General features: G+C 38.1%; 4 protein-coding genes across 6 annotated transcripts in view; 2 read left to right on the plus strand and 2 right to left on the minus strand.

Moving 5' to 3' along the window:
* Nucleotides 1-2,225: 2,225 nt before the first annotated feature.
* LOC139130962 (vascular endothelial growth factor A-like) lies at nucleotides 2,226-22,345 on the plus strand. The gene is made up of 7 exons (XM_070696818.1): nucleotides 2,226-2,454; nucleotides 10,206-10,296; nucleotides 15,795-15,872; nucleotides 16,123-16,313; nucleotides 16,640-16,890; nucleotides 19,670-19,777; nucleotides 21,988-22,345. Exons 1-7 carry the CDS (start codon nucleotides 2,392-2,394, stop codon nucleotides 22,136-22,138), a joined length of 933 nt encoding a protein of 310 aa, XP_070552919.1. The 5' UTR covers nucleotides 2,226-2,391; the 3' UTR covers nucleotides 22,139-22,345.
* A 4,271-nt stretch (nucleotides 22,346-26,616) lies between these two features.
* LOC139130959 (cyclin-G1-like) lies at nucleotides 26,617-42,968 on the minus strand. 2 transcript variants are annotated; one of them, XM_070696816.1, is made up of 9 exons: nucleotides 42,858-42,968; nucleotides 42,386-42,489; nucleotides 41,407-41,532; nucleotides 36,802-36,942; nucleotides 34,778-34,852; nucleotides 33,931-34,191; nucleotides 32,712-32,825; nucleotides 31,992-32,215; nucleotides 26,617-28,837 (listed from the first exon to the last, which is right to left on the minus strand). In XM_070696816.1, the coding sequence occupies exons 3-9, from the start codon at nucleotides 41,530-41,532 to the stop codon at nucleotides 28,591-28,593; spliced, it is 1,188 nt and encodes a 395-aa protein (XP_070552917.1). In that variant the 5' UTR covers nucleotides 42,386-42,489; nucleotides 42,858-42,968; the 3' UTR covers nucleotides 26,617-28,590. The 2 variants fall into 2 exon arrangements, with proteins under 2 accessions (XP_070552917.1, XP_070552915.1); XM_070696814.1 differs by lacking the exons at nucleotides 42,386-42,489; nucleotides 42,858-42,968 and having other exon boundaries at nucleotides 41,407-41,747.
* A 424-nt stretch (nucleotides 42,969-43,392) lies between these two features.
* On the plus strand, nucleotides 43,393-56,271 carry LOC139130961 (cyclin-I-like). The gene is made up of 7 exons (XM_070696817.1): nucleotides 43,393-43,776; nucleotides 44,788-44,924; nucleotides 46,599-46,733; nucleotides 50,949-51,023; nucleotides 51,716-51,856; nucleotides 52,051-52,278; nucleotides 53,180-56,271. Exons 2-7 carry the CDS (start codon nucleotides 44,820-44,822, stop codon nucleotides 53,579-53,581), a joined length of 1,086 nt encoding a protein of 361 aa, XP_070552918.1. The 5' UTR covers nucleotides 43,393-43,776; nucleotides 44,788-44,819; the 3' UTR covers nucleotides 53,582-56,271.
* A 10,680-nt stretch (nucleotides 56,272-66,951) lies between these two features.
* The window catches only part of LOC139130963 (septin-11-like), an 18,364-nt gene continuing 13,226 nt past the window's right edge, over nucleotides 66,952-72,089 (minus strand). For both annotated transcript variants that reach the window (XM_070696819.1, XM_070696820.1), the window contains exon 11: nucleotides 66,952-68,262. In XM_070696819.1, the coding sequence (XP_070552920.1) occupies nucleotides 68,247-68,262 (16 nt within the window). In that variant the 3' untranslated portion in view covers nucleotides 66,952-68,246. The remainder of the gene's footprint in view (nucleotides 68,263-72,089) is intronic.

A 72,089-nucleotide genomic window follows, 5' to 3' on the forward strand; every position in this document is an offset into this window, starting at 1 on the left:
TTTTGTACAATGCCAATGATACAGCATTTATAAACCCTGTGGTTATGATAAGATTACTCTCCAACAAATACAACGTGCGCCCATGGACGAAATGATTAGATTTAATATCCATGTTTGCAAAATCTTTTCATTCGATTATAACTTCTATAGACCACCCATGTCGCCCGTTGGGTTTCGTGGTTTCATCTGCATTCTCCCAAGTCGCGAATTGGCGAGTTCATTAATTATCGTTAGCACAGCTCAAGATTGATTAACCAATTTGCATTCGAGTAATTAGATCATTTTCGATGGACCACTTGAACGACAAGATGTCCCTGGGGCGTTTAGCCCCCCGGTTTCTACCACAGAGAGGCTTGACCATTTCGTTGTGAAACGTGTGTTTCGTAATGAATCTTTTTTTACCTCCACTTCGTTTCGTAATCTCTAATTTTCACGCTGTATTTATAGGTGATACTTCACCAGATATATTATATTGTAAAACGTGATGTGTCCCCGGTACACATTTTCGGACTCCCCAAACGATATTTCCACGTTGCATGTGTAAACTGATATTGATTAAGCACAGCACAGATTTCACCCTTTTCAGACATTTTACTATTACAAAAGAGTTGACACAGGCCCAAGGATGAATGCATGCGGTCTTTCAGAAATTGGAATGTTGGCTAGCTTGAAAAGTTGCTTCTCTAATGCTCTATTTATTTAAAATTCGCATGACAGCCGTTTAATCGTGAGTACGAAAGAGAAAAGGATTTTTATCGATAATGTTTGGGAATAGCTTTAAAACTTCAATTCACAAGAGAGTATTAACTCTTTGAAAACACTTTTTCCTCCTCATTTGAGATGTTACCTAATTCCGTTTATGCTTAATTAACTCACTATGACGGTTTAACCTCAGCTGTTTGAGGTTTACACTTCTGAGGGTATCTAAGTCCTCTCATGCGTTTCAAGTCATGCTGCCTCCGACCCCCACTTTTGTTGGGTTTCCGCTGTACCTTTTATAGTTCATGTCCGGGCAGGTCTACGTCCAAACGTTCACTTCGTTCCCTCTTCGTGTGTTATCCCTCACCTACCGCCGATGGCCTTCAAACATCTCGCTCTCTGTCTGTATCTGTGTCTCTCTGTCTCTGTCTATTTCTCTCTGTCTGTGTCTCTCTGTCTGTCTGTTTCTCTCTGTCTGTTTCACTTTCTGTGTCTGTCTGTCTGTCTGTCTGTCTGTCTGTCTGTCTGTCTGTCTCTCTCTCTCTCTCTCTCTCTCTCTCTCTCTCTCTCTCTCTCTCTCTCTCTCTCTCTCTCTCTCTCTCTCTCTCTCTCTCTCTCTCTCTCTCTCTCTCTCTCTCTCTCAGTGTTTTCGTATTTCAATGTTCATCGCGCCGACAACCGATCGTCAAAACAGAGAACTGTCCCACTCATCTACGCATGTACAGACACCTTGAGAAAAAACTTCGCGAGGTTCTGTATTTTGCACAATCTTTCTGGGTGAAGGGTTATTAGCCGAATAAAAGTGCTATGACAATGCCCTATGCATTAAACGTAGGAAGGTACTAGTAATTCCTAGAATTAGTATGTGGTGCATGTGATCGATGTGGGTCAAAAACATCCATTTTTCCCAAGTTGTTTTTGTCGGTTCTTTGAAACACCTGTTAAACCTTGACTACACTAAAGCATTCCTCGGTCGTCTGCTAACGCTTAACAGCTCCCTCATTTTCGCGTAAACACGTTTTCAAAACTTTTTCTGGCCAGTTTTAAACCGCTCAGTTCGACCTATAAGCCGGTCCACTTATTCAGAGGCGTGAACTTCGCTCGCCGTGGACATATAAGGTGTGACTTTGTATAGAAATAATGTCATCGGGGTTTTTGATTCGGTGGATTAATGTTCCCCAGGCATGACAGTCAGAAACAAACAGAAGTGAATACGCTTATTGCACGATGAGTGCGTCGATTTTCAGCGGTCAAACGCTAGTGGTCATTAACGTTAGATTACCTATTATCCAATTACAAGCCGATTCTTCGGGGAGAAATAAAAAGGGGTAACGACGTGGGGAGTCTGCACCTGACGGGCGGTACAAAACAAGCCAACCAAAATGGCCGGTTTCCCTCCCGACAGGTAGAAATTTGCAAGTGAATTCGGCGGAAACGCGGTTATTGTGCTCGGTGGAATGCTCTCAGGCGCAGTGTGGCACGCTGCAACGCGTCATGAATAATTTAGAGAAGGCAGGGCAGCCAGCCTCCCGATCCAGTTTGTTTTTTCGGTGACCTTTCTCTCAGTGTATTGGCAATCGTCTACGCGTAAACTTCGCTGTCTCTTCAAGCGTGACAACCGATTGCACCGTGTACGTTTGTGAAGTCCCCTTTTTTATCCTGAACGTAGGTCGTCCAGAAAACAGCAGTACCATGTGGAGTGTCTTGGTTTTATTACTCGCTATCGTGACGGGAACGACCGGTAGGGCTTCATCGGTAAGTAGTCTTTAAAAAAATTATAAGATCTGATCCGTTATTTTCCAACTTACCAAATGACTTCGAGTCCCCGTGCAGAGAGACCGACTTTTTAAAACTCTAAAAGTCTGTCTGCTAACTCTGCACAGTATCGTTGCTATACGTTGAGGTGACAACTACGGTACTCTCAAGTCAAGGTTAAGGGATCATGTCGATGGCTGTTTGTGTCGGTCGAGGCGGTTAAAGAGTGGGGGAGATAAGCGGGGTTTTCTCACGACGCAAAGAGTCTTAAGTGAAAGTCTGTCGCGTAAAGTACGTGTTACGAAACCAGATGAAGGGAAAGTATTATGGAGATATGTGGTTCTGAAATGGTGGAGATTTTCCGGAGCTTCTGGGCTTCCGTGAAATTTGACGTGATGCAATGTGTTTCTTCTTCAGGGAATGATATCACCACTGTTTTGATACTTCCGGTGAACTGTGTACGTCGTAAACTGATGACAGAGGCCGTAGGGCGCCATGTACACTACACTACATATATTTTTAGATGATCTGATTTGACGTTGGAGTTCGATACACTAATGTACTCAAACGCTAGCAATATTCCCTGCCATGTACAGGGAGAAAAGCGAAGCCGTGCATGCCGAAGCTTTTGCCCGCGGATATAGCCACCGTTTCTTTTTTTCTGAATTCTATAAATACCAAGGCACTTGTAAGTCTCTCACGTTTTAATAACACTTATGGCATTTCGTCACCTGGCACGTATTTAGAAAAAAAGAAATACTAGACGACATCCATACAGCCTACTTTTCATCGCGGCTACATACACACACACACTGCACCGCCGCTGCGGCAAGTGAACCTTAAAACCTTCGCTACCACAACGACCGCTGTCAACCCCTAGTATACACACCGCCATCAATCAACGTGCATCCCCGACAGCCTTTCCGAGAAAGCAGACGAAACAAACAAAAATTGACAAATTTATGGTGTAAACTAGCGGGATTGTGGAGGAGGGGAGCTTCCCCTGTGCACCCAACGTGAACTAATAAACCCATGTCCACGGAAAGCCAGTAGATCCTTGGCAGTTCACAAAGTGCACAAGGTATTTAATGCAATGTTCACATCTAAATCGCCACCTACGCGTCTACGCCGCTTTCAAACTTCACAAGTTTGGGCCTGGTTGTTCGGATTGTTAGTTCTTCTCTGAAGCTCAGATAATCGATCGACTTTGTCTGACTCCTCTTTCAATAGAAGAAATCCTCTTAAAGACACAAATCACAACAAATATGGAACAAATACGGTACCCTATTTATCCTTCAGTATGTTTTCGATATTTACAATGAAGTTGGACTTGAAAAAAAAAACTTTCATGATTTGTGTCGTGTAATTGACCTTTGAATTTGTATGTTCAGTCATGCCAAATAAAACCAACAGTATGCCTAATTCACCTTCAGGCCAATCAATTAGTAAAACCCGGCAGCAATGCTTCTCGAAGGCGCTTAATATCTGCGTCGCGATTTGAAACTTTCCAGGTCTTTTATTCATTCAATTACGTCTCTCAATTCACTATTAAACTTCGATTCTCTGCGAAACGTCTGAGCACGGTTCCTGCACATCTGTTGAAGGGTCGTAGGTATACCGATCAAGAGATAGTCGCCAGGGTCATCTACCTCATTAGTTCACGGCTCACCAAAATGTTTGGGTCAGGGTCGGTGTTCTGTCAGCCCACACTTTTACAGCTCTCCATTCTCATCGGATTAGGAACGGTAAGGAGCTTCCAATTCCATTGGTAAAGTCTTTTCTTTTGAATGCTGTAGTTCATCTCACTCGAGGACTAATCTACGCTCTTTTGACCGTACTTTTGATCGGTCCGGGGCTGAGGACACGAGTCTGACCGGGTGTCTCTCGCTAAAATAACAAATAAAACAATCTGGTAAAACAAACAGATGAGCTGGGGACTCGTTTCATAGGCACCCGATTTCTGGCGAAGTGGTAAGCGCCATGCTCGGGCATCTGGTAGCAAAATTACATACAGGATCTTTCCAATAAGGAACACATGGGGATAAACACTGTGGAGTGTATTAGTTAGTATGGCCTGTGTATCAAATGGAGGTCACTTTTCTCCCTCGTGCCCAATTTCAGTTCCTGTGTTCAAAGTATCGACAAGGGAAAAGTGTCAACTGGTGGTCATTTAATGTTAAGGCAGTATGCGCCTCAAAAGTGAAAGATTTAAACTTTTGCTCAAACTTGTCGCAAGGAAACTTTAACCAAATCCTCATCGAAATGAAGCATAAAAATCATGGTCACCGTGCAAAATGCTGTACACGATATAGGCAGGACCACAATATCGTAGGATGCGGACAGAGATGGGTTCCGGCGAAATATATGAAAAATTCCAAGGCACATCCATGCCAGCTTTGCTGTGTGATTGCATTAACAAAGATATGTACTTTAGGGTAAGACCAGCAGGCAGCGGGGTCAACAATTGTAACCCGGGTATATCAATAAACGGTACAATGAAATAATTCCTGGAAATACTTCAGATGTTTTCCTGGCCAGTGGACTGACGCCATGCAAAGGCGAATTTAGCCGACTGTCTCCTTGGCAGTTCTCCATGTTTACCAGTAATAAATAAATCACTCCCCCTATACCAACATGGGCCTTGGTCTGATTGTGCCAGTTCAAAAAATCAGTCAAGGGTGGAAAGCGTTCGGAAGTCAGTCTATTGCTGTCAACTTAAAATGCCGCGACCACTTGTGAATGCGTTTTTGATGGGGAATTTGTACATGCTGTTAAGCAAACCCACCGGCGGTCTAGAATGCATGATCGGAAGGCGTGTGCGTCCCAGTTTGTGCCAATGTGAACACTGCACTAGGTGTCGACATCGGGGAGGGGGGGGGGGGCAATTCCGAAAACTTTGTCCCCAAAGAGAGGGCTTTCTAACCTATCTTTACGGAAACACAACTTGTATTTCATCCACAGGTCATGCAATCCAATGAACTCCACAAAGCTCGGAGCTCTTGACATCATGAATTGGTGTACAAAGGATTGGATGAAAAGTGAATTATGGCCAAAACACTCTTAGCTTATAATTGTGACACATTAACCTATTCTATCTTTCACCGCAACCATGAGTAGTTTAGCCTTAGATTTCAGAATGCCAGGCTGAAACCACCACCATGGTTTAAATTCTTTATCAAATCCACGGTTTGATTCTACTATTTCTAGAGTGAACCACCAGGCATCCCCATGCAAAGCAAAATATAGTGAATATCCCCACCCCCGGAACATTAAATCGCAAATTAACTCCAATCGTAGCTGAATACGTGCAAAGGCGCTGGGAGCAACGGAAAAGGAGTGACCACTGGACCTAAACTTCGTGGGAAAGAGTGAATCGCCCATGCTTGGTGATATGGTCATGGATAACTTAAGGGAAATTACCCGGTGATACAAAGAGATCTCGCCCTCGCAGGCGATATGATATGGCATCATGATATGACATCATATGGCAGTTTCTTATGTGAATTACAATCGCTCATGACATTTTCCATCATTCATCGTTTTCGGATTTGCCTTACCACTTTGTGATATCATTCTGAATTAATTTTAACCCCTCCTAACCGAGACAATACACGATCAAACAAAAGAGAATATGTATGTATATATATATATATATATATATATATATATATATATATATATATATATATATATATATATATATATATATATATATATATATATATATATGTCGCTGCTTATCCGACAAGATGAAACTGAAATAAGTTGCAAGAGAATGTAACAATCTTCTCCCATCGACGCAAGAAAAGTGTGAACTCTGCGCTTTTACAAATGGAACCCCGGCAAACAGCTAACGTAAACACACACTATATCTAGGGTCCCGTTTCAGGGTCCAATGACATCTTAAGTTGAATGATCGGATTTCAACTCGTTGATTGATTTCACGACTTTTTGATAGCGCGTTCGATCTGCAAAACGCCGAGACTTGTCTTGCGTATTCATGATGGTAAAAATAGCACCTTAGTGGGTTGTTTGTCTGAGATCACAAAAATACGTTTTCGCTGTGCCCGCATCACTTGCGTATCACATGTCTTTTTTTCCTTCATTCTTAAGTGCATTCAGCAAATCCTTGCTATTGTGTTCCAAAAACAACTAACACACAACATAACTAAACAAGTCCCGATATCGCACCATCATTACTTATAGAGCTGCATTTCCTTTGTTCGCCTTACATGCTACACTGTGCTGAGGAGAAGAGAAAGTGTTTTGTTGTTTGTGAAAAAAGAAACGCCAGCTCTCTCTCACAGTACATATTAGTTTCTCATCGAGAGAGATGTGGACTTCGTATGTAAGGGGGAGAGAGAGAGAGAGAGAGAGAGAGAGAGAGAGAGAGAGAGGAGAGAGACAGAGAGAGAGAGAGAGAGAGAGAGAGAGAGAGAGAGAGAGAGAGAGAGAGAGAGAGATAAGCATACCATATACTACAGAGCCTCGAGAGTTTTACCTGCAAGGAGGGACGAAGAGAAGTTGAGACCAATTTTCAACGATCTTTTGAAATAAATATGAACACCTTAATAAATTTGAGAAATTCGTCATTCAATAGGACAATATTATTCATACTGTTGGGTGCCAGTAGTATATGTCAAAGGAATAACATTAAAACATGGTCGAAGAAGGATTACAGAAATGCATGGACAGGGTTAAACTTGCACAGAGCTCTTCCTTAGGGACGGACCATTAGATCTTAAAAATTTCAGAGCAGAAAGTTAGGGAAAAAAAATCTTCAAACTAGTTTGCAAAATAAAAAAATAATAAATAAGAAGACAAAGGCGTAAAAAAAAATCTGCAAAAGTCTTTAAAATTTTGAGTTTTTTTAGATTTTACCGACAGTAAGCAACTTTCTGTATTTTTAATACATCCTCCCGGCACATTTTTAATTTTAATTTATACATTTAGAGTGACTGTATCCCTTATACTGGAAGTTGTGATTATCTTATCTTTTCAGGACTTTTGTATTCTGATCACTTGAAAATTATGAAATTATAGAGCCTGTTTTCTACTTGTTTCATGCGTACAAACCAAGCAGGTACACTAGGTAAAACATTGAAACTATGGTATGGTTCTCAAGACAGAAAGTTGTATTTGCCTTTTAAGATCAAGGTAAACAGATGCAGGCCACATCAGTTTCATTTTTTTCACAGCATTTTATTACAATGATGAATGCAAGAATGGGTGAATAAGTAGAAACACGTCAATAATGATAAAACAACATATCAAGTCATTATGTATTATTTTGCTTTTAAAAAGGCATTTTCAATTCTTTTTCTCAAAAAACAGCCTCAAATAACAACAGCAACACATGTTTTAACATTCAACAATACACTAGCTACGTAGAATGCCATCTATCCAACAAATCCCAACACAAAAACACATAAAAGGGTTGAACTTTGAAAGTTTCTCGATAGCAAATACTGAATAAATCTGCATGGTTAATCGTTTTTGTGTAGCAAATTTCAAAGAAATTGGACAAGCCCTTTCAGAGAATACAGATTTTTTGACCATGAATGGCATAAATTGCCCAAAAAGAAAATATTGAAATTTCAACACATCTATACACATCCAATCAATTTGGACATGCTGCTACAGAGAAATAGATGTTTTGATCAAAAAAGGGCAACAATTGCTCTAAAAACACAAATATGCAAATTTCACTATATTATTTAGCTTATTTTAGCTTCTCAGCTTGTCAAAATCAATTGTAAATCATGAGATATGCACGATGTTTGGTGGGGTGAATGTAGGCATTTCACCACGCAGTAGAAAGGGAAGCCAGGAAACCAAAATAGTCAATTTTCAAAACTATACGAAGCTACTGAGGAGCAAGAAGACCATGTTTCAGAGGAAGATGTGTAATCCGAAAAAAATGCTCCCAAAGTGCCACCAAATAACACCATTTTTATCTCTATTTTTCAAAAGCTCCAACAGCAGGAGGGGGGACACTCCCCTCCTGACCTCCCCCCGCAAAAATACTCCCCAAGTGCCACCAAATAACACCATTTTAATCTCTATTTTTCAAAAGCTCCAACAGCAGGAGGGGGGACACCCCCCTCCTGACCTCCCCCGGCAAAAATACTCCCCAAGTGCCACCAAATAACACCATTTTAATCTCTATTTTTCAAAAGCTCCAACAGCAGCAGGGGGACACCCCTCTCCTGACCTCTTCCCAGTGACCGCTTGCGTGGCCGCTTGTGGTGCTTGGCACCACATGTTTGCCCTCTTATCTTCAGACAGCGACGAACGAAAAAAAAATATAAATCTGAAAATTTACTCTGAAAAAAAAAAATTTGCACAGCTAATCTCAATTGCAAAAAAAATTCAGAAATTTACAATAGTAACAAAAAAAATTTCACAATTTCATTGTGACCACCCCCTCCCAAGGTCTAATGGTCCATTCCTTACTACATGTAAGATACGTAATGACCATTGTAACGACAATTACAGAAAAACATCCAAAAGGGAGGTTGAGCTAGGAGCCGCGCTGTTGTTCTCCGTTGCCAAATTGCATGGCCAGCACCTCATTGCAGTTTTTATCACCAGTATATCAACAAAACGGAGAGACAAATACGCAACAAGGCTGGGCAAGCTTTATGGTCCATGAACGTGTATAAGAAATGACTGACATCATGCTACATAACGTCCTCATGGTGTTATGCATGTTCTGGGTCCTTCGGGCAGGCGACCAATCACCTTAGCGGAAACGAGCAGCGCGTTTGTGTCAGGTGATGTGGGTAGACTTTTGGAAAAAGACTCGATATGTTTATTCTTGTGGTATACCGAATTATATAATTAAGGACATAACTGACGAAACCCTCATGTAGCATCCTGCGTCGAGGAATTCTCCCTTTGTCTTCTTCAAGGCTCATCGTTTAGGGGAAATAAATCAAACAGGCTTGCCCTTTAAACATTCAAGTTCTCGCAAGCATTCGCGCTTATTCCAGGGGCGGCCAATCCGACTACTGAAGATGTAGAGAACCCCAAACAGTGGCATTGCACCATTTTATGTGCCATTCTAACGTATTTAGAATAGAATGAAAAATTGAGGGGAATTAAATAAATGTCTGTGACTGCCTTCCTGTTACAATTTGAAAGTCCTCCCTCCCACCAATAAATGTACCCCTTTCTCACCAGGAAATCTCCTCTCTTCCTGCTGGGAAAACTTACAACCTGCCCTCACTATAAGAGACCCATCTCCAATCTCGTTGCCAAACGCTTTCCCTCTACCCGTCATAGACTCCCGCAGACAACAGGGCCATAACTCCAATTTCACATTTTCTTCAAAGATGCCTCTCCCCCGAGCAACAGATAATGAACTTTCCTTGCCCGCTAAAGAGGAAAAATCACCTGCCCGCTTGTCATCTCGCATGATACGACCAGCTTTTTGCACGAACAGCTCTATCGACTACCCCTGCTATTTCACACTTTTCCATAAGTCTTCGAACCGTTGGTCGATGGTTTCATTTTTGCACCATATACAAGGAAGAACATTATGGAATAATAGAATTGTCTTTCGTATCAAGTCATGTTGAAAATATTTTTCCCTTCATTTTCCATTTTGTGAATTATGCATTTTTCATCGAGCAGGATGCGGATTTCCAAACCGACTCTTGTATGAACAATGCAGTAAACGCCTTCGCTTGTGACCGTCATTTTAATGAAATTATCAATCGTTTTGATCTTTTTTTTTCTCTTTCCAGATTCCGCCGTCCATTTTGTTCAAAATGCGGTCAGTGAAAACTGCTGAAGATTTCGTCAGACTCTTCCATCGGCCGTCGATACCCGATGAAGGTAAGATTGTGTTGGAAAACAAGAGTTGAACAAATCGTGACGCTGAAAGAATAAACGGTCCCTGGTCAGTCGAGCATTGTGCTACATCTGAACCTTGCGCGATCATTTTCCTCTACAAAAGTTTACGTGTGAAAGATAGAATGTCTCGAAATTATTTTTTATGGTCGTGATGCAGATGTGTCATCTTAACGTTTGGTCCGGCCGTTTGCAATAAATGGTTTCGTTTTGGTCGAAATAACTCTTCGAGTGAGACCGATCGGACAGTTCAATACCTCAGCAACGCGTAGTGAGTTGGTCTAGGTGTTTTATAACGCAGAGTCGTTGGCTCTCAAGTCGTCGACCGACCGAGCAATTGGATGCATAGAAAAGACAAACAACGGTATAGGAAAACAATGCTTCCACCACTAATATACCAAGGTCTACTCTCGCCCTGGTAAACATGAACAAAGCCGGGCGTGCGTGAAAAATGCGAACGTATATGGCTACCCCGTCATCAATTCAACGCGACTCTATGCGAGTACGACAAGAGCGTTTCAGACAGAAGACTTGAGCCACCCAAGAAGATATCCCAAGGTTTTCCCATGGGGGCAGGGAGTCACTTTTCTTTCGTCTTGTTCACGCACTGGTAAAAATGAGATACAAGAAAGCGACTGTTCACTTTAAAAGTTAATAGTACTTCATTTAAGTGAAAGAGCACCTTTTGTCAGTTCCCGGGAGATTTTGAGGTTTTCATAGCAGCATGACTGCCGCCAAAATCTCTCCACAATTGAGATGTTTCACCTGTTGTATCCAGAACACGTCATTACAGTAGAGATAAATACACTTGTGTCACTTGTCATGCGTGTAAGTAACTGCCTCGTTCCCCCCTGCGCACGCATGTCACGGGACGAGGGAGGCATTGATCGATACCCTTCGTTCGATTGAATTTCTATTTTCCGGTCACACCCTAATAAAAACAGCGACGGCTGTTCACGGGTACTTGTTAAACGCGGAGTGTATAGATGGGCCTTTAACTTTACGAACGACCATGGAAAGGTCGACCATCTCAAGAGCAGATACCTCGAGCGATGTGTGAACGTTTCACGACGTGTCCCCGTCAGTTTATCCGCATCGTCGCCTCCGTGCCCTTCGGTCAATATTAAAATTGGTACGATATCAGTACCACGTGAAATGTTCATCTTTATCATAATGATTTCACATGTGTTTTACAGTCATTATAAAAACTACGAGGTATGCAACTTGTATTGCCTGCAATGTCAAATGTCATTGTCGACTATTGAACTTTACTATACGAATTAGTGTTCATTTGTCAACAATAGCGTGACGTATTGTTCATAAATGTCGTCCATTGGTGGAAATAATACTTCGGTTTGTGACGTACTTTAAGCAGAAGAATGGAAACCTGTATTATCAGGACAAAAATAATCAAAAGTTATAGATAAATGAGTCGTGCGGTATCAACTAAACCTCCGACTTGCATGTAAGAATGCACGAAAACGTCATTGCGGCAGTCGTTTTCTTGAGGATTTCTCAGAAGACTCGGCATAAGAAGCCATTTTTTAAAAAATGTGTTTGAAGAAGCGGTGTCATCAAACAAGATTTTGAGATGAAATGACGGTATCATTTTTTAAGAATGAATCAGTAAAATTTTGACCAAGAAGCATCTTAAAATCATTTATATAGCACTGTGCTTGGTAAAACCCCTCCTTTTTCACCATCCATTTTAAAGCCATTCGTTTAGGAAACGTTTTTCAGAAATCTAGAGTGCTTTATTCTCAATAAACTTCGCATTTTTTAAGGCAGATATTTATAAAAATGTGGGCTTCATATATTCATATATTCAAAGGGTATGGTGTATTTCTATACTATATCCCACAAAATAATTTTGAAACACTAAATTTGCTAGCCATATTTCTTTTCTGTTCACTGTTACCTACAACAAATGTCATTATAAAGTCAAATGACAATACTTCTGATTTTAGCATAGCCCTGGATGAGGTTATGCTGGCCGTAGAGGTACTGGCTAACTTTCATCGCTGCCAATGACTGTGTACGTGCTTCACAACGGACGGAGTGGTGAACCGCGACAATACATACTCCAACGACGGCACTTGACATACCTAAATGACAAACGAACGACCTCCCGCACGTAACCTTGGTTGGAGATCAAAGGCCGCGTATTTGACAGTTTATCCAAAGTAACCTGTTTGATTGCAGAGTGTGTATCGGATTGCGTCACAGTTGAACTTGTATTCACGCAAACGATGAACTATTTCTCCTTCGGGCTGTTTTTAACCTTTGTGTTCAATCAAATGAATCGACCAATTTCACACACAGCCGCATCATCTTGGGTACAGATTTAATTTGTTCGTCTCTATCGTTTCGCAGTGATGATCCGGTACAATAGCGACATTACGAGGACGAGCATATCAACAAGTTAGCATTTATTTGTGCACTTAAATGGATCAGTTAATGTATGAATAAACCATACCATAGAAGAAAGTGATGTTTTTAATGTTTGTAATAAGACACAGAAACAAACGGCAAAATTCAAACTCTATTAGTTAACTTCCAACGTATTTTCCATTCAATGATGTTCTGTTTTTAAAATGAAGTTTATTCTAAGACTCATAAAATCATGTCGAAATTCAAAATGTAACTTGTCAACAAACCTGCGTGTAATGTCGAAAGTCATTGCGACTCAATTTTGGGAAGGAAAAGAAATTCATTTGCCTACAATATCATAATATATCGAACAATGCGTTTTGTTTGCAAGGCTTTTCAAACCAACGTACTTTTGCGGGAAGAAGAATGTATATTAGTGTTAAGAACCAAAAAACCCGAAAATATAATCGAAAGTTACAGACGATGTCCTTTCGCTATGCTCTCGCGACCTTACTGTCCAATACCCATTCTGTTGATTGTAATGTTAATATACCCCCGATGGATTTTCTACAGTATATTTATCTATAATTTAGTAAATCGCCCTGTTGATGACTAATATAATGTTTAAGTGATTACTACCTATTGTAGTCGCTTACAATCAATGTTTTTCTCGACCTTCAGATAGTGAGGATGAGGCGCTAGAAAAGAAGTTGCCTTTTATTGAATTTATAAATTTGAATTATATTTATTAATTCCTCGAGGTACGGATAACTTTACTGAAATCATTATGCAAATGAAGCGCTCTCCTGTGCAAATTACGCTCATCTCCATCGAATTATGTTTCGTGGTTTCATAGACAAAGTAGTTGCACCCAATTTTAGTTTGCTCTGTTCTGATGCCCTGGAGATGGTGGTGAGAGACGAGTGCACGCATGCACACACGCATGCGCAGACGTCAGCCACTCGGATAGACAAGCATCGGCGCCACGGCCCGGATACACACTCTTAGCGAACCTGCAGTGTTCGACAAGGCCATCTCGGTCTGTCAAAAGGACTGAGGAAATATGGATTAAGGTAGTTTGCCCGTTGAATATGACAGACTTCAACTCTAGGCAAAATTTTCCTCAAGGAAACTTTCAGACATTGCCTTTCGAAGTCATGATACAAATCAGGAATCACCGTGCAAATTAGGGACTGGTCAGTTTCTTCAGCCTGGGGGGGGCCGGTGGATTCATGGGGGGGGTCACCCTGTTTTTGACTTTGGTGATAGGGGGGGTCACCATGTTTTTGAAATGCCCAATAGGGGGGGTCAGTGTGTTTTTGAATTTTGACACAGGTCATCATTGCCTAAAATGCTAGTGTCAGCCACAAAATTCATCATTCAGTTGTATTTTCCGGCGCGCCCTTCGGGCGCGTAACTTTAATAATCAGTCATATTTTTCAGCACGCCCAACTTTAACATATCAAGCATACATACATCAGAGATATCTGTATGTTCAATATTTTTCAGCGTGCTCTTCAAGCCCATTACTTTCAAGCTCATTACTTTAATATATCATACATCTTTCAGCATGCCCTTCAGGTGCATGACTTTAATATACAAGGCATATATATCAGAGATATCAGGATGTTTCATATTTTTGGCGCGCCCTTCGGGCGCCACACTTTCAGAGATATCTTGATGTTGCTGAGTGAAAGTGTACCATTATGAAATCTGCATTTCATATGAAAAGGATGACAAATTCCTGATACTTTTCTGTTCTCTCTGTGAGAATTCAGTATGAGAAAGCAACATGCACAAATATTTCACAATATATATTTGATACAGTGACTTATTTTAGAGATAGAAAAATGACAAGATATCTTTCTTCTCATTGATGCAATTATTTCCTTTGTTTCATAGGTTTTCTGTAGAAAGATGCTTTTTTATGAACAAAATAACAGTTAAAAAAAGGCAGTGTTTTGTCATTATTAGCTGTGCTTTTATGGTTTCAATGTTACACAAGAAAAGGTCCTCTCAGACACTGTACACATCAGATTTGGCTAAAAAAGCTCTCTATGCTCCTCAGTAGATTTAATTGGATGGTTGGCAAGTCTTAACACCTATCAAAGTTTTTGATTCACTGCTTTTTCCTCTTGATATTAATGATTGACATCCATTTCTGTACAACAGTTCAGGACATCTGGTTAAGCAGAGAAAGTGTGAAATACATTCACAGCTCATTCAAAATACAGCTCATTCAAAATGTACTGTATTTAAACTTTAAGATTGACACTTTGAAATTCCTATCTTACAACTGACATGTCAACAATTTCACTAAAACATAGAATGACTATTTAAAATATAAATATATGTAAAATGTAATATATATATATATATATATATATATATATATATATATATATATATATATATATATATATATATGTCCATCTTTTGTTTTACCTTTGTCGCGCCGGGGGGGGGTCACCCTGTTTTAGAAATTTGGAATAGGGGGGGTCACCCTGTTTTCAAAATTTGGAATAGGGGGGGTCAGCCACTTTTTGACGTCGGCAAAAAATAATCCACCGGCCCCCCCCCCCAGGCCGAAGAAACTGACCAGTCCATTAGAGAAATTTCACAATATTTCCGGACGCTTGGGATTCCAAATAGCCGACATCCTTGAGGCAGTGTTAAGTCTATGAGGATTTTTTTTTCCATTTTCACAAAAATAAGTAAACTTTATTTACTCTATGACTTTCAAAATGAGCCCCCACGAATCGTAGACCGAAAATATATTGTAAAAGTTTGAGAGTTCGAATATCCGTTCCTGAATAGACGAGCTATCTACCTTTAAGTTAAATGTAGAGAATAGAACAGACTGCATAATCAGATAGAACAGCAGTATGTAATTCGCGGTTTATCGAAATCTTGTGTTCTATGCAGAGGCTGTGGTTTTGTCAGAACAGTTGGACCCCTTAGGATTATGCCGATGTGGATAACAAGTTCAGTATCAGCCCACTTATCTTCCTTCTCGCCAGTTTATTCTTCTGAACATCGTACGGTACATGTTTTCATGTTAGTTGACATCGTGAAGTACGTAATCACAGAATGTTTTTTCTCCCCATTCCCAGGTATACCGGGTAAAGGAGACGGTATACCACCGGTGAGGCCGGAGGTTCCATACGGGAAAGACGATGAACATGAAAATGGTAAGGCACCTAGGTAACTCCAGTACACGGCACGTAGATATCCAGCATACGAGTTAAATGCCCATGCGCTGCAATTAGTTATTTGTTGACCTAAAATGTTTTCCAATCGTTTCAGATATTCATTTATAAGTCGCTAACAATTACCGTTTTATCTAAATTTGGAATTGCCCATGTGTTGCTCAAAGAATTTCTCGTCTCATTGCTTACACCGTGCCATTTTCCCATTGTCTTCGATCATCTCAAATTTCAGACTACGCCTTTGACATGATCGCCGTGCCACCCCCATGTCAGCCGAGACCCACTTCAGTCCCGGTGCCGCCAAATTCCGACCCGTACGTGCTGTATTGGCCGCCGTGTGTCGAACTGCATCGCTGTGGTGGATGTTGTAGCAGCGAACTCTTCACCTGCGAAGCTTCAGCCACCCATAACGTCGACGTAAAGGTACCTAAGGATTTTTATCCGATTTTTGCAGTTTGTTGGCATAATGTGTTTTATTGCTTTTATTTTTCTTTCAAATGTATTTAATTATTCACATACGATCACTGTAAGCGATTCTTAAAAGTGACTTATAATTGTAAGCAATCCGATGTACACAAGCATACTCCATCGATGATAAATTATCGACAAACTTGCGTATTACCCTATCAATACGCTTAAGCCCAATTAGCTGTACCTTTTTTGCATTTTCTCCGATATGATGTTTTTTCCCACTCTCGGTGGGATCTACAACTCCCTAACTTTATGCTGTTTTTGCTTCTCTCTCACAGGTGTACCGAGCAAGGTCTGACCCGACAAACGAGGACGCTGTGCCAATCGAACGGATCGAGACTTTCAAGATGACCAACGAGACACAGTGTAAGTGTGACTGCAAAGTCAAGCCCCACGACTGCAATCTGGCCATCCACCGACACGAGTACTGCCAATGTGTCTGCATTCAGAAGGAACACTCCTGTCCCGCCAGGAAAGTGTGGGACGACAGAACCTGTGGATGTGTTTGTCGGAAGCCCGCGCAAGAAAGGTAAATTTGATAAAAGCACAGAATTGATAACAACATTCTTGGAACCAGATCCGTGTGGTGATATATTAGTCATATGGAAGCTCCTTCAGCTGTAATTTTGATGTGTTTTCAGTACATGTATTTTATCTCGGATTCGGAAAAAAACACCAACAAATTCTTGACCTACGTCCCAAATCATATTGAAATGTCTTTATGATCGCTTTGTCAATAAAACCTCTCTGTGTTTATATCCAATCTTAATTTTCACGGCTGAATTTTCAGTCTTACCAGAATTCATCGGTCAATAATAACATTGGCATACAGCGCACTCTGCGTTGTACTCGGAAAGCGTAATGCCTTGTAACGTACTTTAACAAGGAGAAAAGCAAGAACACATTATGTTCTGCATAAACGGTTACGAAAATATCATGAAAAGTTACATTTACTGTCTGTTCAATCGATTACCCCCGATAAAAGACACGGTATATATTTATGCCTCCAACGTAAATGTATAACGAATGGAAGGAAGAAGCCGGGAAAACAACCAGTCGAACAGAGCTCGTACATTTGTTACTTGTCCCTGTGTCGACAGGCAGACAGTGGGATTGTATCACCCCTATTTGTAACAATCAACCCTATTTGTAACAAAACTTAATTTTCAAAAAACCTTTGCCGTATTTGTTGAAATATTAAGAAAATATGCATATTTGTATGTTTTGGGGCAATTTTCTTTTTTTTCCTTGTCAAAACTCATTTTTACGAAACTGCTGTTGTTACAAATTGGGTTGATTGTTACAAATAGGGGTGACATGCAACAAAACCTTATTTTCAAAAAACTTGGCCCTATTTGATGAAATCTTGATGAAATATACATATTGAAACATACTAATATGTATATTTCATCAAGATTTCATCAAATACGGCCAAGTTTTTTTGAAAATTAGGTTTTGTTACAAATAGGGTTGATTGTTACAAATAGGGTTGCATGTCACCCCTATTTGTAACAATCAACCCAATTTGTAACAAAAGCAGTTTCGTAAAAATGAGTTTTGAACAAGGAAAAAATAAGGAAATTGCCCCAAAACATACAAATATGCATATTTTATTAACATTTCAACAAATACGGCAAAGGTTTTTTGAAAATTAAGTTTTGTTACAAATAGGGTTGATTGTTACAAATAGGGGTGATACAGGGACGATTTCACGATTGTAATGTATCTGTGATTTTAAGGGGCCGTCGATAATAAAAGCTGACGCACAACAAACGTAATTCTTTCGTTTAGGAGGGGAGGGGGTCAGACCTCATTCCGTTTTGTGTGCGTAAAAATCGCATAAGGATTTTTGTCTATTGTTTTCGAAGTGCGACTTCGCAGCGAGAACGCAATACTACCTTCGCGTTCCTCGAGAACAGAATGACCACAAAATACGGAGACAGAAAAGACAAAAAAAAGGACATAAATATAAAATAAAACTTGTATGCTTTTTCAACGTGAAACATGTACATAAAACATTTTCCTACATGCGACATACATTAAAATGTTCTGTGTCTTAAAAAGTGAAACGCGTAAAGTGGAGGGTTATTAATTAATGTGCCTTTTCGGTATTTTTTCATGGGCGTGCGGATAGGAGAGGTGCGAGTGGTTTGTCAGAAATGGCATCATAATACGAAATTGATTTCGCATAAGAACTTTCATTTTGAGGGGGAGGGAGGGGGTTTCAAGTAAAACGAAGGAATTACGTTTCTTGTGCGTCAGCTTTTATTATCGACGGCCCCTAAATGAACTGTCGAGTCTTTGCGTTATAGAAAGTCGAAATTACCATGCAATGTAATAAAGCATTTCATCATTACTAATTTTAATTTTTCCCCTTGGTTCCAACCCGTTTTGCCCAAAATGATATGTGCACAAATTGTGTGTATTTACGTTTCTTCGGCTTTATGCTACAAAGGATCTAGGAAGGCTGGTTGGTATATATAACCCACCATACTGAGGATGAAACAGGGGTACTCGACTTGTATTTAGTCTTCTAACTGTGCTTCGACATTTCTGTTCGTGGAATGAAATTTCGGATGTATCTTCGAGGGCGAAAAAAATCCCCCGTACTATATTAGGAAACTCCTAGATCGAAAGATGTAGAGAAAACACGTGAAAGGTTTTTCTATGGCAGCGCTAGGCGCATGAGCTGTATCACTCTTACCTACCGGTGCACAGTGCCTGGTAAAATTACTAGAATGTGGTGTTTGGTAGAGTGTGCCAGAAATTTTTGAGTGAAGTGTCTCTCAACTGGCAGCCACTTTGGGGTCAATCGCAAACTCGACTTGTACAAGTGTTCGTAAGCCGAACGTTAACGAGGCACTTTCCAACTGCTCATATACATGCTACAGCTATAGTAGACTTCGTCTGAATTATTACCTTGAGTACGTAGGTGTGGGGACGTCAAGCTAAAACGAACACGCGGTGAAGGGCTTTGAGTTGGTCGAAAGTGTACGTAAAAGCCCGACACCTCAAAGGGAGACTGTCGTCAGAACTGCGCCTGTGCGAGTTTCTCGTTTGCAAATAATCTATTTCGTTCACGATATCTAGATGCACCTCATCGTCATAGCTGCAACATTTAAATTATACGATGTAGATTATGACAGACATGTTTTAACTTTCATCAATCACCATCGTACCTTGCATACAGTGTTTACATTGGTTGTATGGTCCCATACGACTTTTGAGAGCAGTTCCGACGACTGTATCCCTTTAAAACCATCAACATGTAGTCGTTTTAAATCATTGAATTTCCAATTTTTCGACAGAAATTGCTTCGGCAGAAACAGAATATGGCGGGAGAGTACGTGCCAGTGTGAGTGCAGAGCAGTGCTTCCCTGCCGACCGTCGTTTGCCTGGCATCCCAGCAAATGCAAGTAAGTGAACTTTCTCAGTGCAACTGAAGAACCTATCCGTTCTTTCGTAGCGGGCTATTAAGGTGAAGTACTACGAATTACGTCAAAATTAAGTTGTGGTGTAATTTTCTTGAAACTTTGCACAAATATTCTTGGAAGTTGTGCAAGTGCAAAAATGAAATAAAAAATGGGGGTCACCACGCTTGTTTCCATGGAAACGGACGTTAAAATGGCGTCGTTAGAAATAAATAAAAATGATATAATTCACTTAAACTAAAGAAAGCAATTATAAAACGCTTAGCAAATGAGTTAATTTTAATAAATACCAAGACTTAAGATCCATATCTATCGAATGTATAGTTTTCATGATGTTTGTAAAGAAATTTTAACATAAGTATCGATTACAAAATGACGATATCGAAATTATATCAGTACATAATTTTCGAACTTTCTTCCTGTCGCTTTGAATGGTGTCATTTTGACCAAACTTGGCGAATAAACTCCTGACATAATACCATTTAGTTTACACTTTTAATAAAAGGGTGTCACCACGCTACTTTTTATCTCCAGGTGAATGGGTAATTTGCGCCATATAAATGGGAGAGAAATGTTAATTTTTCGCTCATATTGAATAAAAACCAGCTTCCTAGGGGGTCAAAATATGACAAGGTTATAGGTCACATATATTTCTAAGACACTGGGTCAAAAAATTAGGTAAAAGCGCAATTTCAACAATGACAGGGGATGTTAAATACATGCGCTACAAAATAACCTATTTGCGGCAGGCTGGAGTTAAATCTGCGCAGAAACGTTCTAAAGCGTGTGCGCGTCCGAGTTCGTCGCCCTTTACCTTAATATTGGTAACCCAGGGAGGGGGGGGGTAGAGGATAGGTAGCGCACATTCTACCGTCCTTGCTATGATTTATAGATTCATTCATTTCATGCTCGATACTGTAAAGCGCATTTAAATTTGCTGAAACTTTTGATGTGTTTCCCACCCTTATTTTCTGTTCTGATTGTAAAATACAAGTTTTACATTTTTTTATCTACCCCCAAAGAATGACAAGTGTTTCAACTTGTCACTACGGCCTGTATATGTGTGCTATGTCGAATGATATTGTTGACAACTGAATTTATATCCCAATTATAATTAATTTGTCAACAATAGCATTCTGATATTGTACATAGTCCTTGCTTTGTCAAGGTTATACTGTGATATCAACATGATTTAGAGAAAAAGGACTATGTGCTTGTTTTCTGCAACAACGATGTGAATGTAATGAGAAGCTACGTTACGGTCTTTCTCAAGCTCTCTTCGTGTCTAGCAACTTTTCTGTCTTTCCCCTTCTCGTGCTTAAATGGATACAGTCGTCGGAACTGCGCCTGTGCGAGTTTCTTGTTTACAAACAATGCATTTCGTGCACGATATCTAGATGCGCCTCATCATCATAGCTGCAACAGTTAAATTATACAATGTTGGTTATGACAGACATGTTTTAACTTTTATCAGTCACCATCATACCTTGGATACAGTGTTTACATTGGTATGGGTCCCATATGACCTTTGAGCACAGTTCCGACGACTGTGTCCCTTTTAACACAATCGAGCGCACGCTTTGAACTCTTGTAGATAGCTCTAATAGGTCCGCTATTCTAGCTAGCTTCTCCCGTATTAACCGTGAAGGCTGTAATTTGTATTATCGTCACGGAAGATTTGGTATGACGAAGTGGTCAGGAAAAAAAATGATGCTTCTGGAATGCCACGGTGTTATTGGTGAAAACTCAGAGGAGCGAAACGTAATGTTTATTAGCATCCGTGTCACAAGGCCGGCCAGAAGGTCGCCTTTTGCACCTTTTTGAAAAAGTCGTATTTTTCTCTTGGGAGGCGATAATTCCCAGTGAGCCCCACCCCTTCAAATTCTTCAAATTCTGGTTTATTTTTTCAAATGCTCAAAGCACAATTACGGTAGAATCGCGATTACTTGGTTCACATAAAAACAGGCCATTTACATGTGAAAAGATCACGTGATGGTATGGTACAAGGTAGCCAGTTGAACTCCGGATATAGGAAATAGGATATTTCCGATAAGAATGCTACCGTCTTGGTTTTAGGGAGATAATTTTCAGCCCTGCTTCCCGAATCGATTTTTAGCTCGATTATAACGCCTTTTTTCCCAGTTTTACTCCATACGTAGGAAAACATTCATGACATTTGTCTCTTTTATTGGCAGGTGCGAAAAAGAAAACAAAGTGAAAATCTACCTCAGTCAGAGATGCTTATCCTCGACGTCTTGTCCGTTGGGCCAGAATATGTCAAATGACTGTATTTGCAAGCGTTCACTGAGCCGCTTGCCAGGCATCGATGAACTACAACAAGAATAGCGAAAGAGAATGATTTTTGACAAGACAGAATTATCGAAGATGGGAAATCCTTATATGACTCTGCACAAACGGATAAATGAGCTTTCAAATGTATATAAGCTTCTATTTTGTAGTGATGATGGCGCCGTTGCAATGGCGCATGCTTCGTTGAAAAATGTTACGTCAAGTTTCCATAGTTGGTGTTGTCAGATTACCCCGTCATTATTGCCCACAAATGCTGATTAGCTTTCTTAGACATGTCAGACTGAAACAAGTACTTTGAAACCTATTATTAATAAAACTAAGGGGTGGGTCGGAGCAATTCGGCGTGTAAGGGATATCCTCATGGGACCCTTCAATCTTCCCCTCTCCCGGAAAACCATGATCCATATATATATATATATATATATATATATATATATATATATATATATATATATATAATTATATATAATTATATCTATATCATTATCATTATATAATTATATATATGTAATTATTGAAGGCGCTCCCCTTAGTGCAGTCAAAGTTCTTAAAGGGGCAGTTCTGAATCCCTGGTTTTTGGAATAATTCTTGTTGACATTGAGTATTTACTCGGTGTTAGCCCTTTGTTTCCCGTTGATATTATTATCAAGCGTTTAGATAAAGGTGATAAATGATCTGGCCCTTTAATAAAGGGCATGCACCCGCACATTATGACCCGCCATGAAAGACGCCCTCAAGCGTCGACCTATGACCAAATATGTGGAACCAGATGATTAGCAAACTATATGGGATATGCCGTTGCTCTGAAAATCTGACCTATCTGTCCTGTATTAAACATTCGGCAGTTTTTCCTTTCTCAGAAACCAGATAAAAATTCTTGTTTTAAAACTTAAATGACCAATTTGCACAGTCCTCTGTGATTGTTTCATAAAATGTGTATATCAAAAATAGATAAATATTGACCAGTGGAACTATTTGATGATTTCATTTTATTTAATGATGTCACCACAAAATATGTCTTCCATATTTACTTATTTGCACATCATGATATTGCTCAAAGGGCATCAGAAATTCAAGTGTTTACATTTTTTTAAATACAAATTTAAATATTGATATGTTATCATTTTCTTCTCAATTATTGCCATGAAACAAGGCCAGAATTTTGTCAGATTTATTTGGAATATTTACTCTTATATAGGGAGGAAAAATCCGTATTTGAATAAGCATTATATCGAGGTTACTGGTAAAAATCGTATTTTCACATCATCAGATTTTTTTTATTTTGAAGGGCTGGCATGTTCAGAGAATGAGACCTGGTCTACAATTGTTAAGGTAGTATGCGCCTCAAAAGTGAAAGATTTAAACTTTTGCCAAAACTTTCCTAAATGAATCTTTCGAACATATTCTTTCCAAATCAAGAATAAAAATCAGGGGTCATCATTGTTAAAAGTTAGTTTCAAGAGAAACAGATATTTGAAATCCAAAATGGCCGCCATCATCCCTGTACAAACTCGGGTTGGGGAATAAAATGATTGATTTTCAGAAAAACTTAAGAAAGTGAAAATTTTTATTACAAAAACTTTAAAGTGAGCCCATACAAGTGGTGGATCAGAAAAATATTGAAAAATTTGAGTGAGAATATCTGTCCTCTATCCCCAAATCACATTCAACATTAATTTTCTGCAGAGTAGAATTTGAAACTTTTGGACAGCTTGTAAACCATGTAGTGTGGACTGTAAGGGTATTCATACATGGGAATTTAAGGTAGATCCCATCTCTGGGACAAATATTCGGACTCTCAAACTTTTACATTGCTTTTCTGATCTACCGCTTGTGGGGGTTCATTTTGAAGCCCTAGGAGAAAATCTTTCACTTGCTTAGTTTTTCGAAAATCGAAAATTTTATTTTATTATAGAGTTAACACAGAGATGACAGCCAATTGGAATTTCAAATATCCATGTATCTTGGGTAATTTGTTTCTCTAGTACTAAAATTTGCACGGTAACCCATAGTTGTGATCTTGATTTTGAAAGAGTACGGTTAAGCAAAAGTTTAAGTCTTTCACTTTCGAGGCGCATGCTACCTTAAATAACAATTTTTCCAGGTCACTACTTAACGATGAAATATGCCCAATGCGCCTGTGGAATGATCTGTCACAAATTGTACATATGTATCCATCTTTAGGATAAGCATCACATAATCACAAAAAAAATTGTGTGTCTATATTTGTGTGGATTTTTCAATCTTTCGAGTTGACGACTGTGAATTGTGAAAAGTGTCAGTGTTGCAGCGACGATTTTTAAACCAGGGGACACTGTGTCCCGCCACTGTTTATTTTTGGGGACATTTTGTGTATTTTTGGGACAACATAAACATTAGCAATCACTGTTCCGATGGTATCCTGCATCTCTTGGGCAGTATGTCGGGAGGTGTAACTTGCATTCTGTCCGATCCCCAACTTATCCACCGTTTTGAACGCCTTGCAATTTCAGGATTTTCAAGAAGTGATCATATTTTCGTGTGGCAATGTCCTCCTTTGCCAACCTATAAACCGACTGCACTGCCGATATAATACCTTTATCATTTTCTGACAGAGCTCGATTGATGGCGATGTCGAAACTTCGACGCAAGGCGACTTCTTCAATTGATTGCAAGTGATCACTACCGCGCTTATGGCGGTCTATGTTAATGTACGGAAATGTTCACATCCAGACTGTTCAGTAAACGTATTTTGCTTGCCAGTTTCACGACAGATCTTTCAATGTATCTGTTTCTTTTCACTCTTGTATTCCAACCAGTTAGAATACTTTTCATTTTTCCTCCAACTCTGTTGAAACTTTCGTTCAGTGGTTTTCTTTTTCTTCGACTCCGGTGGATCGCACTGTGTCATGTGTTACAATCAGATCGCGTCGAGTGTGAGTCATCACCCTGGGCAACAGACGGTGTTTGATCGTCATTGCGATCGCGATTGGTTGACAAACTCCGAGTTAGACTCGTTAAAAATGATGTAATTCGCTTTTGATGTTCTGCCATATTGAACTTGCCTACTGAAATTAAATGCCGTTCAATTGTCGATGCATGGCAACAGAATGGAATTTTCCGCGAACGAAAAGAAAATGCATCAGTCGTCAATCAAATTTGAATCATTTTGCGACTTATTTGTTTCTAAAAACAAACGTCAAGCGGCCGGACTACGACTTAATTTACGGAAGTAATTGTAGCAGTATGCCGTATCTGCCGCTAATCAGAGCTCTGTCAGGCTACAAATGAAAGCACATTGTAATATCAAGTGACAGTTTTAATTAGCTCTGAAAGTACGTAAATAAAAGCCTCAAAAGAAACATGCAAAACAATGGTCGCCGTCAGTGTCAGATATTACTTGCAGACGACACCGCCACACAGTGGCTCAAAAGCGCGCCCGAGGTGACCCGCGAGACGCAAGAATGCGGGACAACGGGTCTCGTTTTGGGGACATTGTCGCAAGGGCGCGTCCTGGCGGCAACTGTGAAAAGTGTGAGTGTTTTGTCATTAGTTTTCACTTATTTATGAACATGAAATTGAATTTCTCTTGTGTTTTGCTCAAATCATATTCAAAACCACAAATGTAAAGAAATCCAACATAGGCACATGTCAATCGTCACAATTTTTATAAAGATATTTTATTAGAAACATGTTACAACAGACAAAATAAAGTATTTACAGTTTTATGATTAAGAAAATGCCTGGAACAGTTATAAATCCATTCATAAAAATCTTGTACACTAGATATAACTGATGCAGATGATACAATTTTTATAAGCCTCATGATTAAACTGTAGTAAGTTAGACGAGAGTGTTTGCTGCCTGTTTTTTTTGGTGGCAGCGGCAGATGGTAATAAATGAAAGATTCTATAAATGAGTTGGGAGTTTGGATTCATTTTATTTTAAGCCATCATTTTCATTTTCAGTATATTCTTGTTGTCCCTTGCTTCTGCCAAAATCAAAGAAGGCCCCCATGAACTTGGAGAGTCCACACACTACAACTTGCAAAAATGCTCATTGACAAACAAATGCGTGAAAAACAGACCTCCCCCCCCCCCCCCCCCCCAATATCTGTTTGATCTTGATGTTTCAGAGAAGTGAGGGAAACACAAAATGCAACTCATTCTGATTTCGAACTTTTGGCATGAATAATTGCAAACCACTCAATTAGCTATGACTTTTCAATGTTCTTTCCATCAATTTTTGTTTGTGACCTGTTTCTTATTCTACTCCCCACAATCGCGTCAAAATGCTCAGTCTTCAATACAACACAGCACACATGTACTACTATGTAAATTTACTAGTACATGTACGTAATATCACTGCAGTTTAAGTCAGGACTAGAATACAATTTGTCATCAGTATAATATTGCATTGTTGTACTCAATACACTGTGCTGGCAAATCTTATGACTTTGTACTTGAACACATTTTGGGGAGAAGAATAAGAAAGAATAGTTTCATGAAACAAACAAAATCGAAATATATCTAAAGTTCCTGTTACTGCAACTTTAATAGTAGCCATTACTACACAAAAATACATCAAAAACTTCAAAATGTTTTCCAAGCAGTAAAACACACCAATACTTCAGTACTTTAGTACAGCCTGTCAGACATATCTGCTTCTATGTGAACTTGGAAAAAAATTAACTGTGACGCTACTTTTTTGAGTACTTTAATATCACATGCTCTATAAATATCATTAGTTTTTCAGTAATATTGTTAAGGGGAGGTGACTGGAAAAGTTTATCCAAAACTAGTATTTGGTGTTTGGAACACACACATACTCTTGGGTTAAATCTCTTCTGATACTGGCAGTGAGAAAGTGTAAAAAGAACAAGATAGTTTGAACACAATTTCCATCCAGCCAACTCTGATTTAGGATGAGGGAGGCACGACCAAAACAATGAAAACTGGAAACGCTTTCACACCACATAAGTCAAACGCTTTCACACCAGAGTCAAATGCTCTCACGCCACAAAGTCAAACGCTTTCACACCGCAAAGTCAGACCAAAGACGACACTGACAGTAAACAAGCATAAATCTTGCCATTTGCTGAAATAACTTGACGGTGCACATTGGTGAAAGTATTGTGCAGATCTGGACATCCCATTGAGTACAAGTGAGGATTAATTTGTCAGAAATCCTTGACATGTCAAAGGTCAGACTGTGCATGACCTCTGTGATCTGGGGTCAATTCCTACTCAAGTATGAGAGAGGTACTCAGGATAATCAACAAAGTCTGTCAAAAGTTCTGTGGATTCTGTTTCCTTTTTCTCAAGTCTTTGACACAAGAAAGATCAAGCAGTTTTAAAAAATAAATAATTCAGGAACTTGATAAGAAATTATCTTAATGAAATCACTGAAAAGGAAACAGTGAATGCTATTCTGTGATATTGCCAGCATGAATTAATTTCGAAAAGACTGTATGTGGACAAAAATGGTATGCATTTGATTGATCAGATACTGCCAATATTTGCAACAGCTACAATAAATATCAAAGAACTGACACAGGATCATACTAGAATGGTTGCCAGGAAAGATCAGTTTCTACGAATCTTGTGTTGAATGCAGAAACTGGTAAATGCTCATTTCAACAAAAAACAAACAAACAAACAGATAGCATATTTTACAGAAAAAGTTAACTTTTCATGGAAAATGCACACAATACTGCAATATATTAAAAAATTTGCACAAAATAGACATTTCTTGACAACAGCACCACAATGTCCTGACTGTATTTTCTAAACCACAATGTGTTTCTGAGCTGTTGTTAATCATAATGCAGCACCGAATATTTCTGAAAAAAGTCCTAAAGTGGTTTGAGCTCACAAGCTCCAATCTGCGACCAGTGCAAAACTACAATATAGTACTTCCATTTTAATTTCAAACATGTGTAACATAAAGCATAGCACGCAGTCTTGTCGTACCTTTTCAACACAATAGTGTCTTCCACCCTACTATAGTTTTTCAATGCTTGGCTTGGACCACTGCATTGGGGAAATAGGGAGAGAGCATTTTCTCAGTTTGGCTGCCCACTTGCTGTAAAAACCTCTGGAGAAATCCAGACTAGACCATGGACACTTTTTTTGAGAGCTGTGGTATGGTCACACTTAGTTAGGGTTACACAGTCAGAAACTGGATACTACCACCAGCTGTGCAATCATACTGGATTTTGCTACCGCAGCAAGTACATGTGGTTAGGTCAAAGGTCAAATGGCTGTTGATTGAAACAGGCTGCAAATCACACAGAGGAGTGCGTATTGCAGGTTTCTTGAAATTTTGCGATTTTCTTCCATAGCAAAACAAATAAAAGCACGCCTAAAAGCATTTAAAAACTGTTAAATTACAATAATTAAATTTCTTTAAAAAATTCAAAGATTTCATCTTTGCTTTGTAGAGCCTTTTTTAACTTATTATAAATAAAGAAGTGTTCAGTTGGGGAGGGGGGATGAAATGTACATACGTCATGATGTTGTTTTGACGTTGATTTCTGGCACACAGCCATGGACCTTTTGAAATCTGCAGAGCACAGAGTCCTCATTCTTATAGGCAAATGTCAATGGTTTATCAAGGCAGATGGAATTGTCTCTGCCTGTATCCATGGCAACCTCCTCTGGCTGTGACCTGGTGGTGTCTTCATCCTTGACACCGTCGCAGTGGATGTAGTCACCGGCGTCCATGGAGGGCAGAAGTTGCATCTCTTCCATGGAACTGCAACAAAGCGAGATACATAACATTGAGTACATGTGGTCTTGGTAATAAAACTCTGCAATGATTTTCACGATGTCTTCCATCTGCTGTGGTGTTTCAGGACATTTTCAACGAGCAATTGGGATTAATTTATGGTGTGGGGCATTTATTACCGTACATGTTTGGATGTCTGCACACGACATCCAGGGATGTTGAGTTTCTACAGAATTCAAACTTTAACAACCGTTCTCACGAGATACAGAGTCAATTACCTGGAAACCCTGCAAACTTGAGCAATCCGTGTAAGGTACAGCTCAAACTGATGGAAGCAACGAATTTGTCTAGTGATACTTATCAAGGTAATCGCGCTGGAATATCACCTCATTTCCAGTTGTTTCAAATGGATTTGAACTTGGATGTATGAACTTATAATCACAGAGGGTAAAAATGAAATGTACATGGGCTGTCACGGAATTACAAACATGCACCCCTCGAGCCTTTTCTTCACATATGGATTCAACCTCAACCATAGAAATGCCAGGGGGTTTCACCAAAATGTGGGGGATGAAATTTATTTCAGACTTATATTTATGGCTTTGGAGTGCCGAAGGCAGTTTTATCATAACATCAAATGAAAACTAAGATTTTTTTGTGGGAACATTAAGGAGGCAGCAGTTTTCTTTATCAGCTTTAGCTCAACCAGGTTGACTTGATAAAACTTTTATGGAAGTCACATCATATAGTAAAAGTCAATGTCTCAGGAAAGAACGAAGTGCAGAAACCAGGGGTTGTTGAAGACAGCTGCTTTCCTGATATATTTCCCAGGCCAAGGGGCAACCTCAAGTGGGAAATGGTGACTCTACAGATACTGATGTTTTCTATGAAAACCATTTAAGGTGGTCGGAAAGGCTATTTTTGCACCAATTCTTTTCTCAGAGTTAATGTCAAGTTTCAAGTGTTAGAATCAAGATATTAGTTCAAATTTTCAGGATATCTCCCTTAGTTAATATTTTCTCCAAAGAATATAAAAATTGTATATTTGCAGCCATGATTTTGAAAGATGACACCAGTAAATATTAAAATTTAATTTTTCATATTTTTTTTTACATATTTGAGTTTAATAATAGTTGGATAGTATTAATATTACCAAATTAGTTATAAATATGTTGACACTATTTATTATAAGATTTGTACGGCAGGATTTGTAAATAAAATTTGTTTTCATGATTTTACATGGGTTTATATATCAAAAAATTATTAAAAATTCTTTACAATTTCAAAATGTGATTTTTCAAAAAGTACTTCAAATACAGAAAAATTGTGCCATACAAATCTTATCTGTAACCTTGTTAATAGGCTGTAAAAATTCCATGTCCATATCTTATTTCAAAGTTGGATTAAATTGGTATACAATTATGTAGGAAAACTGTTATTCTGTCAAAAATGTTGAAAACAAGCTATATTTGCACCCCTCTTTTGAAGTCACAGTGCAGTCTTTTTGGGTAATCTCACTTTTGACACCTCTTTGACACTCAAAGAATCTAAAAATGCATTCACAATAGCAGTCACTCACTCTGAATGCCAGCACCGCCTTGTCAAACTTTCCTGAAAAACAGCAAATAATGACTTTCCCTTTTCAAACATTTTATTAAAAGCTAGGGGACCTCTACCATAGTTAATACACTAAGGACTCCCCAACTTCTTCTTATTTGGTCAGTTTTTCAGAAGTTTTAACAGGCTATAACTCTACAATGCCTTTGTGCCCAAATGTCTTGTTTTTTTTTTCCACTGAGAATGTTGACTACTTTTATATTTTAATAGTTTTGTTGAAATTTATAACTGACGCTCTAGCCTTTCCAACCATTTAAGAGAGTCTGACCGGTACTTAATGTGAAAAGTGAACAAACACATGCATCTCACACGCACACACTACAATATTTTGTTTTTGGAATCTCCTGAATGTGAGAGTCAAACATCGGTACTTCAAGGGTGTTTTTTTATTTCCAAGTACAGTTACTACAAACAGGTCAAGAAGATATCCCGTAGATTTATCGCCCACTTTTAAATACCTACAGCTTTCGAAATGCGATATGGCAAAACAAATTTCTTTTATCCCGGAGAGGGGCTGAGCCACTTAACCTCCGTACCCTGAAATTCCCTTTGCGGAAGCCCAACTATTCCATTGAAAGCGAAGGGGTTGTATGGATGTACAGCAGCGAACATTGTTATGCAAGAAAGTGTGTTGAACTGCAAATCTCATGGTGAACCTTTAAGCCATTAGAAGTAAACAATATGTTTTAACACTGAAAATGGAGTGTTCGCCAATCCAGAGGATGTAGTGGACAAAATTGTGATTAACTTTGGCAGTTACTGGAGAAATAATACTACCACTGAACAGAGTTTTCTTCCTAAACCCGAGATTTCAAATGTAATCATTACATGGATGCAAATGTGTAGCAACTGTGTACTGAAAGGAGAATGTTGAAACTGGTATATCATTTCAAAGTTATGTTAGGGCGCCCAGGCCAACGTTCGCTGTGTGGTAGTTTTCACAACAACTTTAATTTCAAATGAGCTGAACTAGGGCAAAGGATTGATGAATTTCCACGGACTTCCGGTCTTTTTTGGCAACTTTTCCTGACATGATGCGCTATTCTGGCATCCTTCCCATTTGTTTTCTGGGAGGCAGCATCGGCTGAGAAGAAACTAGGGCAAAGTCATCTCTTAATGTTACATCTGATTTGAATCTGATGATGATCAACTTGGTGATGTACCTCGCTTTTGGCACCTACATTGTTATTGACATAAAAGTTGTCATATTTCGCCACAGATAAACATTCTTTTGTACAGAGATCAACGCCTCTTCCACTCTTTTTGTTATCCCAGGACAATACAGCTTATAATCAACAGACAAACTTTAGCAAACCTATCCCCCCAAAAAATCAAACTATCTCCTATAACTGATCTGTACAATAGCAATCAACAGTTTAAACTATAGATATTTTACTTTAAATATTAACATTAACAAGATGTTGATAGCTTGTATGAACTTGAACTTCTCATATTCAACAAAATTACGCCAAAATTTAATTCGGTCAAAAAAAGAGTAAATTAATTCTTGAAATTTGTTTGCAATGAAACATTCTATGTGACAGAAGAATGAACAACATTATACCTGTTGCAGGAGTCTTCATCTCCAGAGGGCGCTCTATATATCTGATTTTCATGGATTGTTGGTAAGCCTGTGATGCACTGGGCACTGAACTGCAGCTGCTTGGCCGTGCGAGCAGAGATTATCCACCTGAGTTTGCTCCTCGGCATCTTGCTCTTTGGTGATGAGTAGAGTTCAAGAAACTCGCAAACTAGCGTCCTGCACTGCAGCAGCTCACAGTCTGTGATCTGTTGAAGAAAGAGCACTTTTATCATTAAAGCTCCAGTGGCTGTAACTTTTGGTAATTTATCACTATTGTCTTTTTTTTAATGTCAAATACACTTTCTTGTTCTGCTCCCAAAAGTACCGGTATGTTGAAATACACAGAATGCAGATTGTCAACACAGCCTCTGAGCATTTTATGGCATTTCAAACAGTTTACAGTAGCATGTATGATAGCACTAAATGCATCAGGATAAGAGCACTCAGTTTCAGCATTGGACAAAATTATCGGAAAAAATGAATACATTTACTGTTAATGAAAACATACTGACACAAAATGTCTAATGGTGACAGCATAAAATCATTGGGGTCTGGATAAAAACCACTTGAATTTCTAGCAGAATTTCCACAAAAATCATTTGCATGAATCTGAGAGGGTTGGTTGATGTGTGTACTTGATACAATAAAACACCAAATTGTACTGGCTCCTCTGCAAACATTTTGATTTGCGATGTTATTTACCTCTGTGAGCAGTTGGAGCGACAGGGTGGCCCTCATCCAACTGACCGAGCTGTTGTACTCTGTGGTGTACGCCGCTATCTCACAACTCAACAAGGACAGCGCCAACGTGGAAGCCTGCCAAGTCGGAAAAAACACCCAAAGCAGTTAATCAGCGCCAGCGAAAGCTAACATTCCAATATCAAATCTCTCAGTGTCTCCGTTCTGTTTCCTGTTTTTGAGAGGACACCTAATGACTGATTCTGACCTGGACTTGACCCTTAGAACTTTGACCTCAGGACTGATTCACTACATGTATGACAGACTAAAGTCCTAAAGGGCCAAATGCATAAATTTCATTTAAAACTCCAGTAAACAAAGTCAACTTTATTGGGAAAAGGTGACTGACCCCTGCCAGAGTTTATGCTGTGGTTTTAACCCAGTCAGGACAGAAAGCTTTGAATTCAATCATTCTGAAGATTTCTCAAATGATAACCTTTATTGTAAAAGCCAAGTTTTTCACATGGACCCTGCTAGGCCATGCAATATGATCATATACAGATTACTAACATTCATCTCCATATCACAACTTTTCCAGTTATCCTTCAAGAGATAGAGAGACACAGGTGGAAACGGGACTTCCTATGTTTCCTCAGTGAGTGCTATTACTGGATCCTGTTGTTCATGATTTTGGGAAAACGTGTTAACACACATTGCCTGAACAACTTAAAAGTTTTCAAAATCAACAAATGATATGACAGTGAATATTAATGCTATTGCATGACATACTTTTCATCTGCTAGCAACATTTCAAATATATGTTTACCACTAGGGAGAAATCTGCCTGTTGAACCTTTAATTTTGCTCCGTTTTTGTGAGCTATAGAGGAAGAGCTATAAATTTATAGAATCACTTATAGGATATGCAAATATTCATGTAACTGATACTTGAATGAGCTTGAGAGAACATTACTGACATGTCAGATCATGACCTGACTAGACCTCAATTTACAAAAGTATTCTTGAAAGTAAACAGAGAGGGCGCTGTTGTACATCAGGCCAACATGCAATCTGGTACATTGCGATGGAGTACTAATAGCACTACAGATGCTACACATTTTCAATATGGTATAATTCATCCAAGAATTTTCATGTTTTATGCAATCTAGATCTGTTGGTAAATCAATGTCAAAGCTGACTAACACTATTTCAGTAAACAAAAGATCTATGTCTTTTTTATGTACCTTGAAAATGGTGAAAGCCTTGTGGCAGACGCAAGCTTCCAGCTTCCAAGTCAGTGACTGGAATCTGAGATCTCCATCTTTGATAGGTAAGTAGCCGTGTGCCAGGGCCAATGTGTAGAACATATGCAGGAATGTCAAAGGTGTCGGAGCATCCAGGTTCCAGTTCAGTTTTTCCAGGATGATGCGCTGCATTCTGTGGAGGTCACTGACTGTGCATCCAGCCTGGCTGATACGGATAAGGTCAGAGGTGGGCACTACGTCCTGCAAATGGTCAGGAAAGGTTGCATTGATGAATATGGAGATGAAAGGGGCATTATCTGTAACTTTTGGTTATATCTTCATTATTTCTGTTCTATAACTTGTAGATTTTCTTATTTTCTCATTTAAATGCAAAGTAACCCCCCCCCCCGTTAACATAACATGTTGTGTACAGAAATGCGACGTTGTTGTTGATAAATGAACACTAGCTTCAACTACTGTGTTATTCAGTTGTCAACAATAACATTTGACACTTACATGTAGAACAAGCTATGTTGAATAAATTTAACATCAAGTCATTTCGATATAATTTGAATTTTTGCAAACAAAACAGAAACATTTTACGATGAATATAAAAGTAATAGCTCAATAAAACTTAATAATGACACAGGATTGCGTTTCACGTCCCAAACCAGAAATTCCTTGTTCAAATTCGGGTCAAGGTCAGGGAATATGGGTCATCTCTGACTGTGCAACTAATTATTCCAAGTCACTGGAGCGCCGCTGAAAACTACGCTGTGTGTACACAGACATGAACACAAGAAACCTAAGGGCACACTTTTTGATGGCTACATAGTGTTTACATTACCTGCTCCCTGACAGTGCTTTTCATCGCTATGTGGTAACAGCTTACGCTGACACAGGCCATATGGTGAGGTCTTGCCTAGAAGCAGATGACATTGAAAAATATCTTAAATACCTTCACTGTTCTCAGACCCATCAAAAGTCCTCCATGTTTATTCATTGTGTAAATACAGTGTACTGTACAAAAGCTCATGTGATAATTGCTATTTCTATCCCAGTGCAAGAAGCAAGGTAGATTAGTATTCATTATGCAAATCATATTAATGAGCATTGTATTTCTATTAAAATTTTATGCAAATGATTGTTTGTCAATGTGGATGTTGGCATATCTTGCATTTGGCACTGTAGTATTTCTTCCATAGTTTATAAAAATATTCTATGTAAGAATGTTTACATCTATGTACAGCATCTCGAGGAATTTTGGAAATTTACTACTGTTTTCAGACTTGGATTTTAGAAAGCATTCTACAAAAATATTGCTCCTCTCTCACACAAAGTCTCCTTGATCTGTACCAAAGGACTATTTTTTCTATTCAAAATGTTTATGCCGTATTCCATATTTGTTTACAATTGAAATTTGTATAATTTTTATCAGACATTGTTTTACCACAGAATGTTCTCAACATACTAAAACTTGTGGAATTCCAAAATTAGATCACTGTTTAAAAAACAGGGGTAAGACTATACTGTACACATAAAAAGAACTGCAATATTTGAATACAAGTAATGACCAATTTGAGAAGCACAAGTGTTAATTTGCTTCATTATACATTCCAAATGTGACTACTTCACTTACGGTGTACCATGTTTCCTTCCTTTTGTTTCATGAATTAGTATAGCTTGGTAAATATGTTTCAAATTTTGATAAAAGAATGTTATCTGCTGCTTTAAAATATAATGTGCACTTGTCGGAGTGTACTCTGTGCATGCAATGTGAAAGACTAGGTATCCAATCCTGCATTCCAAACATATGAAACTAATCAAGTTCATAAATTTATGTCTACAAATCTACAAAGGAGAATTGCTTGACTCCATGATGAAGCAATGTATACCATACAGGGCTGAGTGTGTATGAAATCGTACTGAATCATGGGTAATGCCAAAGTATCATGGGTCATTCTTGACGAAATCAGCAGCTCAGTTCATGTAAAGTGGGTGACTTGTGGAGATCTGCATTGCATATCAGACGGAAGATTACAACAAGGCCCAAAGTGTTTTGTGATAAAATCGATAGAGCTTTCAAGGCCTTCTGAGGCCATTTGAATCATAAAGCTGACCATTGTCCAGAGATGCAAATGAGGCAAAAATGAATAAATGGCAATATCATATCAATCATATTTTAAGGCCAAATTCACACTGTAACAATCAACGTTTTCATTCTTTTAATACATTCGCCGAGAAGAGTTTCTCCGAAAAACTGCCATATGCCAAGTTTTTTTGCACAATACAGAATTGTCCTTGGTGTGCTGATTAGAACCCTGGGAATTATGCAAATTGGCTCCATCAGTTTAAACATTTTTACTGCAATCAACGATAAATTGCGACATAAATATATTTTGAAAAATATGACCTCTAATTGAGTTATTTAAATGACGAGCATCTGCAAGATTTGGCTTCCATTCCAATACACCAATTCGCATTTCACTCCAGCTAGCAAAACTTTTAACCAACTGGAGCTATTGATATTGACAAAATGTACAAATTTACCATAAGTGAAATGTTGCAAGTTTATTCTGTAAAGCCTAATTTTACAAGATAATGGTTCTGGAATGATCATTATCTGTGATTCAATATGGAATTGAGACATAAGAAAATGATTTTCGTCTATGACAGATGACGTGAAGAATTGAAATTTACAATGCAGGTCAGGCAGTCAAAGGTGACTTAACTGCCAAAGGGGAAAAGCATATGAAACAAATATTCTGTTTGTAAAAAATGAGTAAATTTCACTCAGTCAGAAATGTACCACGAAATGAAATTGACACTGGGTTATCGTTATGGCAACTGAAACCAGCAATGTTGGATTACCTTGACAACGGAGAGAAATCGATCCATGATACTGACAGCTAGCATGAATGTTTCTGATGGGTGCCTGTAGAAACGATTCAACACTTGCAAGTTGCACGCACTGTTGCTTCGCATCTCCGGGGTAACAATGTTATTTTTTTCCTGGAATGGAAAAAAGAAACCATGGCATTAGGATTGCTTGAGATGTTCAAAGTGTTCTACTTTATAAACAGTGGCAGACGATGACAGTAGTCTGATGAAGCAGTTTGAAAAAAGAAATCTTTTAGGTTGGGCCATGGTGAATACTCATCTGAAGAACTTCACTAACCCTACATTCCTTCCAAATTTCCGAAAACCTGGTTGTTTTCCGGGGCATAATTGGAAAAACATGGTGACAGCATTTAACAAAGGATGTGTGCCATAACTTCTAATGTTGCTTCAACAATGTTTAGAGTCATACCTATATGCTTTTTCCTTCATGAGAAAAATAATTAGATAAAAAAATAACTCAATAGTTACTGTTGCGGAATACATGTCAGAGCAATTTGCGAATTTGTCATAGCATGAAAACACTTCATTCAATGACATCATTTTCACTTCAGTACAGCTACATATCGTAAATCATCACACACCATTGAAATAGTCATGGAAAATAGTGTGAGGGCAGACGGCTCTGAGGGCCAAAGTCTTAAAATAAATCATCTCTACAAAACAAATCTCTTCTCTAAACAAAAGAAATAACAGCGTGAACATATAAAGACTTAGTCCCCTGCGGGTGATGAATTTTGAAAGTTGTATCACAAAAAAGTCATCTAATTTATTGTTGAATCGACAAGGTTATTTGTAATAAACCCTGAAAGCTTTTATTGTTAATTTTATTACTCAATCGTCCTTTCCCTAAAGTCTATTTGAAGAAGTGACAGTGTTGCATGTCAGCAAAAAAACGGGGAAAAATATTTTCTTGTTGACAGTTCCACTTAGATTTGAAAAGCTGGATAGTATCTGTAGAGGCTTAAAGTCAGTATGTGTTAATTTACCAGGGATTTTTTTTTTGAGGGGGGGGGGGGAATTTTTATGAAGTACCATGATACATTAAAGAGTAGTAATGATCACAATTTTATTTGTACATATTTTATTCATTACAATCTTTCTAGGGTTTATGCTGAAATAAATGTAATGACATCATTAAAATAATTTCATTCCTTTGTGCGGTGTATTTGATATAAATTATAAAAGCTATTTGAGATGTGACAGTTTCATTACTGCTATTTCATTGAATAATCATGATATTGTGTGGCTGGTGGGAATAATTACATTCATTATTAAAAACGTGAATTCAGAGTTCCTCATAATTTCAATTGCAAACTTTTCTTTCTCTGTGTGACCTTTCTCTCAACAAAGAAAAGTGACAAGGTGATGAGAAAGAAAAACCTTAGTTTATACCTTGTAAGGTAAGTCAATTTTGCTACTTTTTTTATGCAGAGCTAAAAGCAGAATAATGCATATTATTTAATTATGCAGTCAGTTGGTGCAACATATTTTCACACAATCAGGAGTCCTTCAGGCAAGTTCAGAGGAGAGAAAAATACCCATTTTGTTTTCATGAGTCTATGTTCAGAGACAGTGTGCCCTGCGACTTACTATACTTTTTGAACTCTCTGCGTAAAATGGGCAGTTAATCTCATGTACAGTAGTACATGTAGGGAATTTGCATCAGTGTGTGGTGTGTCATTTTAACCTATCAGCAGAGGGCAGGCTGTGTGGACGCCCAGCCTCCACGTAATTATGCCTATGAAGGCATATCATGAGTTATATATAAGTGATAAGTGATACTATTGTATGTTTTGCCTTTCATGTCTTCATGGATGTGTGCAATTTTTAATGTATATATTGTAAATTTTAATGATTTCTCGACACTGTGTGAGAAGAGCCATTGGCTCAACAGTTTATCGAGGTTAAATAAAGTCTAAATATGAAAAAAATGTGATACAACTTTTCCAGAGGTGTAATTGATGGAATTGCCAGTCCGATAGTTCATTGTAGCCAGTAACAACAACAATGGTTAAAAAAAATCAATACAAATCAGTACACTTCATGAAAAATTCATAACTGCAGTTATCAAAAGACTGAATTAGTCAATGAGTGACCAGACGATAGTTAATCAATCAATACTGATAATAATGTATTTCAAGTTAATATTTAAAACAAAAGTAACATTTTGAGGACAGTTCCCAGGTTCTGCCTCCATGACTGAACAAAGCCTTTTTGAAGGATATCTGGAACAATGGATGTAGCACTAACAATCACAATGGATAATTTAATGGTCTTCTGGCCATGTGTCAAAATAATTATGGAGGTCTGATTTGATGGGGACAGATAGGTGGTGATACCGCCGTATAGGATCGTACAATGTTTTTTCCCCAAAATACGAATCAGTCACTCAACTTAATGTATTAACAGCAAAAAGTGATGGCAGACATGCCAGCGTTGTCAGCTCAAGTGGTCCCACATCTATATTGATTATGAACTAGCCGGATGCACAACTCTAACATGCAGAAACTTGTGAAAAATGTGTGGGAGAAACTTTCTGAAGATTGCATTTACTCCAGGAACATGCAAATCCACAACCCGTAGTGTTCACCTCACACTAGAATAAAGACAGCATAGGATTGTATTATGGAATTTCAGACAAAACATTTCAAATAGAAAGTAACATCAACGCGTTAACGTTGTTGAAACTGACTTTATTTCACACGATCACTTGCACCAAGTCTTAACTGCTGTCTTTACTAAAAAGAAGGTAAAAAGGTCTAATTTGACTATCAAAGAAAGGTCAAGTGTCATTGGATCTGGAAAATGAAGTTTAGATGAGCTTTTGGTACAGTTACCACAGAAAATTACGGCTGTTGATATTTCATCAGTACAATTCATTTTTGATTTTCTATCTGAGATTTTATTTGTTAATGTTCATTAGTAATTTGTACAGGCTGTTTGCACCTATTGATGTCAATGATGATTTTTACAGGAAGACATTAGTGTGGTCATTTAACAGAGTCAAAGTTCAAAATGAGAGTAACTTAAGAATGATCAATACTTTCAAAATTATCTTCAGCCTCCAGACCTCTTCAGCCTCCAGACCAAAGACCAATTTCAAATTGATACAGATAGTAAATAGTATTTTCCCTGATAAATGATGACGACTTTCACCCTGCCACCAATCTATGAATTTGACCTGTTTGTGACAGTGACATGATGTTGAACCAAAACTTTTTATGGTTGAGAGGGGTACATAGACCCCACACCAAGTCAAGATCACTTGCAGCCTGTGTGACAGCCTTTACACCAACAAGTAACCACTTTTGAACGATCAAGTTTATTAATACTGGCCCAATGTGATCTCAAGGCTTTCATTTCATTTGATACACATCAGAAACATCAATGTACAAAAAAATCTGTTGAGTTGTTCACAAAGAATGATGGTGGACAACACTGGCACTTATGGGCTGGGTAGTCTGCTTGATCTATTGATCATATCTCAATATATTGATGTAGTTGCAGTAGAGGGCAGAGAAATGAATATGCTATCAATAGATTGAGCAGACGATCGACTGATCGATCAAGCAGACTACCCAGCCCACAAGTGCCTGTGTGGACAAACTATTGGGTTAGTTAGAAATAAATGCTGTAAAATCATTAATTTTCACCATGATATCTAAAACATTTCCTTGGGGATTTAAAATCACTTATTTGTTAGCAAAAAACCCCACATTTATTGTAATGTATCATGCTCAGGGAGATACAATTCAATTGAAATAGCCAAATCAAAGCAAGCACTTTTACGGTTATATCATGGAGGTAGTAGCAAAGACTGCACCAGTGCTATATCCATGAATATACACACATACCTGCAGATTAAAATACAGAAGAAGCATAGGGGTTCACTCCCTCCCACTGATTCTATATTCATCTAAAATGCAAATTCCAACATATGTATCAAGCAGTAATAGGTGAATCATGACAGTGCACAATATGCATTTATTTACTGATTTTTCTAAATTTGTTCAGAACTTTGTTTTTTTGTGTCATATTGAATAAAGATTCAGTGTTCATAGTTTTTCATATGATAGTTGACCTCTTTTGTTTGTGTACTTTCTTTTTATCGTCTTGAACTTGCCTTTGAAGGAAACAACACTGCCGATGGCAACACCAATTTAAGTATTATTGTTTTTACATTTTGCAGGGAAAAAAGAATGTTACATGTACAAAAGCAGTTTTAGATCATATTTATGAATTTTGTCCAAAACCAAACCTGCACAGTAAGCATTGTTTCTGCATTGAGAAAAATACATGTAAAATTTTGGTTCTTTCACTATATTTACAGGAAAGTAAACAAAAAAACAAACAAACAGTACAGGAGTGTTACCAGCACTGATTGTTTAGAGCTTTGGTTTTATTTTCTTTGGCTAAAATACTAATTCAAATATGACAGAAATGAAAATTCTACTGGACAGATATAAGGGCACTATGGCCAAGTGTCATATATGCAGTACGGTCCCTCTATTTGTTGACAAAATTTAGTGTGACAATCACACCCAAGCAGCGGCAAAATGGTATCCATCTACTCACCTTATTCATGTTATGCGGGCCATTTAACCGTTGACTGTGACCACTTTCCTTCTCCAAGGCACTCTGGAGAGAAGTCAATAAATTGGTCATCTGTTCTCGATATTCGCTGACCGTCGGTTGGGCCATCTGTACAGTTGAAAATTTTAAAACGAAACGAAAGAAGTTATATGCACCAGTCCATGTCGCCGCATTTGTGTTGCCATTCAAGAGAACAATAAAACCCTGAAGGCGGAACATATCGGACCGCGGACGAGATGTACCGATGAATGTACAGAACAATACGCGGTCTGCGATCTCTTGGTAACGGCTCTAAAGGTTACTGTAACTGTGACGGCTGCGCGGTACACATGGTGCCTGCGTGATTACTACGTGAATATACAACGTCGCTTGTTTACCCAAAGCCATTGGCATTACGCAACGATCGCAACTGAAAGGGGAAATCAACGCTTTGACAAATATCCTATCTTTGCATATCTAAAGGTCGCTCAAGTATGTATTCTTCCTGAACAAAGAAAATTAAGTTTCGTGTTAATTTTACGCGTGCCAAAAATAAATTTAGCACGTAGTCAACCTGACAACCTGGCTGTTAACATGTAAATGTTGGAGTTCTACCCTTTCATAAAAATACAATATATGGAAATGATGTTAATAAGACATATATATTGACAAGGCCTAAAAGATTATGCCTAAATCACACAACACTATCTGAAAATACATGGCGACAATGAAAGACCGATATTCTTGCGCTTGCGATGTGACAACTCTGTGACTCCGAGTGTACAATAAAACGTATAATTTTACAAATTACATGTAAAATATTGTAAAAGTTAACAAAGCCTGACCGACAATGTCAAGATTTAAACTGCTATTTGTCTATGTCTATGATCAGCCCGGCCGACAATATGCATTTTTTATAATCAGCTGAACCAGAAAAATATGATATTGACATACCGTGTTAATCATGTCTTAGAAATCTTACCTTTGAATGTGGCAGAGGGAATGGAACAACGGAACTGTCTCACAATGCCACTAGTACAGAAATCGATTTTTTGAAGCTAGGTCACTTTCACCACCGTTGTGAAACTGAAAGATAATTTTTGCTGTTAAAAATGAAAAAAGTAATCACTCCATTCTTGTAGCTTTCAAATCTGTGTAGATAAGAACGTGGTCATAAGTATCACTCAGATCGAGATCAAGTGCAAAGGTTCTGTTACATGACAATATCAGTTATCATATCACTATCAGCCGGCAGCCCTGGCCCCTTTCCGTTCACCTTTGTCCGTAGTTTGGACAGCTGATCGGCTGTAGACCTGAAGACTCACAAATAGAGGCGACAGAAAGTGTGCGAAATCAAACTCAAATCAAATCATTGTCAGATAAAGCGAAAAATAGTCGCCTGTTGTCGCTAACTTTACCAAAATTACTATCAACGAAGGTAATTATAAACTTACCATACCAAGCGTAGCTCATCATGCTAAATTGACATTGTTTACTAGACGAGTCTGAGGACACCAGCTGGTAACCAAAATACCGTTTGGACTTGGCGCTTTTTTTATGAATTTGTGATTGGAGGACAGGTCACTACATACTGACATATGTTAATTTGCCAGCTTGATTTTGATTGGTTAAAATTGGAAACGTAATTGATCTATTTTTATTTTCGCCAGGGTCAAGTCGCCGGTTCTTATCGACATTGCACAGGTTTGCGAAGCGATAGTTCCACTAATAGATGCAGTTATGAGTAATCAATTGAAACACCTACATGTTACGATAAAATGCACCAATTTTGCGAGACGAAGATTAGAAAAGCACCTTTGTTTAATTTTGTCACTATGAATAAACACTGTCATCGCCGACTCTATATTGCACGTAGGTATCTGCATTCTCATTGGTTCCCATCTAAAAATATTTACATATATCGAAAGTTTAATATAAATGCGCCAGAACCAACATATATTTTACTATATCTAACAAATAGTTTTTCAAGACGACTTTTACGGGTTTTCAAAACAAAATGATCAAAATTGAGGCGATAATACATAAAAAACTTTATGTTTACGGGAGGATAGATAACGTAGCCGAAGAGTGGACCGGAATTATTTAACGCGGACTGATAAAGTAGGGCTGCAACAGACTAGCCAGCTGATCTCATTATGTAAATGCCGTTGTCCTCTGTTGTGGTAAATATAAACTAACGCCCAAACGAAATTCTGTCGGCAAAACTGTACTACGTCTGCCGGAATTTTTATGCAATTCTACCGAAGAATTAACAAGAAAAAAGTCATCATGTGCTAGAAGAGGTATCTTGGGGCGCTTATGGATCAATATAGATCATCCATCTACCAAATTTGCTGCACTTTTGCTGAGAAGGTAAGATATTTCTTCTGTTGACAGTTGCGCAGAGACACCATTTTGTATTTGCCATTTTCGGGAAAGCTACAACTACTATGAAGACGAACACAAAGGAATTATTTTGGTTAATTGTTGTTCGCTAACTTAAGTTGCCGTTTATCGCGATAATTCCAAAGCAATTTGGAAAGGCGACAGGGGCAATTTTGCGTTCGTTTGAACAGTGAAATTTCAGTTCCATAAACGGATCCGGAAACAATGTCGTCAGCGAAAAACCTAAACCGTTACGTTTGTGGAAATCCCCGGCTAACCTTTGTTCTCCAATACGTCAATGTATATTTCGTGTAACTTCTGCATCCTGGGTAATTCTAATTAATCTGTTGACCGACTTGTACCCATTTGTCTGTGTCAATGATTTTTCGGCGCAATTTGATAATTTGCAAGGCTCGCATTTAATCTAAAATATTCAGTGTCAACGGCTGTATTGTTACAGTTGGTTTCATTCCCTCCAATATATAAACGCCTGGTGTGTGGAGAGCCTGCCAATGCCATGGGAGAACATAGCGATATACTGAAAACCGATAAACTGAAGCGTTCTTCATGATTTTGCTCATACAAAAGCAGCATTGCGTCACGTCAGCTGACCTTCACTGCATAGTGGGAGCTCTGTTGGCGGCCACGGCCATGTCCTCATATTGTCACCCTTGAGGTTTGAAGTAGGGAAAAATTGACGATGACACGACACCCGAGGACATATAGTTCACTCTCTCATGAGAAACAGTAAATGCCCTCATGCAAACTATAAGGTCAACTTTGAGTTGTCAAATTGAAACAAAATTACAACACAGGAAATATGTAGATCTTGTTATCAATTTTACAGATTGTTCAATTTTCCTGCTGTTGTTTGAAAATCTTTTCATCATTCTCTGTTTATCAATATCTTCCGATTTTATTTTAATTATACTAGTATTCATCCATCACCATGGAGAATAAAACTGGCAAATAATTTTGTATAATGTCTGAATTTTCCAGGTCTGTGGTGGAGAGCTAAGTGACGGGTCAAAATGGGTAAAGGGCAAGGTGAAAAGCTTCGAACGATGTTAGTTGATGCCCTGGAAAAGGAGCGAACATCATTGAAACACAAGATCCCATTTGACCTGAGAGACGAGGTGAGAAAATTTGAGAGTAAAAAAATTGTTATTGTGGCTCGGTTTACCTGCAATTTTTCATCCTTTCACCAGTCTTTTTAACACATTACAAGTATCAGTATTGAGAGATTTGTTTTATGGTCTGTGAAACTCAGTAGCTTTGTTTTGAGGAAGTTTGTCAGATAGTAGGTAGGGCAGAGAGGGAAGTTTTAGTGATGGATTATCAGCTCACATTGGCAGCAGGATATTACAGTTATCCACATAGCTTAATATGGTCATTCCTCAAAATGTTGGTGGTTTCCAATGGGAACATTTGAACAGCCTTGTATTGTACATGAAAGTGGACATGTTCTAACAACCACAAATTTAAATTTAAAGATGGCAGAGAAATAAAGCAAACTGGTCTTTGCTTTTCTTGAAATTCTGCAACATTTTTTCTAATTTTTATCCTCTATCATTATTATAGTAATTTGTGTATAAATTTGTGTGATTTCTTCACTTCGCTTGTTTAGATGATAAATAGTCTTTGCGGAAAAGAATGTTATTATGCTCATTTCCACCATATTCCAGATAAAGAAAGTAAATACTTTCATGTTATATTTATGAAGGATAGAGGGAATGGAAAATTTTTTTCAACAGTTTTCAACCTCAACCGCACGTTTGCTGAATCACAAACTTTTGTTACGTATATATCACTGCCTATCTGTCTGATACTACAGAGCTGATGAAAGTGAAGCTCTTTTCATAATCAAATTTTGGAATTCATTTCTGAGTCAATGAAATATGACAACAATGGAAAAACTGGGAGCCATTGTTGGCAGCTGTTGTGGCTTGAGATGAGATTTAGAGGATCAGGAATGGTGGAAAACACATGTTGAATTGATGCCCGTTATGGCATTTTGTGTGCAATTGGTGAAGCATAGGAGGTGCCATGTCACCATACATTGTACATGTACTTCATTCAGAGGTGCTGTATATGTCCCAGGGGATATAGTTCATCAGTCACTCAGAAAGGCGACAGTAATGCTTGTTACTCTGGGTAATTGTTTAGGCCTGATTTCAGGGTGTTTGGTAATATAAAAGAGTTCAAACAAATAAATAAAAATGAATAATTTGTTTTTTGATGTGATGGATGGACATGCTATCATTGTTGTTATCAAGTGCGACTTGGTCAGAGCCGGCAAATCTGTATCAGAGACTTAGTTCACAGGAGACCCTGCACTCTGTTTTGTTTTGATGCAGTCATAGTTTTCAAGGCAAATGTTACATAACTAAACCCCCACCCCACCTCACTCAGAGATGAAAGAGTCCATTGTATAAACTGTGTTGGTGAACACAAGAAAGGAAGGTAGATTAGAAGGTTATGTCACTTGCCCCCAGCACAGGGCTTTGTGTCTTACATAACTAAAGGCAGTCTCAGCTATTTAGGTCATCTATATGTGTCTTTAAACTTTTTCTATAGACTGTCTGTGCTTTTGCAGCATACAAATATTCTATCAAAGAGCTTTATCCTTCTGTTATACAAGGATACTTTACTAGGAACTGAAAAGAATATATTTTATCCTAATGCAAGTTTCATCCAAGCCTATCTAAAGTAGAAATTAGGTCAGTCACCTTTGGAAGCCTTCATGTTTTTTACTCGGTTTATTTTTTTTGGTATTCACTTATTTATCTCTTTATCTGTTGACTCTCAAGGACAAAGCCATTGGACCTAGTTTAAGAGATGAAGCTGTCAGATGGCTGTTCAGATGGAACACCAAGATGAGATACAATTCAGAGACATTTTTGCTAAGCACAGCCATCTTGGATAACTTTCTCTCAACTGTGAAGGTAAGTTTCCTTTCTACATAACATGATTGGATCAGGTTTTGGTTTCTTGTATGATATATTGTTCCGGGAGCACATAGTTTGTAGAATGTCAGCAGGCTAAAGAAAGATTGCAAAAAGGAAAGGTTGTAATCTTATTTAGACTGAAATTTCAATTGCCTTTTGATCAGCAATCAGAACCAGATCTAAGCTGCAAGACAAATTGAGAACAGCTTAAATATTTTTCATTTCAGACTCTCTGTCCAATTTATTAAAAAAATTGGCCCTTGTCTGAGTCATTTCCACACCCGCCAACACCTATTTTACTGTAATTATGAAACAAAAATGATGCCCCATGTTGTAACAATGTAAGCTGAGCCTTACACATTGTTTCTACCAGTAAATATGATAATTTTGGATTCAAAGAAAATATTCGCATGTAGTTTGTTTTTTCAAGGGGGGGGGGGGGGTCAAATTTCTACAGGGTTTACCATGTACTCTTCCTTAGTCTCTCTTCTGATTCAGGGAACAAAGGTGGTGTCGTTCTGGTAACAAAAGCTGGATCCTGGGTGTGTTGAGAGGTTGATGTGTTTAGCATATGAATCGCTAATGATGTTTGTCTTTTGCAAGCTGTGTTTGTAAATGTGTGGAATCTGTAGCCCTCAAGAGCTGTAATTTCATAAATCAAAGCTAAATTCATTGCTGAATTTCTAAATAGCTCACAAGTTTTATCAACTCGTAAAAGGAAAAATATAGTTGTGTATATTTTTGCCTGCAAAAACAGTCAGATAATTTGCAAACAAAACTTGCAGAGCTTTAATAGTGCACAATTTTAAGTATTTTTAAATTTTTCAGATATAGATCTAATTTGTTCTTCCCATGAATTGTAGAGAAAAATTGCCCATTTGCTCTTTCTACAGTGCACTTTGTTTGAGGGAAATTAAATCCAAAATGTGTTTTGGTACATCGTCACAAATTTGGACATTTGTCTTTGTGATCAGGTACTTTGAACTCTTCAAACAGTTTTAGAATGTAATTTATAATCAAGTCTCCAGTGAAAATAGACAGATCAAACTCAAATATTCAAAGAGCTTGAGTCAAGGCACGTTTGTCTGTGAGTCACTGGCCCTTTTAAGTCCCATTTTCAGATGAACCGAAATGTAGCGTCAATAAAAAAGTCATAATTTTTAGCATACACTTCCCCTGCTACCAAAGAGTAGAATCTGTTCCTGTTTTTTGCCTCTGTTCATGGCCAGCACAAAATTTCTTCATTCGCCATTGACCTGTCGACGAATGCATTGAAAATCTATTTGATTAAATCTAGCCAGAAATACTCTGGAGCGTGATTTTTGGTAAGCCGAAGCAGGACTGTGGCTAGGAGGGTCCTAATTGGGTTAATAATTCATACGAATACCTCATTACTTTGAAATGAAATATTCTAATGAGGCCAATAGAGGCCAGGACTTCCACATATGTGATGGGTGGGGGTGCTTTGTTTGTCAAAGGTAAAAAACGTACCAGTAACTCTGTATACCATCGTATTCATCTGTTGGTAATGAGTGCCATTTGTCTATTCAAACGGTATCTGATACTCTGTGATATGGTTTTGTTTCATCAGTTTTGGTACTGTATTGTCTACTTACAGTTGACCCCTGGCCTGTTTTGCATACTTCCAGAAGGCTCTATATGTTTGCCACATCATACTCTCTGATAGTGTGTGCATTAAATTGATTGATTGATTGAAAGTGTGCTTCAACAAGGAGCAATACAAACTAAAGCATATATAAGGTGAAAGTTCACAGCTTAAAGAGAGAGAGAGAGAGAGAGAGAGAGAGAGTGAGTTTGTGTGTTAGTTTAAAGCTACATCTAAGCATTATCGAAGAACTTTATTTTCACTCTGACCTATGTGATAAGACAATGCATCTTGGAGAATGACATAGCAGGAAAGTAGGTCATATGCGTATGTAAATTCCTCAGCCAAGTCTCCTCAAGGCTTTCAAGGACAAAATATGGTTGTTTCAGGAAAGATGTTGAAATAATCACTTGCTTTGCTGATTTCGCAACTGCAGTTATTGTCACATGATGCTCTCCCACACATTGTAAAGTTGTTTCCCAGACAACAATGACGAGGGTGTCATGCAATACATGTGGATCAATACAAGTGCAGTTAGATCAGGCTCTAATTATAGCCTGGTATTTATGATGTAAGGTTTAGAAAGGTATGGTCATACCTGGTCAGCCATGGCAACAATGCAGTGTGAGGTATTGTGTTCAGGTCAGTTCAGGAGACTGTAGGCGGTGGTGTCCTGTGATGTGATCTTAGTCTGTTTGCACAATGACATTTTCAATTTTGTGTGGTATGTTAATCACGACTACTTTTGAGTAATGTTTTTCAAGATGTTATTCATCATTGGAATGGGGGAATATGTCTTGCTCAATGAAATTTTTTCTAGTTAGTATTAAAGCTTATCTTTTGAAGGAAAATAAAATCAGGGTTTTATTAACTATCTGCACATCTACTTTTGCGGTACATGATTCATTATTCATACATGTATCTGGCTTTGGACAATACTTGTTGTTTGCCAACGTATACAACGCATACACCACATGTGTGAATATTTAAATACTGTAAGCCCTAAGTTAAATCTTTGTCATGATAAGGATTTGGCAGTAGATTTATTTTATGTAGGATATTGGCAATTCGGGACAGAGGTCAAGGGTATTTTTTCTGACCAATGTTGTGTTCTGTGTTGAATTTATATCCCACAGTTGCCATGGTGAAATTTACTCCCATCGTGACCTCAACTGTTGTTTTACTTTTGTGCCTGTCTGTCGTGACATTACTTGTCTGGTAATACGTGGCCTGCCACATTAGAACAGGAAGCATTAGGACCTAACCTTCATACCAAGCATAATCGCTGGAATAATCAACCACATTTTACAGATCTAAATATAGCTGTGGCTGCCCGTATTCAATTAGTGTATACCTGCATTTTTAACCTAGATGAAATAGGTAATAATGTTTGTAATCAGTGAAAATGCTGGTGTTCTTGGCACGTATCATATTCAATTTGAACCCAGCCCCTCTTGAGCACCTTAACACAAACTTCAAAAAATGAGTTGAAATCTGACACTTTTTCATCATCAAACGAGAATGGTATAAGATTACATCATTTTCATTGGCACTGTTGTTATCACTTTCCCCAAATGTGAAAGTCCAGTTCTGCGAACATTTACTGAATATATGTGAGATTTATTAAAATATGTGAGAAAAATACAAGTAGAGTCAGAAGCAAAGGCTAGAGCTTGAGCGCTATGAAAGGCAATGACACAAGCTAGGCTACTCAGACATACCATTGTCAGGCTTCGCATGTGAGATATAATTGATATTGGCTGACTTGTTTTAGGTGAAAATACTTGCCCTTAGTTTCCAGTGTTTCATTCTGTGCTAACTGCCTACACAGCTACCCTGTAAATATCACTGATTCAGCCTACAGTTTTGAACCATTCTGAAAGTTCATCTCAACTCTGAGAACAGAAGGATTCAACTTTTTTTAACCTTTTGCAAAGTACTTGACTGCCTAATGGTTGCATGCTATCATTACGTTTTTTAATGGCACTTTTTCAGTTTGTGATGGCTTTCATGTTGGAAAGTAGGAGTGTTTGGAGACCTGTTAAGAGTCCTGGTACTTGTCCAATTTTAGGGATTACAGCAAACAACATCTCAAAATTCTGTTGTCGAATTTTTATATTTGCTAATTCCCTTGCCAACTGAGAGTTAAATGCCAAAGTGCAGATATGTTGAGTTTTCAAAATGATGGATCATCAGCCAAATATCTATCAAAGATTAAAATGTAATTCATTTTAATGCAAGGCCATCTGTAGAGAGGATTGACCCAACAACACAATAGGATGCCATTGATTACAGCAGTTAATCACAGATGCCACCCACTGAATACTCAAAATCATGCATGTTTGTACTGCGTGGAAAATTAATGGTGTACACATATTTTGTTTATTGTTTTGGTATCTTGTCCACAGTAATCTTAATTAGACATACATAGATACACATACACATACATACATACATATACATTATTGTCATACATACATACATACATACATACATACATACATACATACAAACATGCATGCACACAAGTAGATTGCAAATATTTTGTACCAACTTTGCTTTTAGATTTTAATCAGGTTATTTTTACCTTTTGTCTTGTTGTCCAGGCAAAACCAAAGTACATGGAGTGCATTGCCATCTGTAGCTTCTATCTCGGCATAAAGATGAAGGAGGAAGATGAGGTGAGTGTATCTCTGTGAATTTTGATGTATTTCTATCTTTTCAGTCGATCTCTTTTATCCCATTTAGCACTAATGGGACGTCAGAATGAGCTCTGTTTTATTTGAACGGATGCCCTTTGCAGAGTAGGAGAGGTTGTTGATCGTAAATGTTGTCATAAGTTTTCAGTGAAGAAGTGTACTTTGTACCGGTATTGGAAACAGTTTTTGAGTGACATGCCAATGTATTAGAGGGACTTTGTAATTTGATGGCAATATATAAGCCCTTACCCTTCTGCCAAGTACGGTGGAACCTGTCCCTTGTGTTGCATATTTTAAAAAAGTCTTGCACATTTTAAGGCCTCTAAAACAGAGATACTGCACAGATGATTTTTACTGCTGTAACTGAATGTGCCATAACATAATAAAGCAAGTCAGTGAAAATACAATAGTATAGTTTTCGGCTGACTTTTTACTGACTTTGCTGATAAGGAAGTGACAGGATAAAGGGTTAAAGCCAGCAGAACAGATAGTGTTGACAGGGTAATCATTTGTGTTTTTATATCTGATAGGCAATATTTTGATGGATGGCCATGTCAACTCATGAAATCTGAACTGATTTCAGTGAAAGAAAGCATTGCCATTTGTATGAAATTCTGTTGAAATGCTGTACACACATGCTAACAAAAGCTAATAGGAGTCAATATACATTACAGGTCATTCCTTCAACTCATGATCTGATTAGAATCACCCAAAGCCGTTGCGGAGTGACCGACATCCATCGCATGGAGCGGATTATACTGGACAAATTAGGGTGGAACATCAATTTTGTCACTGCGTTGGACTTCCTCAACATCGTAAGTAATGCAATTTGTAGTTTAATGTGCTAACACAGCAGTAGTCTGTTAATAATTCATGAAAGTTGTAGGTTATGCCGGAAGTGAAAGAAATTACTAGTTTCTGTTCTGAGTTGATATTTGCTATTTCCTCAAATGATGTGGTGTCACCCAGCGACTCGCCACCAATTTACCCTTCTTGTTTTCCTTTACAGTTTCATGCCTTACTGATTGTTGGCACTGATATGAGGGCTAGTTTAGGCGAGATGTACCCAGCCTACCACCGCCAAATCCTGACCCAACGCCTTCAGCAGTGCGTGACCAGCCACAGCTTGGTGAAGTTTCGCGGCTCAGTCTTGGCCCTGGCATTGATCAGCTTGGACCTGGAGTGCCTGTTGCCAGACTGGTTGTCCATTCTGATCATGATGCAACGTGTGATTCAGGTAAGTGTTGGAAATTTAACCTCCCTACCCATTCTCCTCCTTCCTTCACCCTAAAAAGCGTTCCATGAAGGCATGGAGGAAGAAATGCTTTCTCATGTATATTTTAAGAAAAACTGATATGAAACTTCTAAATTTCTGCTTGTCAAAGTTCTGCCCTGTCTCCGTATCAAAGATGTTTTCCCCACCTTTTTAGCACTGCTCCATACTGAATGTTTCTACTCAGGCATAATAAGGAGAGATCACATGATGGCTGTACAAAAAAAACCCACATGTTCAAACATGTATGGAATACATGCATTCCGAAGAAATGCTTTCTCATGTATATTTTAATAGAAACTGATATGAAACTTCTAAATTTCTGCTTGTCAAAGTTCTGCCCTGTCTCCGTATCAAAGATGTTTTCCCCACCTTTTTAGCACTGCTCCATACTGAATGTTTCTACTCAGGCATAATAAGGAGAGATCACATGATGGCTGTACAAAAAAACCCCACATGTTCAAACATGTATGGAATACATGCATTCCCATCCTTATTTGTGCCTGTGAGTTTGTTTGTGCTATGTTCCATTCACATTCTGGGTTTTAACCTATTGTGTACGTATAAGTAGCTGCATTTTATAGAAGAGTATTGTACATCCAATAACCCACTACTCACACTATCCCTCAGAATATGTTGAGATGAATGGATGAATTTGATATGGACAGAAAGAGATCAGATTTTAATTGAGCTCACACCCCATTAGTGTTCACAGTGCTCCATAATACATGAAATTTGAGTCAAACTCAGATTTGTATTCAGCTCACACCGCATGGGCATTCACAGTACATGAAATTTCCTTCAAATCATTAAAATTTCCGGTGGATTTATTTTGATATGAAATCTTATTATTTTCCATCCACAGACTGACAACAATCAGGTGATCCGTTGTCGCGAGGCCATCACCACCTACCTGAGCAGTCAGCCAGGCACTGGTTACATCACCCAGCAGAAGCACCAGCAAATCCAACAACAAGACCAGCAGCAAGTGAAGATAAAGATGCCATCGTCCTTCGGGTCGGCCTTCCACTCAGCTCAGTACCACAGACACCGGGCCAAGAAACCCAACAAGCGCAAAGTGGAGCAGATCGAGGTGGATGAGATATATGATAGCATAAAACGCCTCTACAACGATGACAACAGTCAAGATGTTGTCATGGCGTCAGCGCCGTCCACACCCGTGTCGTGTAGCCACCAGCACCGACACGATGAGGATGGCCCTGTGGTGGCAACATGTACCCCAATGCAGATAGTAGAAGCTAATTAGTTCACTTTTACCAAAAATGTTTTTAAACCCCCACCAAGTTTTTTAAAAGCAATTTTCGTACAGGTCAACTCACAATCAGGCAAGCTGCCCAAATGTAGGCAATTAGTAAACAGGAAAATTTGACGGGAAAAAAAAATTATTTTAGTTTCTCCAATATCCATGTGCCTCATAGTTTTTATGTTCAGAGATTTTAGAGATAGTGGCATCTTAAAACGTCAGCATTTGATTGTGTGGCATACAGGTAACCATCATGGTATTGTAAGTTATTGTGTTTCAAGGTTTTTGATTTTCTTTCTTTTGTTTTAGCTTTAGCTTTGTAGGGTAGGTTTCTAGTATAGGAACCAGCCCCCACATTGTGCAAACAGAATTGGTGCAGCTCGCCAGCACAAAAGAGTTTCGCGCAGCAATTTTGCAGTTCCCATTTCAAAACTTACTTTTAAAAAAGATATTTAAAAAAATGAAGAGAGAAAAACATGAAAAGCAAGGAAGAAAAAAATTTATATATGGATAACAAAAAGAGACCAAAAAAAACGAAAAAAAAGAACTGGAAAAAAAATTACAAAAACATAGCTATCAGTGTCTAAAAGTACAATAATTTATGTCAATTCCAAATAGGACTGATGCTGTGTCGTGGTACATAGACAATAGCACTGTTCATTGGAACAGTACCCTGTTAAGCTTTTTCCAGTGCATGTTGAATATGTTAACAATCTCTGTTCTTGCCTTTTGTGTTAGTTTATGTATAAAGTTGTAAATATGGTGCCATGTGGATAATTTATTCAACAATGTACATAAAAATGTAAGAAAAAAAAAGAGAGAACCCAGTATTATTTTGTGATAAAAGTTTTTGTGAATTTTTTTTTGTCAGATATTGAAATTTATAAATGTTAACATATTCACTAATTTTAACAATATTGATGTTTCTTCTTAGAAAGTAGGTCTTTTTTTATGAGCAGTGTTTGATGCAGCCAGGACTAATCCTGCCACTGACGTTTTATCACCTGTTTACAAAAGTGGAGCCTGCCATGAAAAAGGGTATTAGTTTGTGTACTGGCTTGAGATCACAGTTGTTAGGTGTGTGTGGGAGGGGAGAGTCATTTATTAAAGAGAAAATAGAGGGGTGGATGTTCATACTGAGTAGAGAGATAATCCGAAACCATAGAATTCTGAAAAAATGACTCCAAACCTGTGTGGCTGGGCATACACATTCCAAACAGAGTGCCACAGAATGTTGTTGAATTACATTAATTCTGAATATCATAAAAGCCCAATGCAAGGCCAGTAGGCCAATTTCACATAAAATTACATGACTCTTTGTTTTCAAATCTGGAGTTGGTGACAGGGTGTTGACTCAACCGATATAAATATGAAGGACTTCTCTGGGCATGTTATCCCTCTGGTTCTGATTCCCTCTGCTACTCCAATGGAATATCTTTTCTTCTTCTTCTTCTTCTCATTTTCACTTTAAAAAAGCAATAAATTCTTTACCAAGACACTCTGTTTACAATCACGGCCAGAAAAAGGTTTTCATATATGTACAAACTTCTTTGATCATAATCTTATGATTTTAGCCATCTTCATCTTTCTGCAGAGTGGTATTTATTGTGGTAAATTTACTGATATAGTAAGAATAGTTGTTTTACCTCCCTCCTTCTGTCGGTTTGTGATTTGTTCCAGCCATCTGCAGGTTCCCAAAGATTGGATAAAAGTTGTTTTTATGTGTTCCTCACTGGTAATAGGTAGTACACCGTAGCTTATGACAGGTGACTGGTATGGTCCCCTGTGTGTCAACAATTTTTCAAAGACTATCATACAGTTTACATATTGTGGCTTTGTGAGAAGGCCGCTCAGGGAAAGTCCAATTTAAAGATCTATGCAGGGAAAGTGACTGGTTACCCAACTAAGACAACAGACAAAGAAAAAATAAATGCCAGCATGTGGAATTTGTTAGCCAGATTCAATCAGTATGGCTTGTTTTGTTCAGGACAGTGCTATATTTTACAATTTCTCTCATATGTACACGAGAGGCAAATCTGTTTTCGCTAACTTGTTATGCCAGATCGTCATATTCTTCGCCATTTACAAAGATACACAACACCATACATCCATATGTACTGGTAATATTACTCCGTTGTTTTGCTTTTATTTTATCGTTGTGTTTTAGTTAAACAGTTTGAAAACCGAGAGAACACCTAAAGATATTCTACAAGTATGTTTGTATGCATCCTGTTGATATCCAAGTATGTGATGATTATTTTTCAAAGATGCTACGTGATGAAAGCGATTTAATTTCAAGATTGCCTTTTTAAAGAATCGTACGTGTACGAGAGATGAAAGAAAGTGTCTTTAAAAAATGTGAAACAATTTTATGATCATAGAGGCTGTTGCCTCCCAGTACTAGCACGATAGTGAAATCGTGAGAAACCTCAAAAAGTGACAAAAACTTTTGGCTGTGCTCACCCCTGGTTCGCAGTGAAGTGGCCCATACAGAATGGAACATGATCCATTTTACTGAACCTTGGGTGGAGCAGCTGAGAAAGAATAGGAGACTCATTGACTGTCAAGTGTTCTTCACTCTGTATCCATAAAGTAAAATTGATATTTAATTATTGTTTGTTTTACCAGAGATAACCTCGGTGACTTACTTCACTTTTATGGATGTAGAAATAAAAAACCCGTATTTCAATATATGCCTGTTGTTGATGTGTATTCTTTGTGTTATATAGAATGAAAAATTTTGATGATTTGCAATGCAGATGCATCTTTGCAGCGTTATTTATCAAGAGTGTATCAAGCCGCCTTCCCATTGACACTCATACTAAGACCTACCACCAGAGTTTCTCAAGGGTGTATTGATATATCAAGACAGCGGATACTAAGCTAACATCATATCCCCTGCGCCTGTGTATCCACAGCTAATGTGAAAAGCATGAACACAACGGGCAATTGTCGTGACCTATGCACAACCATACATTCTGATCCCAGTGTCCTTGATGAGTTGGAAATTGTGTCTAAAATTCAACTTTCCATGAGCAAAATAGAAAACTTTTCCTGAGAAATAAGCTGAGAATTCTGTGAAAATCATTGGCTGTCACTGAGAGTTCAATGAAAGTGGATAATTTTTACCAATGAAAATGCCAGGGTGAAAGGTCATGTAAGGGTCAATTGAATTACTTAATAACAAGTCCTTGTTAGCTTTCCCTAGTATTAATATCTTAGTTTCCAAATATTACTGTACATAGAATTTGATAGACTATCGACAGTCCCTTGTGCCTTTTATGTCTCTTATTGGTATAGTCTCTTGCACATATGATGGGGGAATCGCAAGTGTAGTGATGAAGGCGCAAGCTGCGAATACCGTAAGACAAAAGGTCTAGCAGCTCACTGTTATGCTTGCGGCATTCCCTATCCCTGTATGTGTGAGAGAGACTACATCAATAATAGAAATGTCACAACGGATCATCTATGACAGTCTAAGAATTTCAATCAACTCCACTTTGTATCATTTGATCGTAAATATACAATGAAAAAAGGTGACATATTTCAACACTTTAGAATTTTGCATAATTACACATGACGTACCAAAGTTGTGCAGTAAAAGAAGATTAACTGTTAATAATTAACAGAAAGGAAACCAGTGGAAATAAGCCCACATTGCTGCTGCACTGTTTTGAACATTTTCCTTAAAATTTATGGTATGATTTGAACAGCCGATAACCTTGTACAAGTAGACTGTTACAGATCAGGCTGCCGTGCATGTAAGGTCTGTGTATAATCAGGGACCAGAGTGTAACCTGTCTGCACCAATCATTGACAATACTAAGTGATATCACGTTTGTGGGTTCACCCACCCAGTGCTAGTCTGCAGACAGACATGTAGGCCAAGTATGGGTGTGGATGACAAACCAGGGACTGAGATATATAGATTGTACGTTTCGGTTTGCTTTGATGAATTACGTAAATGCAATCGGGAAAGGGGGAGCAACGTGGCATATTAAAAACCATTGTTAATTCCAAATGCCTGACAGTTACATTGTAAAGAGACAATAGCTTTCCCCTGGAAATATGTTGAAATGCAATGTACTAGCTTTGCAAACATTGCATTGTGAGTTACAAGCAATGTTTTAATGTACAAAGTGTTTTAGTCTAGACAACTTCAAGGGCCACCTTTATTTTTTTCACTATTTTTGTTTTGTATGTTAATCACAAGTTCTTGTAGTACTCCCAAAAGCAGGTTTAAACATACTACAGTATTTGTTTGTCAACACAGTGTCTACACATTGCAGTTTATATTGTTTGTGTTTGAAATCTAGAAGGGACCAGAATTTACTTGTTAACAATAACAATGCAGTTTTACACATGCACATGCTGAGTGGACAAGCTGAATATTATGTATCCCTACATGCTTCGGGGAGTAGAACAAGAAACTGTAGTTGACATAAAAACAAAAGTAGTGAAAAAATTACCAAGACTTATACAGCTACCAGCCTTTCCAAATTTGGCATTTTACTCACATATGCCATATACACATCGATCGCTGAGCACTTTTATATGATTTTAGGAGTTGATAAAGAAACTTCAAATATAACAGACAAGCGACCTAACGGCCGATATAGCTCTGCTGTGTTTATGTAGACAATAACTATTTTTGACACAATATGTTGATGATTGAAGAAGGTGGAAATCTTTGATAGCTCATTTCAATGGCCAGAAAAAAGTGGCTAAAATGGCTGCAAAAATACACAATTGTAGATTTCATCATAATTTGAATATATCACATTGTATCATCCCTGAGAACATGTCAACCAAAGCTATCTGACGAGTAGTTTTTTGAGACTGAAATTTTCTGACCAAAAATGGCAAAAATTGCCCCCAAAATTTGATTTGAACAAACTCAAGTGAGGTCACCCCAAGTGAACTTCATATAAAATTTCAAAGCAATCGGACTTGCGGTTTCAGAGGAGAAGGCAATTGTTGACGGACGACAACGACGGAAAATCAAGCTATTTGATAAGCTCCGTGTCGCTGACAGCGGAGCTAAAAAGACTGGAAAATACATCAAATGAAAATTACACTTTACATAGTTTGAACTCATCTTCTTCTATACAGTGATCATAGTAATTGAAGCCCATTTTTCAAAGATTTCTGTTTCTCAAAATCAGTGACAAGCTGTACTTTGACCTGAAAGTTTTAGTCTCAGAATGACAACAAGTACCTGAGTTATCTTTTTATTGATTGAAGTAAACACAGCTCTGTGAGTCAATCAAATTTATCTTGTCGACTAGCTACTACTCCCACAGGCGCTATGTGGACCGGGTAGTTTGTCAAAGTGTAGTTTATGCTGTGAGATATGCTAGTTCCAATGTTCTGATCTGTAGCCTTACCACCGTCGGAACGTAGCATAAACTCACAGCATAAACTACACTTTTACAAACTACCCAGTCCACATAACACTTGTGCCTACTCCTCCCAAGTCTGGGGGGGGGGGGGGGATTGAATAAGTTTTAATATTGAATAATTTGAAGGTGTAAATTTCAGTGGCCTGTTGTATTTTTTGTAGCATCAATGACATGAGCAGAGGATATTATATGATGGTCAAAGCTTAGCAATTTAGCCACTAACTCCCAAGTGAGAGAAACACAAACGACATTGCTTCATACAAAGGAAATTCAACTTCATACAGGAATGGGTTTAACAACAGATTCAGATTGTAGGATTTCAAGTAAAACATTAAACAATAAATCGGCCAAGTCATCCAGCATACTAGCAAGGCATATAGTTTGAAGTTTGCATTTTACAAATAAATTTTTTGCTGCAGGGTACGTGTAAGGTATGATAATTTGTCGCCCAATATTGAGAGCATGCTTTCCTTTTATCAGTGGTTTACACAGCTAGAAAACCACAGGCAGATTTGAGGACATGCCTTCAACAGGGTCAGCTGAGAACCTGTAACAGTGAGACACAGAGAAATAAGACAGCGCTTGAAAACATGGACAGATTAGAGAGTGGTATCAACAGAACTGCATGCAGTGGTGATCTGATCGCCATGTGCTGTGAACTCATGGCTGAAACATGGATGTGTGTGCATGCATAGCACTGCATGTGTCCAGTACAGAGTCTACAGGACCTGTTCAAGGGTCTGAAATATCACCAAATCCCAGAGCTGAGTACATTGGCTTGAATCTGATCTGAATGGTACAGCCCTATACAAAGTCTTATAGATAAAAGTTGCTGACACAGGTGAAATTTCAGACACCGTCACACCACAGCAAGTCCACGTAACTTTTTGTACATGTTATCCATATATACACACAGGTGTTGAGAAAGACAGAAATATCAGACCCTAGCTAGTTGTCACATTATTTTGATAACAGCAGTATATACACACTTATGCCCTTGTAGTGCTTATCGTTCAGCCCCCAACTATTGCAGCCATGATACATCTTTGCTGGCACAGATCTGTACGTGCCACGCATGTGTTTGTATCAGAGTTGGCCTGCACAGGGTCTGTCACAGGGGAGGAAATATTTTGGCTGTGTATGTAATAAACACCAGAAATATTTAAGAAATGTCGACTCATTTATTATTAAATGATTGTATCGTACGACTTTGATGTACCTGTTATAGAACAACGCAATCTGTGTACAATAATTTTATTGCACACATTTTTATATCTTCATTTTTGAGTAAAATATTTAAAACATGTCATTTTAATACCAAAGGTCAACTGTTATATTTATAGCCTAACAATTATTTGTGGAATTCTTTAAATCTTGCCAAATAACAAGAAAAAACTCTGATGGATCTTCAGAAAGAACTTGCATTTCGACCATGGAGCTTGACCAGGCCATGTCTACTTGCAAAGTGGATGTTCATTAATATGCAAAATAACTAATTAGTATGCAAATTATATGTAGAACAAGAATTCACTACAGCCATAATAGGCCAAACCCGGAATTCGAATCGACCACGGTACAAACAAAGCCATGTGCGCAAACGCGCACAGACAGACGTGTATTTCCGTACGCGTTCAGTACACATGTGGGTTAGTTTGTACCGGCATCACGTGATTATTTGGGCGTACTGAGTATGTAGAACGGCGTACGCGTCGCGTCCTTTTTATTCCGGAGTAGAACCATTGGTACACCACTCATCGTGTTCTACATGTATGTATCATATCAACATTTTGATTTCCTATAATTTGCAATGATTGCTACTGTGATAGAATTGGCCAAAATCAAAATTGCACTGTAACTGCAACTGTTAGTTTTGATATTTTCATTTTCTTGTTCTATAAAAGAACTACAGTTGTTCATTTTTCTCCACTAATGATGGTGAAATAAAACATTATCAAGCCTTGCCGACAAAACACACTGTGTACGGTAGTCGATGTCATTTGTTGACAAATGAATTCCTGTCTGGAGTTGATTTCACCAGTCAACTGTAACGTACGGGACATCAGAGTTAAACACTGACTACTATGAAGTTGAACACTGGCCATTTCAACATGATTTCAGGACTAAACCACACACTAGATCATCAACATTTGCAGTTAATGGAACTTCAAACATGTAATACCTCTATCCTGCAGATCTAACAGAAGAGTTTTGTTCCCCATGCACACATTCAGGTAGGATGACCACGTACAAACGATATTTGTCTTGTCAGTAGACTTGGTTCAAGTCCGTGATTTGTGAATGTTTGAGTGGGCTGAACATGATGTGTTCTGTTTTAATGTGAAACGTGCGAGTCGGGTGAACGCAATACAGGGGGGTTTCTCCCAGAATCACAGGGTGAATCTGGCAGAAACTAACTCACGACTGCGCAGACTCAAAGGTAACGCATTCAATTGCTAGGCAAACCTGGCCTGAACTACCAAATTCCAAATAGGCTTGTATGAAAAGGGAGAGACACATGAGAAACTACTGCACATGATTTTATTTTTAGAAACTCACAGACTTGAATGAAGTCTATCTTGTCAGTGGAGTGAGGTCGTAACTTCAGAATTTAACACGTGCGCCAGAAAAAGTCATTTTAAAAAAATTCTGGAATCCATAATTCCAATGCAAAGCACGTTCTAATAAATATTGAACAATGGTTATACACAAAGCTTTTACTGTGAATGACTTTACGCCAATGTAACAATGGGAAGTTAATCCAGATCATTTTCAGAAGAAGACTGAGTGATTTTTACTGAAATATGTCAGTTAAACATATGTATAAATGTAAAAAACCCTAAAAATTACAAAATAATGTGATTACTGATTTGGCAGTAAAAAATTGCTTTGTGAAATGTTTCTTTGGGAATATTTTTGCACAAATATTTCAAAATCAGACGCACGTAGATTTTTCAATGTAAAAGAACACCTTGGTATTACCAGGCCTTCAACATTGTTTTGTGTATCAGTGGATCATAAAGGTAACGTGACATGGCGTAATGTTAGATCAAAGATAGGGTACCATGTAGGGTAGTAGTTCTACACCCACATACAGGTCCTTATAAACCACACCCTTTGTGGATTGCATGCCATGATTAGCATCTTTGTAAATTGACCAATATCTCTATTTGAGCATGTACATAGTTGAGCCCAACGACTAGAGAAAATTACACTTTTTGCCAAATTTGCAGACAAAATCAGGAGCTGGTGCCAATTACAGAGAGGAAGTCAAACTGTTCTTGTATTTGATTTATCAGGTCATGACTACATTAGAGAGATTACTGTCATTTCATATACCTAAATTTGTCATTGAATTGGCACATTGGTTTGTCCAGCTCATAATTGCTGGTTAATCAATGATTGAGTTCCCGGAAACTTGGAGAATAAACGTATGGTCACCGTGATGTTATTGCCATTTAAAGTGGATTTAAACTCTGCTATCACACTCCAATCCATATACAGCGAATTTGGACATCATGCACACCTACTGTGTACTTCCTGTAGCAGCCTTCAAGTTCTTCCTGTGAACTAATTTTCACCCCTACCATGGGCAATTTTGTGAGGAAATTCAGCCGAGGGGCGTTGTCAGTCCGAAAGATATCTCATTGTTTCGGTTTCATATGAGCATTTCTGCATTTTGGAAAAATTTTGACAAGAGGAAGAGCTGTTTTGTTTAATGAGTATCTCTTCAAGATAAGTAGCAATACAATCTCCGCTGTACACATCTGACCGACTTGCATGAATGGCATCTATAGCGTACAACAGGGTGAGTACTCTCATGATTAACTGTGCAATAATGATGAACGCTTCAAAACCAGGGTTGAATTTCAATGTTCGGCTGAGGTCAAAAATTTTAACATTATGCAAGAATCCACCAATGAAGAGAGGTTACTCTGTTGGCACTGACAAGCAGCAAATAATGTCAGCGATGAGTGCCAATCCTTTGTCTCGTAGTTTCCAACAAAGAGTGCAGGTATATTGGAGGAGACGTTCGGTGGCAACCAGCAGTGGGAAACAGACTAATTCTGGAGCCTTACCTAATGTGCTACTGACAAACGCACGGTCACTGCTTAAGAAGATGGACGAGTTGGACGATTTATGCAAAGAGAATGAAATCCAGATTGCAGCTGTGACGGAGACTTGGTTCAACAGGGAACTTTACAATGACAAGGTCTCGATCGAAGGATACGACTTATATCGCAAAGACCGTACAAGAAAACAAGGCGGTGGAGTGTGCCTTTATGTGAGCAATCGCCTGCAGTCAAAACCGTTGAATGGTGACCTGTTAATTGGCGATGAAAATATTGAATCTGTATGGTGTACAGCACGCCCTACCTGCCTACCTGAGTCAATTTCACATCTGCTAGTTGGATGTATATATCACCCACCGGGAAATGACGAGAGCCGAACAAAAAATCATATTATTCGAACAGTTGACAAAGTCCAAGCGAAATCCTCTCGTCCTGGAATTATCATCATGGGTGATTTTAATCGCATGGATATCAGTGAAATATTAATTCAATGCCAACTGAAGCAATTGGTGAAATCTCCAACACGGAAGAGCGCAAAGTTAGATCTGATCCTGAGCAATATTGGTGAATTTTACAACAATCCAACTTTGTGTGCTCCAATAGCCAATTCAGACCACTGTACAGTGATTATGTCCTCAAAAGAGGACTTCAATGTGCCAATATGAGTGTCCCAATAACAACATATATGCAAGTGCAACACATAATTTACTACAGAAGAACTGACACAGATATCCATGAGCTAGAATTTGGCTAATACAGCAATGGTCATATTAAGTTAGATCATGTTAAGTTAGAATGATTTCTCTCTTGTTGTTTGGCAAGAGTGGTCAACACAGGAAAAAAAATCATTGCCTATTCTTCATTGATGACAGTTTTGTACACTGTAATAAGACTGTCCAGCAATATTTTTGTCAGACTGGTGTAATATTTCTTGTCAGAAAATTTAATATTGTACAACTCTTTTTACAGGACCAATGGTCACCTTTAGGTTAGACATGAAGCTAATATTATAACAGTTCTATTTATTCACTGTTATTTATTTATTGTCAACAAATTCACATTGTAAACAGTCATGTTGACAATGAATTTTATATCCACTGGGATTACTCAAATAACATGAGACTACAAATATTGCATTTTTCAGTGATTTTTGGCATTTTGAAAATATGAAATTCATCTCCAAGCGAGCTTTGCACTGGCATGTATATACATGCCTAGGTGATGATTTACAACACTTTCCCACTTCACTAGCTGACATACTTGCAATGCTAGTCTACCACAGACCAGTACACGTATGAATGCACCGTGCCTATCACTCAGGCAACATACTTAGGATCTTACGGCACGTAGTAACCAACTATGTGTAAGCCGAAACACACCAGTTCTGTGCAAAAACAGGGTGTTCCTACGGAACATTTCACCTCCTTTTTTTTGAGACTTGTCACAATAAGCATATACAGGTGAAATACAATTTCGTGCAGAATTGAATGTGCTCAAGAATGTCTTGTAACGGTTTTGGGCAAGTCAAGAGATTTGAGGTCTAATACAGGAAAACATGCACGATGAACAATTTGTGGAATATTCAGTGGGAATCAGTATCAGCTGGTTTGCATGCTTAAGCATGAATAATTAATATACTTTGCATACATTACTATACTTTGCATATATTAATGTACTTTGCATATATTAATGTACTTTGCATATATCAATAAAGTTGCACAACCAGGTATTTATGTTGCCCTTTATTTGGTACATGTCCAGTATTTCAAAGTTTTGTACAGACAAATGAAATTCCGATCTGCCTGATAACACTGTGAAGACTACAATGCTAGCCTGTACAAAGTGCAGGCTCTATTGTCTTTGGGGAAAGATCACTGGAGTTGCTGCACTGCTGGCTCTGCACACCATAAAGTGCTGGTACTAAGCCAAAATTGATGATAGTTTATAAGCATATCATCATCAAGTCTGCAATTTGGCCCAACCCATTGTTAAGAATGATAGTGTTTCATCACCTTGTTTACATAGTCCAATCCCATCATGAATATCAAATTCCTCATAAAAATAATAAACACAAATGAAAAATATGGGAAATAGTCTGGTCTTATATAATCTACTGTAAGCTTCAACTCATTAAGTCCTTTTGTTTGCAATCTTTTATTTCAGTGTTGTCAATTCCTGTTTTTATGATTTTAACTTAGTAGGTATTTGATGTTTAGTTTTCCCACTGTCATATCTGAGTGTAACATTTTTTCTTGTCACTGTAAAAAAATTTAAATTGTACAGGTCATTTTACTGGAGCAATGGTCACCCTGTTATCAAAATATTTATTTCTCTTTATTCAGTTATTATTTTGTCAAAAAACTTACAGTGTAATCAGTGATAGTGACATTGAATTTCATTCTGTATCTACTGGTTACACCTTTACAAAAGGAGAGCTAACAATGACATTTTACAGTAATTTTTTTTTGGGGGGAGGGGGGCACATTTACATTAATAATATGAAAGTCACCTACAAGACAGGCTTTGCACTGACATGTATATGCATGCCTAGGTGATGATTTACAACACTTTCCCACTTCACTAGGTGACATACTTGCAATGCTAGTCTACCACAGACCAGTACGTACATGTGTGCACCATGCCTATCACTCAGGCAACATACTACCGGTAGGGTTCAAGTGGTAACTAAGTCTATACAAGCTGAAACACGCTATTTTGTGCAAAAATGGAATATCCTCTTGATCATCATTTATTTTGAGACTAATAACCAAATATGTTCAAACTGAATTGCAGTTTTGTGCAAAATAAAACCACAGTCCTCCTCTGGAATGTCCTGTATCATTAATGGGCTAAATCCAGTGATCTGAACCAGGTCAATTACCATAGACAATGCATGGCAAGCAATACCTAAGCAATAAACCACACCAAGCGCTGGTATGACTCAAGATTTTGACCAGTTCACGGCATATGTGCATGAGCGATGGCGAGTGCATATTTTCATGTCTCATATTTCACATCTCGACCAATCAGATCACAGTATTTAGGCTATCAATATACTGGTATGATACAGTTATGAATATTTAACAATGATGCATCAGGATCATTGGATATAAATACTTTAACAAAAAAGTCATTAATATAATTTGCATTTACTGATACTACATGTACCAGTATACATATCCCTGCAGGCAGTAGATACCCAGTATCGTACGTTTTGCTTGAATCTATTTAAGGTAGTATGCACCTCGAAAGTGAAAGACTTAAACTTTTGCTCTAACTTTCCTCAAGGAATCTTTCAATCATTCTCTTTCAAAATCAAGAATAAAAATAGGGGGTCACCACGCGAATTTTGGTACTACAGAAACAAATTACCCAAGATTTACCGATATTAGAAATTCAAAATGGCCGCCATCCCTGTGTTAACTCTATGGAGAAAAATAAAACTTTTTGAATTTCGAAAAACTTTGCCGGTGAAAAGTTTTCTTTTACCAAGAGCTTTAAAATGAACCCCCACATGTGGTATATCAGAAAAGAATTGTAAAAGTTTGAGAGTCCGAATGTCTGTCCCCGAGGTGCGTTCTACCTTAAGTGTCATTCAAAAGGTCTGATGAAGAAGTAAAACATGTTAAATTGCGCCTTAAATGATGCTACAGACCACAATGCTAGCCTGCATGTCAGTGTAAGCTCTTCTGTCTACGGTGCAAAATCACTGGAGTTGCTGCGGTACTGGCTCCACAGACCACCACATGCTACATGGATTTGCTCGTCCCTTGCATGAAAATATGAAAGTGCAGGGTGGCCAGGTACGACCTGGTGTTGTCACAAGGGCTGTCTTGATCCACATCTGATGCACGCCAAATGATGTGAAAAACTTCAACACACTTTACTCTATACACCGGTGTAACTTTAACTGTATATTTATTGTTTTTAGTACAAGAGACCATAGTGTCAATTTGCAACATAATCAACAATACAGTTACATCAAAATTATGATATTACAGTAAACATATCTATAACAGTTAACAATATGCTTGAAGTTACTAGGAAGACACAGAAAATTTGGGAGAAATCAATATGGAATGATGTTCATTCTAATGTCTTGATTTTTAGAAAATAATTTACCTTGAACTAAATATAACAGATACTAGATGCTTTACTTTGTTTATAAGAGCAAATATTAAAGAATATAAAAATACATTTCTCAAAGTTACAGTCTGAACGTGTATCTCAATGAGATTATTTTTAATCTTGAGATATGGGGTATTGATGCTGCAATACTGTCTTGAAATGCTGATGAATATGCAAACCCTGAAGGAAAGGTGTTGTGGCAGGGTTGTGACCCTATACAAAACATTCTCTTTGAGTGGGCGAGAGAAAATGCCACTGGGGACAATTATCTAATCAAATGCCATGTTTTAAATCTTATGAATGACTACTGGCCAATCAAATTCTACGTTTTACTAAGGTGGAAAAGACCCCACTTAAAAGAAATACCTCTATCCATTAAGTTTTGGTATGCTACAGCCCTTTGCAGCTGCACTTGTCCATGGTATTGTACATCTATCGGTACTTCACAAATAATCTACTGCAAAATATCTTCAAAATAGAATTGGGCTCAAAAAACTGTTGGATTGTTTCTTGAGATGACACAGTAGAATTTACACAATTGTATCATCATAAAGACTATTTGAAAACAGATTATCACACCAAAATAGTCTGCTTGTGATTTCTTTGAATGATGTATGAAAATCTCACTTATACTAAGGAATTTCTCATTAAATGGAGTTTAAATGAGGTAATTTTTTTCTTAATTTCACACTTCCCCCTTACTACAAATAGTAATTGTGACTAATGTAGTGATCCTGTGCTGACAATTTCTTCTCAAAAAATTCAAAACTAATCTCGATAACAAAAAGACTTTGTGTGACACCTTGGTCCTCCAGTGGAAGACTAAGGCTGCATTGGGTAATTCATTCTTATCTACTTTGATGTGAATGAGTAGAAAAAAAGGAAAAAAAAAGGAAGGTAAGAAAGAAAGACCTCACTTGTTCCTCACTGCTAAGAGTTCATATGTGCACTTTTCCTTTTGGGGGAGATTTTCTGTTGACTTCTAGATGAAGTGCCTTACTGACTTTGATGTGGGCAAGACTGAATTTGGCCGAACTCTGCTCTTCACACCTTACGACCAGTTTCAGGTCATAGCCAATGGTACCTACAACAGTGTACGTTTCAGCAGGTTAAAAATAACCGAGCACGATACAATAATAAAAAATATATAAAAACTCTGCGATGCGGTTTCTTTTTCGAAAGGGTAAGACGATTCTGACAACACTTATTCCCTTTTGGACTTATTTTTGTTCAGCCTCCGCGATGTCAGAAGGGGCAGGGATAAGAATCAGTTACGTAAAATGAGCTGTTTCCATGACCATTTACACAGGCCTCTGTGAAAATACAAATCAAAATGACAACCGGAAAGGATTACTCACATGCATGACTGTCTAAGAGTCCTTTCGATGACTACCCACTAAGAAGACAAGAGCATATGAGATGGCAACAGGCCAATCTGTAAGGCTGATCCTAATTTCTTAGCATTATGAAACATCATGTTGACTTACCAATATTCATACGGATCTGAAATTCAATTGCTATATGGCAAGGTGCAGGGATTCAAAATTTAGAAACAAAGAGACCGAAATTCCATCATTTAAACTGAAAATTTACACGAAGTTCTGATATTCTATTGATCCAAACATTCAGAAATATCCATGTACTTGTTGGTGGTTGATTTTTTCCAGAGTCCATATGCTGTCTGAGGGAATGTCATTCTGATGTTTTACCCGTAATTTTGTTTCCTGGAAGAGAGGTTATCTATGCCGTCCTGAAAAACGACACATGTGGAATTGTTTATCATCAGAAATCTGCTACAACTTGCTGGCATATACATATTAATACTGGTACAGAAATAAAACAATGCGGTAAATATAGTGTTGCTCTTCAACTAGTGACAACATAGATATGATGATTCTACTATTGCGACTACGTACCATCTGGGCAGCACTACTCTGATGATTGACAGTCCAGCATGGTTCAGAAGACAGAGCCTCATAGACAACTTACAGACAGAAACAAAACTGGCGATGAAAACAACAGGACTACAGTCATCTACATGTGAAGCAGAGTTAAATTTGTTTTGAACTTTGATGACGTAAAAATTATTCAATATAATACTTTCAAATGTGTGGACTGAATTTACTTGGTCAGTAACTTCCGAAATGTTGTGGGTTTTTTCAATAAAAGGGATAACGGGACACCGGTTGTCAGAATAATCTTTGCAAAAGGCTACCAAATCTCAATGTGGTTAAAACACACAATTTACAAGCCAAGTGTAATGTTACCAAATGCTTTTAGAGGGGAAAAGAATGCTGAAAAATCCCACTCCAAATCAATCATGCAGCATTGATGAAATGACCCACACAGGAATATGTGTGTAACTTCACCCATAGCGGAAAAAAAAGCAGGCTACAGAATCAGAACTCACTCTTTCCCAATATTTTCATTTCCTTTTTCCCACTTCTCTGCATATCACACGTGTAGAAAACATTGCAAGAGTTTGTGTGCTTGGAATGAATGCCAAGAAATGAGATGAATGAAATTGTGGTACAAAAACACAGTGCTAACGAAAATCTGCAGCATAAACAAATTGTCATTGGTAGTAAAAAATATAACATACAAAATTGAGCATTTTTTTGTTTTAATAAAAAATAACCAAATAACGGTTTACAAATTAATCTTCAGCCTATACTTTAATGCTGCATATATTACAAAACAATAAAAAACATGTTATCGTCTAGATCTCCTACATAGGTCTACAGGTTCTATTCTGTTAATTGACACTACTGGGTATACTTGTAACTGAATATTGATGTGTAGTATAATACGATTGATTTCTTGTATAGATTAAAACTTGTAAGTACGTATAAAGCTCTAGTCTTCTGCCTGCCGTAAAATTGACGGTGACTGATAAATACCCGAAATGAAAGTGGCAGTAATGTTCTGGAAACAAAATTGAAAAAAAATTGCTCCTTCCGTGTTTTTGTTCTGTACTAGCACCATGAAACTTCTGCCAATTGGTTTGTCTTTTCAAGTTGGGTGAGTAAAGTTCATGGGTGGGACCGGATTGGGCAAGAAATTGAAATATAAATGTACAAAAACTGAACAAATTTAAGCATTATCAACTAGTCGACTATAAAAATACACATATTTCTTTATTCTATGATGACAATATGAATGACAGGAAATGACTGTCCACACCTTAATAGCACAGCGAGTTTTCCAACTACTGTAATGTCTGAATAAATAGAGCATATATGACTATATTATCTGAAAAAGTAAGAAATGCTGTGTTTGAATTTGAAAGGAACAGAGTCAAAACTGACCATCTACTGCAGCAATCTACTTCATAATTCTACTTTCATGCAGTGGTGAACTTCTATCAAGAAATATTGTGAAACTTGTCTATTTATGCCTTTTCGTTGTTTTGTGACTTCTTTTCTGAAATTTTTGATAACCTTAACATACTGACCCCTTGCCGTGTGACTGGGTCAAGGGTGACAATCAGAGCATGTACATGCATGATTATTATGAGTGCAATACACTGATGGCAATGATAAGCACTACACATGGTGAAAATATGGAACTATGTTAGTCTAATGAAAGAGTGATTTCTCTTCATGAAGGTTTTCAATTCATGACGGACCCTTGTCCACTATCAGGAGATAGAAAGACTAGATTCAGGCAAACTGCCAAAGCAGTTAATCTATCTCGGCCTTGAGTTCTGGCATTTGTGCTGTGGGCACTGCTAAAATCATATGGGTACTTACTTGCTGCCTGGCTATTCAGTGATGAAAACATATATAGCAGAGACAATCTGAGTGTATATTTCTACCTTCCCAGTGATTTGAAACAAAAATCACCTGCTTTTCCTTGATTTTTAATTAAAGCTGCACCAGTTTACAGTGTCATTTGGTCATTTTTGAGCAATTTTAATCTTCAATCACACACCACTTTTCATTTCGCCATCCACTCTAAAATTCTTATTTCAGCATAATCGTTCACCCAATTTTATATCAGAGGTCAAATTTCCTGTCTTGATAAATCTGACAATAATCCTTTCCACAAACATTTTCTGACAGGATGAAGTTTTCTGTTCACCAAGAGAAAGGCACTGAAGCTTAGCTTCTCATTAACTTGTTCGATGAAAACTCAGTCTGTGCAACTTCCAGCCAAGTGTTAATATTAGTGTTAATCACAACGCCATCCATCGTGCACTGACTTGTTTGTTAGTTAGATATTAAAGAGTAGTCCTATCATGGTAAAGGAACCATTTCAAGATTACATCACAGTTGGAATTTCACATAGGATTGTCAAACAGTATCTTAACATGCCTATTTGTAAATCATTTTCACAGAAAAGGAGACCCATCTGGGGAGGAAAGAGTTGTAAATGTGTTAGGGGTGGAGGGAGAAAATAAAGAAAGATAGAGAGACAGGATGTCTTCAGCAGTTCTTGGTCATGTGCCGTTCCAGATGCCGTAGACAGCGCACCCAAAGCAGTAGCCGCTACGAACGAACATACAGAAATGCTGTGAGAACTGTGTGGTGTTAGTCCCAGCGGTTTTGAAGTTGCCGTGCGGTAGAACAGAGAACTGATTTACAGACTGCAGTCAGCAGTGTGGGAAACGTGCTGCAACTGCATGAGTAGTTGTTTCTACAAAGCGATACAGAGACATGTATGGTCTGAATAAGCACTCTGAATGCATGTACTGCCAATGAATAGGGAAAAAAAGTGAATGTGTCTTTCTAGGGTGGTTTAGGACAAAGGCACGCCACACCTGCTTCAACCCCCTCCCTCTCTCTCGTTCTCTCTCTCTCTCTCTCCCCATCTCTCACTCGCTCTCTCCCTTTCCGTTTGCTTTCCTAACTCTTTGGGTTTAGTATTGCTGTTGACCGCGGCCAAGACCTTGGGAAGGAACAACTCTGG

The sequence above is a fragment of the Ptychodera flava genome, chromosome 4, assembly GCF_041260155.1.
Source record: "Ptychodera flava strain L36383 chromosome 4, AS_Pfla_20210202, whole genome shotgun sequence".
Classification (NCBI taxonomy): Eukaryota; Metazoa; Hemichordata; class Enteropneusta; family Ptychoderidae; genus Ptychodera; species Ptychodera flava.

Excerpts from the sequence above, each read along its gene's own strand:
- LOC139130962 (XM_070696818.1), top strand. The coding sequence starts at position 2,392 with ATGTGGAGTGTCTTGGTTTTATTACTCGCTATCGTGACGGGAACGACC. Across the intron at positions 15,873-16,122 it reads AGACGATGAACATGAAAATG|ACTACGCCTTTGACATGATC; the intron begins GTAAGGCACCTA and ends CTCAAATTTCAG. Across the intron at positions 16,891-19,669 it reads CGGAAGCCCGCGCAAGAAAG|AAATTGCTTCGGCAGAAACA; the intron begins GTAAATTTGATA and ends ATTTTTCGACAG.
- LOC139130959 (XM_070696814.1), bottom strand. The coding sequence starts at position 41,643 with ATGTTCCGCCTTCAGGGTTTTATTGTTCTCTTGAATGGCAACACAAAT. Across the intron at positions 36,943-41,406 it reads GCCCGCATAACATGAATAAG|GAAAAAAATAACATTGTTAC; the intron begins GTGAGTAGATGG and ends TTTCCATTCCAG. Across the intron at positions 32,826-33,930 it reads AGGCTTTCACCATTTTCAAG|GCTTCCACGTTGGCGCTGTC; the intron begins GTACATAAAAAA and ends CCGACTTGGCAG.
- LOC139130961 (XM_070696817.1), top strand. The coding sequence starts at position 44,820 with ATGGGTAAAGGGCAAGGTGAAAAGCTTCGAACGATGTTAGTTGATGCC. Across the intron at positions 44,925-46,598 it reads CATTTGACCTGAGAGACGAG|GACAAAGCCATTGGACCTAG; the intron begins GTGAGAAAATTT and ends TTGACTCTCAAG. Across the intron at positions 51,024-51,715 it reads AGATGAAGGAGGAAGATGAG|GTCATTCCTTCAACTCATGA; the intron begins GTGAGTGTATCT and ends TATACATTACAG.